Source organism: Papio anubis, unplaced genomic scaffold, assembly GCF_008728515.1.
Source record: "Papio anubis isolate 15944 unplaced genomic scaffold, Panubis1.0 scaffold482, whole genome shotgun sequence".
NCBI lineage: Eukaryota > Metazoa > Chordata > Mammalia > Primates > Cercopithecidae > Papio > Papio anubis.
Genome location: NW_022165014.1, coordinates 1 through 63,660, shown reverse-complemented (window position 1 = coordinate 63,660; position 63,660 = coordinate 1). Strand labels below are relative to the sequence as shown.

At 48.5% G+C, this 63,660-nt stretch overlaps 2 protein-coding genes and 3 long non-coding RNA genes across 13 annotated transcripts; 4 read left to right on the top strand and 1 right to left on the bottom strand.

Annotated features, from left to right (window-relative positions):
• The first annotated feature begins 5,310 nt into the window (after positions 1-5,310).
• LOC116273243 lies at positions 5,311-10,124 on the top strand. Its single transcript, XR_004181658.1, has 2 exons — positions 5,311-7,301; positions 9,525-10,124. It is a non-coding gene; the product is annotated as an uncharacterized LOC116273243 (long non-coding RNA).
• A 1,231-nt stretch (positions 10,125-11,355) lies between these two features.
• Positions 11,356-28,138, bottom strand: LOC110743407. Its single transcript, XR_004181660.1, has 7 exons — positions 28,089-28,138; positions 27,814-27,944; positions 19,357-19,514; positions 17,871-17,935; positions 17,505-17,654; positions 13,300-13,585; positions 11,356-12,847 (listed from the first exon to the last, which is right to left on the bottom strand). It is a non-coding gene; the product is annotated as an uncharacterized LOC110743407 (long non-coding RNA).
• On the top strand, positions 17,582-28,217 carry LOC101026699. 9 transcript variants are annotated; one of them, XR_004181659.1, is made up of 6 exons: positions 17,931-18,047; positions 18,255-18,370; positions 19,344-19,561; positions 22,992-23,036; positions 25,913-26,102; positions 26,801-28,217. XR_004181659.1 is itself a non-coding variant. In XM_031662196.1 (4 exons), the coding sequence occupies exons 1-4, from the start codon at positions 17,589-17,591 to the stop codon at positions 27,795-27,797; spliced, it is 747 nt and encodes a 248-aa protein (XP_031518056.1). In that variant the 5' UTR covers positions 17,582-17,588; the 3' UTR covers positions 27,798-28,217. The 9 variants fall into 9 exon arrangements, 8 of the variants coding, with proteins under 8 accessions (XP_031518056.1, XP_031518059.1, XP_031518058.1 ...); XM_031662196.1 differs by lacking the exons at positions 19,344-19,561; positions 25,913-26,102 and adding an exon at positions 17,582-17,704 and having other exon boundaries at positions 17,874-18,370; positions 27,709-28,217; XM_031662199.1 differs by lacking the exons at positions 19,344-19,561; positions 25,913-26,102 and adding an exon at positions 17,582-17,704 and having other exon boundaries at positions 17,874-18,370; positions 22,992-23,072; positions 26,924-28,217.
• LOC110742448 lies at positions 23,609-24,634 on the top strand. The gene is made up of 2 exons (XR_002520172.2): positions 23,609-24,131; positions 24,203-24,634. It is a non-coding gene; the product is annotated as an uncharacterized LOC110742448 (long non-coding RNA).
• Positions 28,218-30,527: 2,310 nt separating the features above from the next.
• Positions 30,528-63,655, top strand: LOC101025145 (succinate dehydrogenase [ubiquinone] flavoprotein subunit, mitochondrial; the record flags this gene model as incomplete). Its single annotated transcript, XM_031662194.1, has 12 exons — positions 30,528-30,698; positions 35,709-35,795; positions 36,528-36,689; positions 37,590-37,733; positions 38,056-38,220; positions 40,346-40,494; positions 43,559-43,683; positions 46,167-46,335; positions 48,142-48,334; positions 49,421-49,592; positions 53,655-53,773; positions 63,560-63,655. Coding segments are annotated over exons 1-12 (1,737 nt in total), but the record flags the coding sequence as incomplete, so codon positions are not given.
• Positions 63,656-63,660: the final 5 nt, after the last annotated feature.

Below are 63,660 nucleotides of genomic sequence, written 5' to 3'. Positions count from 1 at the left end.
TTCTAGTTTGTGGGTCACGGACCTGGAGACCCGTGGAGGAGCTGTCGATGGTGTTTCTGGTTGAGGGTCATGGAGTTGGAGACATGCGGAGGAGCCATTGTTGGTGTTTCTAGTTGATGATCATGGAGCTGGATACCCGTGGAGGAGCCGTTGTTGGTGTTTCTCGTTGAGGGTTGTGGAGCTGGAGATACAGGGTGAAATATTGTTTTCTAGTTTGTGGGTGTTCGACCTGGAGACCTGCAGAGGAGCCAGTGCTGGTGTTTCTCGTTGAGGGTTGTGGAGCTGGAGATACAGGGTGGAGCGTTGTTTTCTAGTTTGTGGGTCGTGGAGATGGAGACCCGTGTAGGAGCCAGTGGTGGTGTTTCTCATTGAAGATTGTGGAGCTAGAGATACAGGGTGGAGCGTTGTTTTCTGATTTGTGGGTCGTGGATCTGGAGACCTGTGGAGGAGCTGGAGTTGGTGTTTCTAGTTGAGGGTCGTGGAGCTGGAGACCCATGGAGGAGCCAGAGTTGGTGTTTCTAGTTGAGGGTCATCGAGGTGTCGATGGCGGAATAGCCGCTGTGGCGATATTTTTTTGAGGGTCGTGGAGGTGGAGATACAGGATGGAGCGTTGTTTTCTAGTTTGTGGGTCGTGGAGCTGGAGACCCGTGGAGGAGCTGCCGTTGGTGTTTCTGGTTGCGCTTTTGTAGTTGGAGAGACGCGGAGAAGTCGGTGTTGGTGTTTCTTGTTGAGGATTATGGAGCTGGAGTCCCGTGGAGTATCCAGTGTTAGTGTTTCTTGCTGAGGGTCATGGTGCTGGAGGCCTGCGGAGGTGTAGCTGTTGGTGTTTCTAGTTGAATGTCGTAGAGCTGGAGACCCGCCAGGAGCCAGTATTGGTGTTTGTAGTTCAGGGTCGTGTTGCTGGAGACCCGCGGAGGAGCCGGTGTTGGTGTTTCTAGTTGAGGTTTGGGGAGTTGGAGACCCGTGGAGGTGCCATTGTTGGTGTTTCTTGGTGACTGTTGTGGAGCTGGAGATATAGGGTGATGCGTTGTTTTCTGGTTTGTGGTTTGCGGAGCTAGAGACCCGTGGAGGAGCCGGTTTTGTTGTTTCTAATTGACGATCGTGGAGCTGGAGACCTGCGGAGGAGCCCATGTTGGTGTTTGTAGTTGAGGGTTTTGGAGCTGGAGACTCGCGGAGGAACTGCCGTTGGTGTTTCTAGTTGATGTTTCTGGGGCTGGAGATACAGGATGGAGCGTTGTTTTCTAGTTTGTGGGTCATGGAGCTGGAGACCTGTGGAGGAGCTGGAGTTGGTGTTTCTAGTTGAGGGTCGTGGAGCTGGAGACCCATGGAGGAGCTGGAGTTGGTGTTTCTAGTTGAGGGCCATCGAGATGGAAACGGCGGAGTAGCCACTGTTGGTGTTTTTGTTTGATGGTCATGGTGCTGGAGATACAGGGTGGAGCGTTGTTTTTTAGTTTGTGAGTCATGGAGCTGGAGACCTGTGGAGGAGCTGGCATTGATGTTTCTAGTTGAGGGTTGTGGAGCTGGAGACCCATGGAGGAACTGGAGTTGGTGTTTCTAAATGAGGGTCATCGAGGTGGAGACGGCAGAGCAGCCACTCTTGGTGTTTTTCTTTGAGGGTTGTGGAGCTGCAGGTACAGGGTGGAGCGTTGTTTTCTAGTTTGTGGGTCACGGACCTGGAGACCCATGGAGGAGCTGTCGATGGTGTTTCTGGTTGAAGGTTGTGTTGTTGGAGAAATGCGGAGGAGCCATTGTTGGTGTTTCTAGTTGATGATCATGGATCTGGATACCCGTGGAGGAGCTGCGCTGTTTGTGTTTCGTTGAGGGTTGTGGAGCTGGAGATACAGAGGTGGAGCTTTGTTGTTTTTCCGTTTGTGGGTGTTCAAGCTGGAGACCATAGAGGGAGCGGTGGTGGTGTTGTTTCTCGTTGAGGATTGTGGAGCTGGGAGATATAGGGTGGAGGCGTTGTTTTGTAGTTTGTGGGTCATGGAGCTGGAGACCAGTGGAGGCTGGGGTTGAGTGTTTCTAGTTGAGGGAGTCGTGGAGCTGGGAGACCCATGGAGGAAGGAGCTAGGTTAGTGTTTCTAGTTGAGGGAGTCGTGGAACTGGAGACCCATGGAGGGAGCTGGAGTTGGTGTTTGTAGTTGAGGTCCTTCCCGAGATGGAAGCGGTGAGTGGCGCTGTTGGTGTTTTTGTTTTACGGTCATGGAGCTGGAGATGCAGGGTGGAGGCGTTGTTTTCTAGTTTGTGGGTCATGGAGCTGGGGAGACCCGTGGAGGGGCTGGAGTTGAGGGTGTTTCCCTGAGTGAGGGTCATCAAGGGGTGTAGGCGGTGGAGCAACGCTCTTGGTGTTTTCTTTGAGAGTCGTGGAGCTGGAGATACAGGGTGGGTGTTGTTTTCTAGTTTGTGTTTCACCGGACATGGAGACCGTGGAGAGCCTTCGTTGGTATTTCTGGTTGAGGTTGGGTGTAGAGACATGCGGAGGAGACATTGTTAAATGTTTCTACTTGAGGGATGGTGGAGGCTGGGGAGACCTCTTGGGAGGAGCCGTTGTTGGTGTTCTCATTGAGGGGTTGTGGAGCTGGGAGATACAGGGTGGAGGCGTTGTTTCCTGGTTTGTGGAGTGCAGTGGAGCTGGAGACCTGTGGAGGGAGCTGTCGTTAGTGTTTCTGGTTTAGGTTTTGTAGTTGGGAGACAGCAGGAGGAGCCATTGTTGAGTGTTTCTAGTTGAGGATCATGGAGCTGGAGACCCTTGGGAGAGCAGTGTTAGTGTTTCCTAGTTGAGGATATATGGTGGGCTGGAGTCCCGTGGAGGATCCGGTGTTAGTGTTCTTGCTGGGGAGTCATGATGCTGGAGGCCCTGCGGAGGCTGTGGTGTTTCTGGCTGAATGTCATTGGAGCTGGAAACCTGCCAGGAGGCTTCCAGTGTTGGTGTTGTAGTTGAGGTCATGTGGCTGGGAGACCTCACGGAGAGCGGTGTTATTTCCTAGTTCAAGTTTGGGGAGTTGGAGACCTGTGGAGGAGCCATTTTTGGTGTTTCTCGGTGACTGTTGTGGAGCTGGAGATATAGGGTGATGCGTTGTTTTCTAGTTTGTGGTTTGCGGAGCTGGAGACCCACCCGGAGGAGCGGTTTTGTTGTTTCAAATTGAGGGATGCATTGGGCTACGGAACCTGCAAAGGGAGCCCATGTTGGTGTTTGTAGTTGGGGATTTTTGGATCTGGGCTTCATGGAACTGCAGTTGGTGTTTCTAGTTGATTTTTGTGGAGCTGGAGATACAGGGTGGATCGTTGTTTTCTAATTTGTGGGTCGTGGAGCTGGAGACCCGTGGAGGAGCTGTCGTTGGTGTTTCCGGTTGAGCATTTGGAGTTGGAGACATGCGGTGGAGCCATTGTTGGTGTTTCTAGTTGAGGATCGTGGAGCTGGAGACCCGCGGAGGAGCCGTTGTTGGTGTTTCTTGTAGAGGGTTGTGAAGCTGGAGATACAGGGTTGTGGAGTTGGAGATACAGGTTGTGGAGCTGGAGATACAGGAGCGTTGTTTTCTAGTTTGTGGGGCGTGGAGCTGGAGACCTGCAGAGGAGCCGGTGGTGGTGTTTCTCGTTGAGGGTTGTGGAGCTGGAGATACAGAGTGGAGCATTGTTTTCTAGTGTGTGTGTCGTGGAGCTGGAGACCCATGTAGGAGCTGGTGGTGGTGTTTCTCATTGAGGGTTGTGGAGCTATAGATACAGGGTGGAGCATTGTTTTCTGGTTTGTGGGTCGTGGAGCTGAAGACCTGTGGAGGAGCTGGAGTTGGTGTTTCTAGGTGAGGGTCATGGAGCTGGAGTCCCATGAAGAACTTGGTCCGGTGTTCTAGTTGAGTCATCGAGGCGATGGCCCGGAATAGCGCTGTTGGTGTCTTTGTTTGAGGATCATGGAGCTGGAGATACAGGGTGGAGCGTTGTTTTCTAGTTTGTGTGTTGTGGAGCTGGAGACCCGTGTAGGAAGTGTCGTTGGTGTTTCTGGTTGAGGGTTTGGAGTTGGAGACCGTGGTGGAGCCATTGTTGGTGTTTCTAGTTGAGGATCGTGGAGCTGGAGATCCAGCGGAGGAGCCGTTGATGGTGTTTTCTCATAGGGTTGTGGAGGGCTGGGAGATACAGGGTGGAGCATTGTGAAATTCTGGATTTGTAGGTCATGGAGCTGGAGACCTGTGGAGGAGCTGGAGTTGTTATTTTTAGTTGAGGGTCGTAGAGCTGGAGATATAGGGTCATGCGTTGTTTTGTAGTTTGTGATTTGCGGAGCTGGAGACCCTTGAATGGCAGCTTTTCTTGTTTCTGGTGGGGATCATGGAGCTGGAGACCTGCGGAGGAGCCCATGTTAGTGTTGTAGTTGAGGTTTTGGAGCTGGAATTTCATGAGGAGGATCTCTGCATTTAGTATTCTAGTTGATGTCTGTAGAGGCTGGAGATACAGAATTGGAGGCGTTGTTTTGTAGTTTGTAGGTCATGGAGCTGGAGACCAGTGGAGGAGCTGGAGTTGGTGTTTCTGGTTGAGGAATTAGGTGGGCTGGAGACCCATGGAGGAGCTAGGTGGGTGTTTCTGGTTGAGGTTCATGAGATGGGAAACTGACAGAGTAGAGCCTTGGTTGGTGTTTTGTTTCACGGTCATGGAGCTGGAGATGCAGGGTGCAGGAGGCGTTGTTTTTCTAGTTTGTGGGTCATGGGCTGGGAAGGGCCATTGGAGGGAGCTGGAGTTGGTGTTTCCTGGTGAGGGGTCATGTCGAGGTGGAGGCGGGCGGCAGCTCTTGGTGTTTTCCTTTGAGGGTTGTGGAGCTGGAGATATAGGGTGGAGGCGTTGTTTTCCTAGTTTGTGGAGTTCTGGACCCTGGAGACCGATGGAGGAGCTGTCGATGGTGTGTTCCTGGTTGGGGTTGTGGAGTTGGAGACATCTGCGGAGGAGAGCCATTATTTAGAGGTTCTTGTTGATGATCGTGGAGCTGGATACCACCCAGCTGGAAGGGCCGTTGTTGGTGTTTCGTTGAGGGTTGTGGAGCTGGAGATACAGGTGGAGCATTGTTTTCTAGTTTTGGGTGTTGGGCTGGGAGACCATGAGGAGCAGTGGTGGTGTTTCTCGTTGAGGATTGTGGAGCTGGAGATACAGGGTGGAGGCGTTGTTTTTTCTGGTTTGTGGGTGCGTGGGCTGGGCGTGTGGCGGAGCTGGGTTGGTGTTTGTAGTTGAGGGTCGTGGAGCTGGGAGACCCATGAAGGAGCTGGAGTTGGTGTTCCTAGTTCAGGGAGGTCATGAGGTGTCGATGGCCGGAATAGCCGCTGACAGGGTGTTTCTCGTTGAGGGTTATGGAGCTGCAGATACAGGGTGCAGCGTTGTTTTCTAGTTTGTGGGTCGTGGAGCTGGAGACCCGTGGAGGAGCTGTCGTTGGTGTTTCTGGTTGCGGGTTTGGAGTTGAAAACACGCAGAGGAGCCGTTGTTGGTCTTTCTAGTTGAGGATCGTGGATCTGGAGATCCGCGGAGGAGCCGGTGTTGGTGTTTCTAGTTGAGGATCGTGGAGCTGGAGTCCCGTGGAGGATCCGGTGTTAGTGTTTCTTGCTGAGGGTCATGGTGCTGGAGGCCTGCGGAGGAGAAGCTGTTGGTGTTTCTAGTTGAATGTCGTGGAGCTGGAGACCCGCCAGGAGCCAGTGTTGGTGTTTGTAGTTGAGGCTCATGTTGCTGGAGACCCGCGGAGGAGCCAGTATTGGTGTTTGTAGTTGAGGTTTGGGGAGTTGGAGACCCGTGGAGGAGCCATTGTTGGTGTTTCTCGTTGACTGTTGTGGAGCTGGAGATATAGGGTGATGCGTTGCTTTTTGTTTGTGGTTTGCGGAGCTGGAGACCCACGGAGGAGCCGGTTTGGTTGTTTCTAATTGAGAATCGTGGAGCTGGAGACCTGCGGAGGAGCCCATGTTGGTGTTTGTAGTTGAGGGTTTTGGAGCTGGAGACTCGCGGAGGAACTGCAGTTGGTGTTTCTAGTTGATGTTTGTGGAGCTGGAGCTACAGGGTGGATCGTTGTTTTCTATTTTGTGGGTCGTGGAGTTGGAGACCTGTGGAGGAGCTGTCGTTGGTGTTTCCAGTTGAAGATTTCGAGTTGGAGACACGCGGTGGAGCCATTGTTGGTGTTTCTAGTTGAGGATCGTGGAGCTGGAGACCCGCGGAGGAGCCGTTGTTGGTGTTTCTCGTAGAGGGTTGTGAAGCTGGAGATACAGTGTGGAGCATTGTTTTCTAGTTTGTGGGTCATGGAGCTGGAGAGCCGTGTAGGAGCCGGTGGTCGTGTTTCTCATTCAGGGCTGTGGAGCTAGAGATACAAGGTGGAGCGCTATTTTCTGGTTTTTGGGTCATGGAGCTGGAGACCTGTGGAGGAGCTGGAGTTGGTGTTTTTAGTTGAGGGTCGTGGAGCTGGAGATACAGGGTGATGCTTTGTTTTCGAGTTTGTGGTTTGCGGAGCTGGAGACCCGCAGAGGAGCCGGTTTTGTTGTTTCTAATTGAGGATCGTGGAGCTGGAGACGTGCAGAGGAGCCCATGTTGGTGTTTGTAGTTGAGGGTTTTGGAGCTGGAGACTCGCGGAGGAACTGCAGTTGGTGTTTCTAGTTGATGTTTGTGGAGCTAGAGATACAGGGTGGAGCGTTGTTTTGTAGTTTGTGGGTCATGGAGCTGGAGACCCGTGGAGGAGCTGGAGTTGGTGTTTCTAGTTGAGGGTCATCGAGATGGAAACGGCAAAGTAGCCGCTGTTGGTGTTTTTGTTTGACGGTCATGGAGCTGGAGATACAGGGTGGAGCGTTGTTTTCTAGTTTGTGGGTCATGGAGCTGGAGACCCGTGGAGGAGCTGGTGTTGGTGTTTCTAGTTGAGGGTCATGAAGCTGGAGACCCATGGAGGAACTGGAGTTGGTGTTTCTAATTGAGGGTCATCGAGGTGGAGACGGCAGAGCAGCCGCTCTTGGTGTTTTTCTTTGAGGGTCGTGGAGCTGGAGATACAGGGTGGAGCATTATTTTCTAGTTTGTGGGTCACGGACCTGGAGACCCGTGGAGGAGCTGTCGATGGTGTTTCTGGTTGAGGGTCGTGGAGTTGGAGACATGCGGAGGAGCCATTGTTGGTGTTTCTAGTTGATGATCATGGAGCTGGATACCCGTGGAGGAGCCGTTGTTGGTGTTTCTCGTTGAGGGTTGTGGAGCTGGAGATACAGGGTGAAATATTGTTTTCTAGTTTGTGGGTGTTTGACCTGGAGACCTGCAGAGGAGCCAGTGCTGGTGTTTCTCGTTGAGGGTTGTGGAGCTGGAGATACAGGGTGGAGTGTTGTTTTCTAGTTTGTGGGTCGTGGAGATGGAGACTCGTGGAGGAGCTGTCGTTGGTTTTTGTGGTTGCGGGTTTGGAGTTGGAGACACGCGGAGGAGCCATTGTTGGTATTTCTAGTTGAGGATCGTGGAGCTGGAGACCCGCGGAGGAGCCGGTGTTGTTTCTAGTTGAGGATCGTGGAGCTGGAGTTCCGTGGAGGATCCGGTGTTAGTGTTTCTTGCTGAGGGTCATGGTGCTGGAGTCCCGCCAGGAGCCAGTGTTGGTGTTTGTAGTTGAGGGTCGTGTTGCTGCAGACCCTCGGAGGAGCCAGTGTTGGTGTTTCTAATTGAGGTTTGGGGAGTTTGGAGACCCGTGGAGGAGCCATTGTTGGTGCTTCTTGGTGACTGTTGTGTAGCTGGAGATATAGGGTGATGCGTTGTTTTCTAGTTTGTGGTTTGCGGAGCTGGAGACCCACAGGGGAGCCGGTTTTGTTGTTTCTAATTGAGGATCGTGGAGCTGGAGACCTGCGGAGGAGCCCATGTTGGTGTGTGTAGTTGAGTGTTTTGGATCTGGAGACTCGCAGAGGAACTGCAGTTGGTATTTCTAGTTGATGTTTGTGGAGCTGGAGATACAGGGTGGAGCGTTGTTTTCTTGTTTGTGGGTCGTGGAGCTAGAGACCTATGGAGGAGCTGTCGTTGGTGTTTCTGGTTGAGGGTTTGGAGTTGGAGACATGCGGTGGAGCCATTGTTGGTGTTTCTAGTTGTGGATCGTGGAGCTGGAGACCCATGGAGGAGCCATTGTTGGTGTTTCTCGTAGAGAGTTGTGGAGCTGGAGATACAGGGTGGAGTGTTGTTTTCTAGTGTTGTGGGTCGTGGAGCTGGAGACCCGTGGAGGAGCTGCCGTTGGTGTTTCTGGTTGCGGGTTTGTAGTTGGGAGACACGTGTAGGAGCCATTGTTGGTGTTTCTAGTTGAGGATCGTGGAGCTGGAGACCCGCGGAGGAGCCGGTGTTGGTGTTTCTAGTTGAGGATCGTGGAGCTGGAGTCCCGTGAAGGATCTGGTGTTAGTGTTTCTTGCTGAGGGTCATGGTGCTGAAGACCTGTGGAGGAGAAGCTGTTGGTGTTTCTAGTTGAACGTCGTGGAGCTGGAGACCCGCCAGGAGCCAGTGTTCGTGTTTGTAGTTAAAGGTCGTGTTGCTGGAGACCCACCGAGGAGCCGGTGTTGGTGTTTCTAGTTGAGGTTTGGGGAGTTGGACCTTGGAGGAGCCATTGTTGGTGTTTCTCGGTGACTGTTGTGGAGCTGGAGATATAGGGTGATATGGTGTTTCCTAGTTTGTGGTTTGCGGAGCTGGGGACCCGCGGAGGAGCCGGTTTCGTTGTTTCTAATTGAGGATCGTGGAGCTGGAGACCTGCAAAGGAGCCCATGTTGGTGTTTGTAGTTGAGGGTTTTGGAGCTGGAGACTCACGGAGGAACTGCAGTTGGTGTTTCTAGTTGTTTTTTGTGGAGCTGGAGATACAGGGTGGAGCGTTGTTTTGTAGTTTGTGGGTCACGGAGCTGGAGACCCATGGAGGAGCTGAAGTTGGTGTTTCTAGTTGAGGGTCGTGGAGCTGGAGACCCATGGAAGAGGTGGAGTTGGTGTTCCTAGTTGAGGGTCATCGAGGTGGAGACGTCGTAGCAGCTGCTCTTGGTGTTTTTCTTTGAGGGTCGTGGAGCAGGAGATACACGGTGGAGTGTTGTTTTCTAGTTTGTTGGTTACCGACCTGGAGACCCGTGGAGGAGCTGTCGATGGTGTTTCTGGTTGAGGTCGTGGAGTTGGAGACATGCGGAGGAGTCATTGTTGGTGTTTCTAGTTGATGATAGTGGAGCTGGATATCCCCGGAGGAGCCGCTTTTCGTGTTTCTCGTTGAGGGTTGTGGAGCTGAAGATACACGGTGGAGTCTTGTTTTCTAGTTTGTGGGTGTTCGAGCTGGAGACCCGCAGAGGAGCCCATGGTGGTGTTTCTTGTTGAGGATTGTGGAGCTGGAGATACAGGGTCGAGCATTGTTTTCTGTTATGTGGGTCGTGGAGCTGGAGACCTGTGGAGGAGCTGGAGTTGGTGTTTCTAGTTGAGGGTTGTGGAGCTGGAGACCCATGGAGGAGCCGGAGTTGGTGTTTCTAGTTGAGGGTCATCGAGGTGTCGATGGCGTAATAGCTGCTGTGGGGGTCTTTGTTTGAGGGTTGTGGAGCTGGAGATACAAGGTGGAGCGTTGTTTTCTAGTTTGTGGGTCGTGGAGCTGGAGACCTGTGGAGGAGCTGTCGTTGGTGTTTCTAATTGAGGATAGTGAAGCTGGAGACCCATGGAGGAGCTGGAGTTGGTGTTTCTAGTTGAGGGTCATCGAGGTGGAGATGGTGGAGTAGCCGCTGTTGGTGTTTTTGTTTGACAGTCATGGAGCTGGAGGTACAGAGTGGAGCGTTGTTTTCTAGTTTGTGGGTTATGGAGCTGGAGACCCGTGGAGGAGCTGGAGTTGGTGTTTCTAGTTGATGTCTGTGGAGCTGGAGATACAGAGTGGAGAGTTGTTTTCTAGTTTGTGGGTATTAGAAATGGACACCCGTGGAGGAGCTGGAGTTGGTGATTCTAGTTGAGGGTCGTGGAGCTGGAGACCCATGGAGGAGCCGGAGTTGGTGTTTCTAGTTGAGGGTCATCGAGGTGGAGACGGCGGAGTAGTCGCTGTTGGTGTTTTTATTTGAGGGTCGTGGAGCTGAAGATACAGGGTAGAGCGTTGTTTTCTAGTTTGTGGGTCGTGGAGCTGGAGACCCGTGGAGGAGCCGGTGGTGGTGTTTCTCGTTGAGGCTTGTGGAGCTACAGATACAAGGTGGAGCATTGTTTTCTGGTTTGTGGGTTGTGGAGTTGAAGACCTGTGGAGGAGCTGGAGTTGGTGTTTCTAGTTGAGGGTCATGGAACTGGAGACCCATGGAGGAGCCGGAATTGGTGTTTGTAGTTGAGGGTCATCGAGGTGGCGATGGCGGAGTAGCTGCTGTTGGTGTCTTTGTTTTAGGGTCGTGGAGCTGTAGATGCAGGGTGGAGCGTTGTTTTCTAGGTTGTGGGTCGTGGAGCTGGAGATCCGTGGAGAAGCTGTCATTGGTGTTTCTGGCTGAAAGTTTGGAGTTGGGGACACGCAGTGGAGCCATTGTTGATGTTTCTAGTTGAGGATCGTGGAGCTGGAGTCTCACAGAGGATCTGGTGTTGTTTTTTCTTGCTGAGGGTCATGGTGCTGGAGACCTGTTGGCGAGAAGCTGTTGGTGTTTCTAGTTAAATGTCGTGGAGCTGTAGACCCATCAGGAGCCAGTGTTGGTGTTTGTAGTTGAGGGTCATGTTGCTGGAGTCCCGCGGAGGAGCCGGTGTTGATGTTTCTATTTAAGGTTTGGGGAGTTGAAGACCCGTGTAGGAGCCATTGTTGGTGTTTCTCGTTGACTGTTGTGGAGCTGGAGATATAGGGTGATCCGTTTTTTTCTAGTTTGTGGTTTGCGGAGCTGGAGACCCGTGGAGGAGCCGGTTTTGTTGTTTCTGATTGAGGATCGTGGAGCTGGAGACCCGTGGAGGAGGCATTGTTGGTGTTTCTAGTTGAGGGTCGTGGAGCTGGAGACCCATGGAGGAGCTGGAGTTGGTGTTTCTAATTGAGGGTCATCGAGGTGGAGTCGGCGGAGTAGCCTCTGTTGGTGTTTTTCTTTGAGGGTTGTGGAGCTGGAGATACAGGGTGGAGCGTTGTTTTCTAGTTTGTGGGTCACGGACCTGGAGACCTGTGGAGGAGCTATTGATGGTGTTTCTGGTTGAGGGTCGTGGAGTTGGAGACACGTGGAGGAGCCATTGTTGGTGTTTCTAGTTGAGGATCGTGGAGCTGGAGACCCGTCGGAGGAGCCAGCTGGTGGTGTTTCTCGTTGAGGGTTGTTGAGCTGGAGATACAGGGTGGAGCCACTGTTGGTGTTTCTAGTTTGTGGGTCGTGGAGCTGGAGACCCATGGAGGAGCCAGCTGGTGGTGTTTCTCAGTTGAGGGTCTGTGGAGCTGAGAGACTAGCAGAGCAGCTGGAGTGTTGGTGTTTGTAGTTTGTGGGTCATGGAGCTGGCAACCCGCGGAGGAGCCGGTGTTAGTGTTTCTAGTTGAGGGTTGTGGAGGAGAAAACCTGCAGAGGAGCTGGTGTTGGTGTTTCTTGTTGAGGGTCGTGGAGCTGGAGACCCGTGGAGGAGTCTGTGTTCATGTTTCTTGTTGCAGGTCGTGGAGCTGGAGACCTGCAGAGGAGCTGGTGTTGGTGTTTCTTGTTGAGGGTCGTGGAGCTGGAGACCCGTGGAGGAGCTGCTGTTGGTTTTTGTAGTTGAGGGTCGTGGAGCTGGAGACCCACGGAGCAGCCGCTGTTGTTGTTTCTAGTTGAGGGTCGTGGAGCTGGAGACCTTCCAAGGAGTCAGTGTTGGTGTTTCTAGTTGTGGGTTGTGGAACTGGGACCCGCGGAGGAGCCGGTGGTGGTGTTTCTCGTTGAGGGTTTTGGAGCTAGAGATACAGGGTGGAGCGTTGTTTTCTAGTTCGTGGGTCACGGAGCTGGAGACCCGTGGAGGAGCTGTTGTTGGTGTTTCTGGTTCAGGGTCGTGGAGCTGGAGACCCGCGGAGGAGATGGTGTTGGTGTTTCTTGTTGAGGGTCATGCAGCTGGAGACCCAAGGAGGAGCTGGAGTTGGTGTTTCTAGTTGTGGGTTGTGGAGCTGGAGATATGGGGGGAGCGTTGTTCTAGTTTGTGGGTCGTGGAGTTGGAGGCCCACGGAGGAGCCTGTGTTTGTGTTTCTAGTTGAGGGTTGTGGAGCTGGATACTCGCGGAGGAGCGGTGTTGGCATTCCTAGTTGAGGTTTGTTGATCTGGAGATATAGGGGGGAGCGTTGTTGTTCTAGTTTGTGGGCCCTGGAGCTGGAGACCTGGGGAAGAGCTGATGTTGTAGTTGAGGGTCGTGTAGCTGGAGATGCAGGGAGGAGCTGGTTCTTCTGTTGTGTAAATCTGAAGGTCGTCGAGCTGGAGATCCACGGAAGAGCTAGTGCTGAGGTTCAAGTCTGAGAGGCTCGGAGCTTGAGCCCCTGGGTGGAGCTGGAGCTGCCACTGTCTTAGGTTGTAAAGCTGGAGACCTGAGGAGGAGCTGGTGTTGCTTTTGTAGTGTGAGGTTTGTGGAGCTGGGGACCCAGGGAGGAGCTGGTGTGTTTCTAGTTGGATTGTCATGCAGTTGGCGACCCGGGGATGAGCTGATGTTGTCCTAGTTTGAGTGTCGTGGAGCTAGAGACCCACGGATGAGCTGGTGCTGCTGCTGTTTAAATCTGAGGGTGGTGGAGCTGGAGATCCGGGGAAGAGCTGGTGCTGCGGTTCAAGTCTGAGGCTGTCAGAGCTGGAGCCTCCAGGAAGAGTAGGTACTGCCACTGATGTCTTAGGTTTTGGAGCTGGAGCCCTAAGGAGAAGGAAGGCTGGTGTTGTAGTTTGAGGTTCGTGGAGCTGGAATCCTGGTCAGGAGCCAGTGATGCTGTTTAAGTCTGAAGTTCGTGGAGCTAAACATGCAGCTGATGTTGGGGAAGTAGAGAGAGAGAGAGAGAGAGAGAGAGTGTTACAGGACCCCACTTGAAACTGTACATGTAGCTGAATCCCAAGCAAGTTAAACCTGGGAGCTTCTCAGTCCTCGTGATCATTACATTTCTTTTTCTTTTACACAGTTTGGATTTGTTTTCTGTCTCATGAGACAGGAAGACCCTGATTAATACCCTCAGGAATTGAAAAGCTTAAAAAAAACTAAGTGATTTTGCTATAATCATAATAATAGAAATTGAACTATGATTATCCTGGCAGACAAAATCAGACACCACACACAATATATATCTTTTCAATCAGTTAGTAAAATAAAATATAAATTGAAAAATAGACCCATGCAAAGCTATAAAAAGTTATTTCTTGGAGAAGCGATGGATGACAGAGATTAATCTGAGAGTTACTATTAATGGAGAAACTTAGAACTTACCATTTTTCCTGTGAGGTTTCGGTGCTGATACTGATACTCTGTGAGTTCTGGCCGCTGAGTCCGTTTGCACAGCCTGGCGATGCAGCAGGTTCACAGAAGGGCCATGTCCCAGCTGCTCCTGCTCCACTATGATGGTGCGGCCTCTGCTCTGTGTCGTGAGGGGAGACCAGGCCTTTTATCACAAGCGTATCCATGGTGAGGTTCTGTGGATGGAACCTCATGGATGTTCCTTCCTGATGTTCATCGGCCATCTTGCTATTTAATGCATCTTGTTTATAACTGTCTTCTAAATATTGAATAGAAATAAAGCATTGGTACAATATGGGTAAAATATAAAGAATATCAACACATTGGACACAGAGGACCTCCACCAAGTTTAGGGAATAGAATCTGAAGAGACATAACTTCAGATGTTCCCTGGAGGCCCTGCCTGAGTCCCAGTCCCTTCCCTTCTCCTACAGAGGGAATCACTTCCTGCTTTAATCTTTATTGTTCCCGTACTTTTCTTCACAGTACGTTTCTTTCACTGCGTATGTGTACATCCCAAGAATGCCATTTAGTTTTTGAACTTTCTGTTTTCTTTTTGAGGCAGGGTCTTGCTCTGTTGTCTCGGCTGTAGTTTTGAACTTTGATGTGAGGAAATTCTCCTGTGTGGCTGCTCCTACGCTGCATGGCTCTGAGCATCTGCTCAATGTCTGTTTTTGTCTTCCATTCTCCCCCTGAGACCCACCCACACTGATGTGGTTCATTTTCATTGTGTGATCTCCCATCTCCGTTCTCCCCAAGGCCCACCCACACTGACGTGGTTCATTTTCATTGCTGCGTGATCTCCCATCTCCATTCTCTCCCTGAGACCCACCCACACTGACATGTGATTCCCAGTCTCCGCTCTCCTTAAGGCCTGATTCCCATACTGGGACGTGGTTCATTACCATTGCTGCGTGATTCTCATCCTTATTCTCTCAGACTCCACTCCACACTGACATGATTCATTGTCATTGCTTGATTCCCCTGGGCTTCGCTCTTGAGGGAGTACGGAAATGTTCCTCTAGCGTCCTGTGGTGGAGTACCACAGGCTAGCCCTTAGGATCAGGTTTTGCTAGGAACGTTCTTGGGCATTTCTTTTTACACACGTGCAAGTTTCTTCGGGTCAGTAGCTTTCAAGTTTTAAAATTTCATCCCAGGTAAGAAATGTAATTTTCCTCATAACCCACAACACACCCCCTTTCATATACAAGCGTAACAAAAATATATTTCATAACTATTCTTAGCAGTGCCTGGTGTTCCTGCTACTCTCCATTCTCTCCAACACTGGCATTGATTGGGTTGTGGGATTTCTGCCAGTCTGGTGGGTGTCACATGATATCTCCCCGTTGGGCTGAGCCCCTCTTCGTGTTTTCATTAGCTGTTCCTCCACATCTCCTCTTCTGTGGAGGGCCGGTTCAGCTCTTTTGCCCAGTTTCTGTTAAGTTGTTTGAATTTTTGCACTTTTCTTTTATTATTCCAATTATTATGTTTTTGAGACAGAGTCTCACTCTGTCACCCAGACTGGAGTGCAGTGGCGTGATCTCAGCTCACTGCAACCTCCACCTTCTGGGTTCAAGTGATTCTCCTGCCTCAGCCTCCTGAGTAGCTGGGATTACAGGCGCACGCCACAACACCCAGCTAATTTTTGTATTTTTCCTAGAGATGGGGTTCCACCATGTTGTCCAGGCTGGTCTGAAACTCCTGACCTCAGGTGATTCTCCTGCCTCAGCCTCCCAAAGTGCTGGGATTACAAGCGTGAGCCACCATGTCCAGCCTGCCTTTTTCTTTTTCAAAAGGACTCTTTATAGATTATACCTATTCATTCCGGTGACTATCTGTGTGGCAAGCATGGGTTTGAATCCACCAGGATGAACATGGAGGATCTCCTCTCTGGTGGCAGAAGAGACAGAAAGGGATAGGAGGGGAGAGAGAATCAGAGCCAAGAGGAGGCTGAGTCAGGCGGGGGTTGCAGGCTGCTGTGAGGACTTGGCTGCTTCTCTGAGTCGGGTGGGATTCGCAGGGGATTTAAACAGAGGAACCATGGGATTTCCCCTGTGCATTTCTGCCATGGTTGGCTCAGCTGAACACACCTCTGGAACAAGACTTGGCCTTGGACACCCAGAGGCCCTTGGGTGAGGGTTTACCTCCTGGCATGGCCACTGACACATCCACGTTTGGCGCCCACACGACTGGGCGGCCCCAAGACCTGCTCTGCCTGGGCTTCCCCTTGGTGGCATTTCTCAAGTTTGTCCCCTCTCAAGTCTGCCCCATCCGGAAAACCAAACACCTCTCTCTCCTACATGGAAACCCCGTCAGAACCTCCCGACTCACGGCATCCCGTCAACATCACAGTCCCGACTTCCCCACACGACAAGCCCATGGGACCCCCTGATGGACCAGGACAGCGTCAGCACTAAGACACGCCCTGAAACTCACAGAAAGAGCGGACCAAGACGACGGGAACTGCACAGGGCACTGAGAGCTGCAGACACCCAAGATACTGTCAGAGACGGAAAAAGGTATGGCCGTGGCTGACACAAAATGTTACTCAACATTTATCACAGGCCTAAATGGAGAACATAACACTATAAAACCATTAGATAAAAACACAGGGGAAAATTTGTATGGCCTGGGGTTAGGTGAAAAGTTCTTAGACATGACACCAAAGGCATGATTCATAGAAGATTGACAAATTAAATTTAGTCATAATTTAAAATTATAATTCTATAAAGCAATATAAAAATCTTAAAAGAATGAAATGCAAACTATGGGCTAGAAAAAAATATTGGTTAATCACACATCTCACAATGTACTGGCACGCAGAATATACGAAGAACCGTCAAAACTTAACCATAAGAAAGTAAAAACCCCAGTATTAAAGAGAAGGCAAATATTTTAATGGAGCCCTCATCAAGGAAGGTATAAGGAGGGCATATTGCCCGAGAAAGAGGCTCAACATCATAGAGATGCTGGAGAAATGCCAGTCAACAGTACCTCTGCAAATCTATTAAAATGGCTAAAAACAGACAAAAACCACGGGCCAACCCAGCTTCTAGTGACGATGCAGAGGAACCGGGACCCTCATAAGCGGCAGTGGGAATGGGAGGGATCCCGCCATGCTGGAACGTGGTCCGGGAGTTTCTTATTGAGTTAAGCACATCCTTACCACGTCATCCAGCAACCCCACTCCTGAAATTTCCCCCAAGAGAAAACTTAAATGTGCACACACAAACCTGCACTCAAGTGTTTAGGCCTCATTGCTCATTGCCAATAACTGGAAGAAAACAAATTGTCCATCGGCAGGAGAAGGCGTGAACCAACGCGGATGCTTCCACACAGGGGGCACCAACCAGCAGCAGCAGGTGCATGGAAACATGCACCCAAAATGCCCCAGGTCTCCCGGGCCACATGCCCGGTGAAGAAAGCTAGTTTTGGTGGGCACAGGCCAAAGGATGCCGCCACATGACACCTTGGAGAAGACAGTGCTACTGTGTTGGGAAGCAGGGCAGTGGTTTCGAGGGGCTACGGGTGGAGGGGCAAATGGAGGCGCTCTCTGGGGCGAAGGCTGAGCACCTGCACCTCACCGTGGGCTGCGGCTGAGAGGCTGTACAGCAGACACTGGCTTCAGTACATGCAGACTGAAGGTGGAAGGCGCCCACAAGTCAAAGACAGAGGGTGTCACCTCCATGAAACAAAAACATAAAAAAAAAAACCTCCTAAAATTAAGAAAAAAACACAAAAAGTATTTCATAAGCACGTTGGACTTTGAGTTGACACAATCTGCCTGGGAGCATGGAACAAACCACCGGCTTGGCGACCCCGGAGAGGGTGGAGGGTTTAGACCTCAATTGAAGGGCTCAGTACCTGGCTATAGGAAATAACAGAATTCAAAAGCGGCAGGGAGGAAATAATTTCTGCTGATGAGGTTGCATTTCCCCAGATAGCTGGCAGAGTAAATTAAAGCAATATTGTAAAACAATGCACATCTTGATGGAATCTCAGGATCACAAGGTTGTGTTGAAAGAGATTTGAACGTGTCCAGGAAAGAAGACAAATGAGCTGAATCTTGCAGCTGCCCTTCAATGGGGGCATGGGCCGGGTGGCAGTGATTCTCCGTGACATTGCAGGAATTCTCCTGGTTGGATCCTCAGGAGCCTTTTCTTCTTGTCCACACTCACCTTTGGGGGTTGGTGTGGGTCCTTGGTAGTCATGACTGCACTCGGGGCCGGGGGCCTGCTGAGGCTGCTCTCCATGTTTCCAAAATGCAGGGGTTTGTTCCAGATCCTACTGCTCAGCACACAGAAAGCCAGTCACTGAGACGATGGTTACTGCCAGTGAAGAAGGCGTGCATCAGGAGCTGCAGGCTAGGAGATGGGAGGTCAGCCTCAAATGCATTTTCTTGACTGACTGTATAGCAGGGAAGAAATGTGACTATGTGTAAGGAAAACAGGAATTAGGGGGAGAGAGGAAGAGGAGTTGGTCAGGAGAAGGCAGGTGGCTGATCAGGCACTCATGATGGGTGAAGGGTTTGGTGTCTCACTGACCAGATGCCGTGATCTGCTGAGTCTCTGTTCCTTCACACTACCTGGGAGGCCTGATGGTCAGTTTCCTGAGACAGGAACTCAAATAAGACACGTCACGTTCTCAAGTTTCAAGACCACAAGGATCCATTTCGATGTTATTCAGAGAAACCATGAACATCAGTTCTCTGGGACAATCAGGTCAGTTCAACACCAGACCCGATCTGCCATGACGCCTGCTGCTCAGCCCTCAGATAAAGTCCAGAATCCAGTGTCCTCTCTCCAACCCCAGCCTGGTCCCACACCCTCACCTCCCCGCTACGCCCTGGACCTCATTGCTGTCCCGCCGCAGAGGGGTCAGGGAGCTGCACACGCCCCGCGTGCACCTGGGCATGTGGCATATTTCAGATGCACCTGGTGTCACTGTTCGCACAAACCCGAGTGGGAAGAGATCCAAATGCTCGTTCACGGCAGATGGATGAGGGCGTCCCAGCAAGTCCCTCAGGGGAGTCAGCCAGCGCAAGGTGAGGGACCTCCAGAGACATGAATGGGTCTCAGACAGCGTGTGAGTGGACGAAGCAGCAAAAACACACACTGCTAGTTCAGTCAGTTCTGTTGAGCTCAGAATAGTCCACATCATGTTGATGTTTTAAACCTGGGGCTCACATTCTTCATTCAAAATATGGCAAGGACTTTAGAAGTCATCTAAAGTATCAATAATTTGAAGTTCTTTAATACAAAAAGTATAGAATATTACCTTTGTCACATAGCAACAGGGAAATGGAAAAAGAAAATTGACTTATGTTATTTAATGGCTAGGAAAATATTCTTAAAAAGGTATCTCAGGCACAAGTGAATCTAAGAAATGACCAATTTCTTTCTTTACATAGATAAATATAAGGTTAGATCCCTGTAAATAAATGAAGCCATTAAGGGTAGAGTCCCACAGATCACAGAACTGACCCAGCATCCAGCTCTGCTCACGATTTCAGGGAGTAATTTCTAGGCACAGGTCGAGCTGGAGAAGCTGGGGACCCTTGTGGCCCCACTGTCCTTCCTGCCTCACAGGGTCTCTGAGGGGTGCCTGGAACATTTCCTCTTGGGCTTTGAAGATCATTTCACTGAAACGCGACATTTTCCAGGTGCCGTGGGCCTGAGCCCAGAAACCTCACCTGCGACAGTGGCTCCCCAGGAGTGAGCACCAGGCACTGTCAGGGGTTCTCTCCCAGCACATTTACAAGGACTTGATGGGTTCTTCTTCCTTCAGGAGCAATCCCAGTGGGCAGAAGGAGGGGACGGGAGGCCTGGCAAATGCTCCTCCCCAGCTCCATTCCGAGCTCCATGGGGCTCTGGCAGGCCTGACGTCTCATGCAGATGAGGGATTAGGGTTCCTCCCCTGCCTCGCTGTTCTCAGGCCCTCATGGCACCCTCCCCACCCCCGTGCAGCCGGCGGACCCTGCTCCCACCCAGCTGTTCTCAGGACTCTCATCCTTCCAGGACGACGCCCTACCTGGAGCACCCGTTCCTGTGGCGCCCCCAGTCCTGCACTGCAGCGCTCACCCTGTCACCTCCATGGCGAGACCATCCTGGAACCGTGATCAGCCCATCGGTGTCATCCACTGTCCTCCTAGCCCATTTTCTGTGCTTGTTTCTCGTTCCCAAAACATCCTGAAATTACAAGAAATTAACTTTTTTCAAGTCTCTGTGCTTCTGAAGTAGGTTTGCCTTAATATAACATTGATGTATTTTTAAGGGGCATTTTTAAAGCTGTACTTCAAGAAATATTTCTTACATTCTTTTGAAGTTTTTTTTTTTTCTTTAAGACGGAGTCTCACTCTGTCTCCCAGGCTGGAGTGCAATGGCGCGATCTTGGCTCCCTGCAACCTCCACCTCCCAGGTTCAAGCGATTCTCCTGCCTCAGCCTCCTGAGTAGCTGGGAATTACAGGTGCGCGCCACCATGCCCAGCTAATTTTTGTATTTTTAGTAGAGATGGGGTTTCACCATGTTGGTCAGGGTAGTCTCGAACTCCTGACCTCATGATTCATCTGCTTTGGCCTCCCAAAGTGCTGGGATTACAGGTGTGAGCCACCACGCCTGGCCGGTTTTGTTTTTTTTGTTGTTGTTTTTTAATCAAATACAGTTGAGGCTCTCTTGGAGATCCCACATTAAAAAGAACTGAGACAAATCAGACCTCAGAGGCAGGACAGTGCCCTGTGAAGCACATGTCCAGTCCCATCACTGTCCTTCCCTCACGTGGGCCCAGGGATGTGGGTGATGGTATTTGTTGCCCCGGTGATGGAGCAGATTTGATCTGCCTGTGTGGGAAGGGGTTAACTCAACAGGCCTGGTCAGACCCTGCACGTTCCTAGGAAGGGCCCTTGACTGGCTCCTGGGAACTGAGCTCTTGCAGTGTTCTGACTGATGAGAGAGACTTGAGCCATGTTGCACTACTTTGTCTGGGTAGTTGACCAACAAGGTGATGGATGGCAAACACCTGCTTTCCCTGTGGGTGGCTGGAACTTCCCGGACTGACCCCCAGGTTCAGGAGAGCCTCCCTGGTCCGCACCATGGCACTAGCTGTCCCAGCTCCTTGCTGGAGGAATCCAGTGCACCCTGTGTGACTCCGCTGGGAGGGGCTCTGGAAGCGCCTGGCTTCCCCAGCAGCCCTTTCCCTTGGCTGGTTTAGTCTGTACCCTTTCAAGTTGGAGGGTGGTCTCAGGGACCCCCATGCAGTCTGTCATGCTTGCTTTCACCAGAAACTCACCTTGGCAGGGCTTCAGGGGAAGGGTTGGGATTTGGTGACAAGTGACTCCATGGCCTGGGGCCAAGCACAGCATCTACTTAGGTTTTCAGGCGGATGCCCAGGTATGTCTAGCACCTAATGTAACTGAGGCATGAAATGTCTGTGCGCCACGATGCTTCAGCTTGTTACGGGCAGTTAGGCCTTGTGGTGGTTCTCTCTTGGTTTCTCTCTTGGTTTCTGTGGAGAAGCCAGACCCTGCTGTGGTTGGCAAGGAAGGTGAGTGGAGATAGCAGGAGTGTCCATCCCTCAGGAGCCCTTTCTAGTGGAGTGGCTGACTCTCTCTGATCCTTGATTCATCCCAGGGCAACCTCTGCTCTCCTGGGCAGTTCTTAGAATACTCCAGAAGACCCCAGTACAGCTATCCGGTTCCTCCTGGACCCCAGCTCTCAGGAATGCACCATCTCTGCACTCTCTATGCGCGCCCATCCAGACGGCACCTGAGCTTCCCCATGCCTGCACTGCAGGGTTAACATCTTGCTTGTGTTTTAACCTGTGTTGCTTTGGTTTAAAGCTTGTTTGGCCGTGTTATTTGCTGAGATGGCCCAGAGAAGCTTCTACTTATGATCAGGACACCTCACAGTGCAGCCTTCACTTGAGGACTTAGGTCTCATCCAGGTCCACACAGTCCAGGGCCACGGATGCAGAAGACAGAGGAGAAGAACCTCATGGCACGAAGACAGAGTATTGATTGCCCAGGAGGCTTCCAGGAGCTTTGGCTCCTGGGGCTTCTTGTCAGCACTGGGTCAGAGCAGGTCACCCTTGTGTGCAGACACTAGGTTCTTGTACACAGCGGTGAAGAATGGGGGAAGACCAGATGGATTTGGGTGAGGCAGGGATGCTCCTTGGTGTTTAGAGTTTTCCTTTTTCTTTGCCTTGTGGGTTCTCTGTAGCTTATCTTTGTTTTTTGTAATACTAGTTTCCAGTAATTCTGACCTTTCCGAATACCTCTATATACATATGCCTGCCTACTCTCCCTCCAGCTACCTGTAAAGCCTGCAGAAACGTATTCCTGCAGATTATCACTCTATTCAGCCTAACAGATGCTCGTGGAGTGTTGCTGTGTGTGTGCCACGATTTCAGGGTTCAGGTGCACCTGCCTTTGTGGGAAGAGCACAGCTTCCCTGCATAACTGCTGGAGGGTGGGATCTTCCCAAGGGGCAGTTGGGAGGTGCTCAGGCAGAGTAAACGGATTTAAGTTCTGGGCTGGGAGAACATGGTACCCCGTGGAAGGCTCCCTGAGGAAGGAAAGGAAGGAGCTGGAGGGAGGGTATGTGCGTCTTAGGAGGGGACGCACTTCAGGTGAGAGCAGGCACGGCACTAGGAGGAGCCCCATGAGCCCAGAGTGATGACTCGTAGAGGCCTAAGGGACCATGCCAGCAGACCCCACCGCCCGTGCTCCACCGGGAGCCTGACATTGTTCTCTGAGATCGGGGGCTGTCTCTGTGTGCTGCCCAGGACTGTGGCAATTTTGTGTATAGAAAAAACAACTGTGTGTCTAATACAGATGGGGTATGAGGAGAGCCACTGGTCTTTCCTGACATTAACAATATGTTTAGTTCATTTTTAGTGAGTATGAAAGTTATTGAAGGTACAGATCACTCTGAAAATAGGCTCTTGTGTGTGAAGGTCATCAGTGAATCTTCACCCTCATAGTTGGTAAATGGTTGTGAGCGTTCAAGGGTATCAGATTCTACAGTGAATCCGAGGATAGCACAGTCTTCCTATTCAGTTTCAGGGAAAATCATATAAAGCCCAGACCGTAATTTGTCAGGAATGTTTGCAGTGTGGTGATGGATGTCTTCACCGTGCTTTGGGATGACTGCTGAGGGAGAACGGAAGGAGGGGTCTGGTACTTGCACCTTTCGGTAGAATTAGTGTGAATGCCACAGCGACCGAGCTGTGCTCAGGCGTCTGCCGGCAGTGGTGGCCTTGACGATGGATTTTCTGAAATGGGAATTTGTGAAGTTCTCTAACAAAAGTAAGTGCGAACTTCTTAACTTGGCTGGTGGCTGCATCCTTGAAAAATTCCGTGTGTAAAATGATACAGAACCATTTCTCGGTTATCTGTTAAATAAGAGTGCGCGTCCAGCCACGATGACTGTGGACGGCCACGGAGGTCTGGCAGGCCACGGAGGACTCCCATACTCAGCAGAGGGTGACCCACCAGGCAGTGCTTTGGCTCCTCCCAGGAGTCACGGCAGCTGACACGTCACCTGGAGTGTCTAGAAAACCACTACCCTAGAGCCCCTACTGCCTTTCCCGGGGCCTCCAGCTATAGATCAGGAACTCAGTGTCCCAGAAAGATTTTCCTTTTACTTTAACTCCTATTGTTTGCTTTCAGGCACGTGGACTCCCTTTAATCCAGTGACTGTCAGGTCGATCATATGTAAGTATCGGCAGACGGACACGCCTGGGCTTCTTTGTATCCGACCCGCTTGGGTACCCACTTGTGTTTCCTTTGTCTGTGGGTCCGTATCACTTTCCTCCCTTCTGGAATTCCACGTAGATGAGTGTAGGCCCTTTCATCCCTCTCCCCCCGTCTCTGTACCTTTTCATGTCTCTCCGTGTCTGTTTGCTTTATTCTTTATTCTGATGATTGTTAATGTACTGTTTGTTTAACCTGTCCTTTGTTTCTAATTCTAAAGATGACATATATTTAAAATTTCTAAATTATTAGTTCCTTTCACATGTTATCTGGGTGTTTTTGATAGACACTGCTTATTTATTTTTGTGATTCCATCCTTTATTTATTCAAATATTTCTCTTTTTTTTTTGAGACGGAGTCTCGCTCTGTCTCCCAGGCTGGAGTGCAGTGGCCTGATCTCAGCTCACTACAACCTCCGCCTCCCGGGTTCAAGCAATTCTCCCACCTCAGCCTCCTGAGTAGCTGGGACTACAGGCGTCTGCCACCACTCCCAGCTAATTTTTGTATTTTTAGTAGAGATGGGGTTTCACCATATTGGCCAGGCTGGTCTCAAAATCCTGACCTTGTGGTCTGCCTGCCTCAGCCTCCCAAAGTGCTGGGATTACAGGCTTGAGCCACCACGCCCAGCCGTATTCAAATATTTCATATGATAGTCTTCAGTTTTAAGAACATGTTTTTATTGAAAAGTGCTAGATATTTGTGACGTGGAGCTACTTGACAGTGTGTTTTAAGTCCTTGGGAGGGTGGTCTATAGCTGATTGTTTTTCCTGCTCAAGCCCACACAGAGTAACCAACACCTTGATGTTTCTGTAATTTTTGTTTGTTTTGTGGGTCCATGTGTAGCCTTAATGTGAGGGTCTGCATCATTTCTTTGGGTCCAGGGTCTCCCCAGCTGTACAGGTAGCCGGGTTTTTGCTTGTTTCTTTTAAGAGACAGGGTCTCCCTGTGTTGCCCAGGCCTGGTCTGGAATTCCTGGGCTCAAGCAATCGTCCTGCCTCAGTCTCCCAAAGAGTGGGGATTACAGGTGTGCACCCCCATGCCCAGACGGTAGCTGGGGTGGGAGCTGCAGCTCCAGGGGCAGGCAGGTGTTCAGGAGCGGAGTTCTGTGTCTCCATCCCCCGTACCAGGTGGGAGCTGCAGCTCCAGGGGCAGGCAGGTGTTCAGGAGAGTCATTCTGTGTCTCCATCCCCTGTAGCCGGGTGGGAGGTACAGCTCCAGGGGCAGGCAGGCTTGGGATGCAGGTGTTCAGGGAGTCATGTTTCCATCCCCGCCCCACTTGATTTCTGGAAGGTTTCCTTTGCTGGGAGGTGCGGCCCCCTTCACTCCTCTTTAATATGGAATCCCAGGTTCAGTTCTGCCTCACAGGGACCATGGCAATGTGTCTCGAGGTTTCCCAGGGCGGCCTGGGGCTTCTTCCCTCACCTTCCGTCCATGCGGGTGTTTTAGTCTTGTGAGGATTCCCTGAGTTCCCTGAGGAGCCCGTGTGTGGTAAAGTGTCTGAGTTGATGATTTAAAAAAAATCTGTGCCGTATTTGTGCAATAAAATACACAATGAATAACTAATGCTCATAGGAAAACATGTTAGATGTTGTGAAAGGAAAATCAACCTTGGGGACCCAAAATCACTAAGCTAAAGGGAAAAGTCAAGCTGGGGCTGCTGAGGGCAAACCCGCCTCCCATTCTGTCCAAAGTCACCCGTCTGCTCACCGAGAGAAATGTGTATCTGAGTGCCTCATCGGGAGAGGGTAACCGGCAACTCAGAAGAATGAAACCGTTTGTCTCTTACCTGCCTATGACCTGGAAGTCCCCTGTCTGACCTTCTCTTCAAGTTGTCTCACCTTTCTGGGCTGACTGAACCAATGTACATCTTACACATATTGATCGATGTCTCATGCCTCCCTAAAGTGTGTAAAAGCAAGCTGGGCCCCGACCACCTTGGGCCCGTGTTGTCAGGACCTCCTGTGGAGGCATCACGGGCGCATCCTTAAACTGGCAAAATGAACTTTCTAAAAAATCTGGGACCTGTCTCAGATTCATTTCTCTCAGTGAGCAGTGAACTCAACCAGTCCCTTTCAGCTCTAAGACTATGTGTTTTCTAGGTCAGGAGAGGAAACGGGAGGTACAGGAACGCTAGAGGGGAGAAAGCATGGAGAGATGGGAAAAGCACGGAGACAGAGATGGGGAAAGGGGAATCAGGAAGACCGAGAGGAGAGAGATGGGGAAAGGGGAATCAGGAAGACCGAGAGAAAAGGGGGTAAAGCAGAATGACAGAGGAGGTGTGAAGAGAGAGAAGCCCACTGGAGCGCTGAAATACTGAATAGTCTCCCAGGGGAGCTACTCAGGGTAAGAATTTCTCCAGGGACTGCTCTTTCAGGCAAGCACAGTTACACACATTTCTATGTTATGTTAAGTAAAAATCTAGTAAATGGCCTGGGCACAGTGGCTCACACCTGTAATCCCAGCACTTTGGGAGGCCGAGGTGGGCAGATCACGAGGTCAGATGAAGACAATCCTGGCCAACATGGTGAAAACCCATCTCGACTAAAAATACAAAAATTAGCCGGGCATGGTGGTGGGTGCCTGTAATCCCAGCTACTCAGGAGGCTGACGTAGGAGAATCACTTGAACCAGGGGGTCGGAGGTTGCAGTGAGCCGAGATTGTGCCACTGCACTCCAACCTGGCGACAGAACAAGGCTCCGTCTCAAAAAACAAAACAAACAAACAAACAAAAAAAAAATCTGGTAAATGAAATAAGTGGTCAGGACAAACTGGCTTCTCATCAATAAATCAATCAATGGCGCTTATGAAGTATTCATACGTCTGCCTCTTCTTCTAGACTACGCTCCTGTGTGCAACAGAACCTCAAACACACCATAACACACCTTTGAAGAATCCTTACAAGAATGCCAAGTTAACAATTATCTCTCACCACACTACCTCAGCAAAAAACCAAGAAGAAAAAATAAAATATTCTTCAACCCTTTTCAGGGACAGAAAGCATCATTTCAAAAGTCCAAGAAGGGGAGGTAAGAATTTCAAAAGTGAAAGTTACCATGAAAGGCTATAAAAGCTGGAGATGAGTCTGAAAAACAAATGGAAAATGAGTCACTTCAGGGCCTCTCCCAGCCTCAAAGCCAATTAATTATTACATTAGTAGGAGTAATTTTAAGCCTTCCAATCCACTCACCCTAGCCACAGGCAACAGTAGCCTCTCCAAGTGTTGTGGTTTTTTTTCCAAGCCTGCAGGCGAGTGAGCTTTTCACATGGCAGCCCCTTAGCATTGGATGTGGACCTGCCCTGTCTTTCACCAAGAAGCAAGCACTGTGCAGATCACTGAGTCATAAAAACCACCTGCTCTTACCAGCCTCCTCTTCCTCTACAGCAAAACTTCTAACCTGAGACATGGAAGCATGTAGAGGACTATGTGCTGGCAAACGAGGCGTTCCCGCTCAAGTCCTGCTCTTGCAAACGAAGCAGGGCGTTCCTTCCCTGTAAACAGGGAGGACAAAGGAGCCAGCTGCAAACAGCAGACCCTGGGGGCTTGTTTATGTGTAAACATCTTGAAAATCCAGAAAGGGAAAGGTCAGAAAAACAACAATGTGTCTTGTAACTTGGCAACATTCCACAAACTGTATAAAATAAAGCAGAGCCCGCCATGCCATTCGAGGCAGCTGCCATGTTTGTCTTGTCTTGTGTTGTCTTGTGTGTTCATTCCTTTGTTTAGGAAACACGCCAACAGAAGCAGATAGAAAGCCTCTACGTAAAATGTACCACTACAGCTAGAGGGCAGCTTTGCCTTTCTTCCATTCAATTACTCAGTCTCTCATGTCCCTAAACGCCAGCCCAGAACCATGGAACCTGAAGAAACACAAAACGCACTCCTCTGCATCAGTGAATTGATTGTGTGGTGGAGATATAAGTCTGCATGTGACTGACAGGTCCCCAACGTGGTGCCAAGTCAATCTAAACTAGAGAGAATTTCTGGCCAGGCCAAGCAGAGATTTCCTGGATGAAGTCTCTGAAGATTGATTTCCTAAACATTAAACATCACTGGTTTTCCAAAACTGGTTTTCTTTTTTTGTTTTTTTTAAACCCTGTTGCCCAGGCTGGAGGGCAAGTGGTGCCATCTCCACTCACTGCAGCCTCGACCTCCCAGCTCCACTGATCTCCCCACCTCAGCCTCCTGAGGAGCTGGGACTACAGGTGTGCATGGCCACAACTGGCTAATTTTTGTATTTTTGTAGAGATGGGGTTTTGCTGTGTGGCTCATACCAGTCATGCGATCTGCCTACCTGCGCCTCGCAGAGTGCTGGGATTACAGGTGTGAGCTACCACGCCCAGCCCACTGATTTGCTTTACACCCATTTTTTCCCTCATCAGTCCTTATGAAGGCACCTGAAACAAGGAACCGCCCCCCCTGAATTGAGAGCAGCAAAGCCTTGAGAGGGAACTTAGTTATTAAAACCCACCCCACACAAAATGCTTCTAAACGCCTTGGCTGACTTAATCCTTGCAATGTGCTGAGGTTAAGTATGATTATCCATCTCCTGTGAACAGGAAAACTGAGGCTCAGAGGTTAAATGATTGGCCCACGGTTCACTGCATGGGATAAAACTCGGCTGTCCCTGACAGGTCCCAAAGTCACGGCCTTCAGGCTCCCACATCATGCTGCCTCCCTCACCGGGGCTCCACACTCTCAGCCTGGAAAACATGAATTTTAAGAAAACCATGACTTACGAAAAGCAGCCAGTCCCAGCATTGGAACCAACAGGGCATAATTCCATCTGCTTCCATCACCACCATCCGCCCTGGAATTAGGCCGGATATTCCAGTTTGGGGGATCATTGAGGTTATTCATGGAGATATACCTTGAAGTAAAGAATAAAAACGTTAACTAGTTTTATTCAAGAAATGTTTTTCAGTTTTAACTATGTGCTGCACAGCACTGAGGCCCTACGGGATTCAAAGAAGGAAAAAACAAGACCAGGGTCGGGCGTGGTGGCGGCACACACCTGTGGTCCCAGCTACTCGGGAGGCTGAGGCAGGAGAATCGCTTGAACCCGGGAGGTGGAGGTTGCAGTGAGCCAAGGTCACACCACTGCACTCCAGCCTGGCGACAGAACGAGACTCCGTCTCAAAAACAAACAAACAAACAAAAAAACCAAGAACTTAGATGAAAGTGACTCACAATCTGGTTGGGGAAAGTGGAGAAAACAGACATGTCTTAAGCATCTGAAGTGCAGGTAGAATCAGGTAAGTTCTCTGGTACAAATAGGTTTAAATGTATGGCTGCTGCGATGGTTAATTTTGTATGTCAACTTGACGTACCATGAGGTGCTCAGATACATGGTTAAGCATTATTTCTGGGTGTGTCTCTAAGGGAGTTTTTGGGTGAGATTAGCATTTCAACCTTTAAACCAATTTCTTACATCCCTCCCCTCTATTGGTTGTTTCTCTGGAGAACCCTCATACAGTTGTATCAAAGATACAGAATCAATTCGAAAAAAGTGGGCTCACACCAGACACTTTCATATGAGCTAGGGTTTGAAGAGTGAGCAGATTCTGACAGACAGAGAAAGAAGGAAAGGGTCTTCTGATCAGAAGGAAGACTGCGAGGAAGGCAGGGAGGGGTGATGTGGTGGGGAAGGTGCAAACAGTGCTAGAAGCTTCTCAGGCCTCCTGGTGTGGTGGTGATGAATGCAGAGATGACAGAGCTCTCTGCTTCGGGCTCAGCATGCACCCTCTATAGCAAGGCTGGGGGGCTGACGTTAATAAGAATTTACTGATTTACTGAGTACCTACACGAGGTTGCACGTTTTCACAAAGTAGAGTCACTTTAAATGTGTTTACATGTGACCTCCGCAAATACACACGATTACAAAATAGTCAAGGGATGTATAATAAACAAGAAATCCAATCCAATTTCTGAAAACTTTTCATGGGGTTTTCAACAAATACTTAACATCTAAAGATAGAAAATTATGATAAGCAATAAAGGTACGACAAAAATATGTCTCGGAGCTTAATACTAAGGGGTTTGTGGTAATTATAGAATTAAAAAATTAAGGCCAGGCGCGGTGGCTCACGCCTGTAATCGCAGCACTTTGGGAGGCTGAGGCAGGTGGATCACCTGAGGTCAGGAGTTTGAAATCAGCCTGGCCAATATGGTGAAATACATATTTCACTCTACTAAAAATACAAAAATTAGCTGGGTGTGGTGGCGGTGGCCTGTAGTCCCAGCTACTTGGGAGGCTGAGGCGGGAGAATCTCTCTTTTTTTTTTTTTAGACAGTCTTGCTCTGTTGCCCAGGCTGGAGGGCAGTGGTGTGATCTTGGCTGTCCGTGGGAAAATCTCTTGAACCCTGGAGGCGGAGGTTGCAGTGAGCTGAGATCGCACCATTGCACTCCAGCCTGGGCAACAAGAGCGAAACTCCATTTCAGACAAAACAAAACAAAATTAGATAGATAACTCACCCAGCACCAAAACTGCATAACTAAAAAAAAAAAGTCTAGGAGGTACTATGTCCATTCCCTGCAAGCCAATAAAGGCCACGTCTGGGGCATACATCCAAGAAAATAATCCTAAAGATGAAGTTACGGTCACAAATATGTTCTGTACGGTGTTATTTATTAAGAGTAAAAATGGGAAACAACCCGAATATCAATAAAATGGGACTGAACCATTGCAAATTTACTAAAATAACATTGTTAAACATCTCGCATAAGAGAAAGATTTTAATAATTTAAAGTGAAAAGACAGGAAACAAAATTACTAATGATTATTGGTTTATTTTTCATGCCACTTCATTCCACAAAAAGATTTCAGATATCTTACAAAAAGACACACTAGAAATATTAAAATACTCTCTGAACCTGAAGCAAAATCAGGGTAAGCTAGCAGAAAGGCGTATAAGCCAAAGGGATCTACGCATCTTTAAAAGCTGACCACGGCCCTGCGCGGTGGCTCCGCCCCTAATCCCCGCACTTGGGGAGGCCGAGGAAGGAGGATCGCTTGAGGCCAAGAGTTTGAGACCAGCCCGGGCAACACAGCAAGATCCCGCCACTACAAAAAATTTAAAAATTAGCCGGAAGCCAGACGCTAGGGACATGGCTGAGGATCGCTCCCGCCCCTCGGAGGCCGGAGACCGAGGGTCACTCCCGCTCAGTAGAGGCCGGAGGCCCCGGGTCGCTCCCGCCCACCTCCGCGGACGAGCGCAGCCCCTCCGACCCCATTCCCTGTGGTCTGGACGTTCAGGCCCCCTCGGTCTGGGCGATCCCGCAGAACCACCCACGGCGCTTTAAAAATGTTGGTGCCCAACACCTCCCCGAAATAGGGCCCGCACTACCTCGGTTGGGGAGCCCAGGACCTCCGCGTCCCCCTCAACGCCTCCGTCCGCGGGTCCGCTTTGCGCAGGCGCGGCGCCCCCACTCAGCCCCCGCCCGGGCGTGACGTGGTGCGCAGGCGCGATGTCCCCCACTACCGCCCCGCTCGACCCCGGCGTGGTGCGCAGGCGCAGTCTGCGCAGGGACTGGCGGGACTGCGTGGCGGCGTCAACAGTCATGTCGGGGGTCCGGGGGCTGTCGCGGCTGCTGAGCACTCGGCGCCTGGCGCTGGTCAAGGCGGTCAGTCCGTACCGCGGACCGGGGCGGGACAGGCGGGGGCCGAGGCGGCGGTAGGAGCGGGACGGTCCCCAGCGGGTGCGAGCGGAGCGGGCGCCGGGTCCCCGCGCCCCCTGTCCCGGAATCGGGAAGGGGCTGGGAGAGCCCTGGGCCGGTGCGAGGCGGAGCCGCGGGGCGGACTCGGGGAACCGGGGAGCTCGGTCCTTAGCAGGTAGTCCGCGTCCCGGTGAAGGTCACGACCCTGCGGGCTTGCTGGTCGTCCGCTCTGCCGCCTCGGTCCGGGCCTGGGTCCGGGGACCCCGCGGGCTGAGGTGGCCCCTCGCCTCAGTGCCTGGCGGGTGGACTCGGGGAGGAGTCGTGTCTGCCCAAGGTCACTCGGGCGGATAGCGGCCCGTGGCCGTCCTGGTTGGGCTGGGCCTCTGCCGCCCTCTGTGCGGGTTGTCCCGAGGGGCCGCCCGCAGCCCGTGGGTGGGGTGGGCGGGGCGGGTGAAACCGCCCGGGTGGGTGCGAGGAGTGGCCGGGCTCGACCGGTGGGCGGCCGGTGGGAAGCGCTGCGCGCCCGAGCTTGGGCTTGCAGTTCCGCTTTCCAGAAAGCGCAAATCTGTGCGTGTCCACTTCGCGACCTTGTAAGTTAAGGGTCTCTACTTTGGGTCGTGTTTGGTGGCCCTTGTGCCACTGAAAATGTGCCAGTGTTTAAAAGCAGCTGTGCCAGTTTTTAAAAATCAGACGGAGAGCTCAGCGCACTGACCGGGCGAGGACGCGGGACCGCTTAGTCCAGGATGACGGTCAGGGTTGTACTTCCCTGAGCCCTCGCTCTCTGAGTTTGTCTGAATGTGCCCTCCACGATTGCATCTTCAGAATCGGCCTTCTAGGGTTTTAGTTAATCAAGCTGAATTGGATAGGTTTCGTTGCTTGGTTCTTTTGAATGAACTTACCCACCCACCTCCTTAATTACGAAGTAATTTTAAATTGCAGAGTAAAAATGTCAGTAGGAACCAAGGCATTCAGCAATATTGATTTGAATTATGCCTATAAATGTGCAGTTTTCTCCTTTTTGAAATAGTTATTAAAAACCTCGTTGAATTAAATGTGAAGATTAGTCATACAGCCATCCTGTCACATCAGAAAGCATGTAAACGTTCTAGTGTGTTGCTGTGGTTGGTGCTGACTGAGCAGAGATCCCTGCCGCATCTTGGGCTTTTAAGAGCTGCTAGGAGGGCGTTGACAAGCCAGAAGTAAAGCCCATGGTCAGTGGAGCTTTTTAGGGGAAGTGTTAGCTTGTGATTGGAGAAAAGCTAGGGCTGGTGCCTTTGTCCTTAACCCAGATGGTGCCCAGTGTTCCTCCTGCAGCCTCAGACCCCGCCAGCGGCGGAGGCACCTCAGACAAGATGGCAAGATAGCGAAATTTAACCAAAATTTAGTCTTGGGTTTTGTAAAAGTCTTTTTATCTATGAAGTTAGCTTTTCCTACAGAAATTCTGCCTGCAAGCAGTATATTTATCGGCATTTCAGATAGGCTTTTATTCTTGAAGAATTGGAGTTTACAAAGGAACAGCGTAATCAAATTAGCAGAAAAAAAATTCATGATAGCCAACTGAGAAATGTGTTTGGAAAACAGATGCTGAGGATAATTTCAGTAAAGTCCAGAGAGAATTTTTAAATCTAATTTTGGCCAGTTCTGTGGTGTTTTTGATCATTCTATATTTACAGCTGATTTCAAGTGACGAACTTTTCAGACTTAGTTTGCTTTTGGTTTCTTTTTATGTCCCGGTGCACTGACACAGCTTGCAAACTGTTCGAAAGCAGTGTAATCAGAGGAAAAGTAAAACCAAGAAACTTAAATAGTTACTGGGTTAACTGCTTACTTCAGGTGAAGTTTTTCAAATCCCTTAATATGAATATCCAGTATATGGGTTCTAGGACAAATTGATGTCTTTGAATGGATTGTTCTGAATGTGTTTAATGGTGTTCTAGAAATACATTATTTAGGCCATTATAGTAGTAAATATTTGCTTTGCTTCTTGGGATAATTGTAACAACAATGGCATTCCATTCTGCATTCTTCATGATGTTTTTGCTGATTTATTTGAAAAATTGTGGCTTGGTTTTGATATGAAACCTGGATATTAATATTAGTTGGGAGTCTCAGAGATTTTTCCCAAGGGTCTTTAGATGGGGGCCAAGTCCAGGATCCAGAGGCAGCCGAGCAGCCGGCCTACTTGAATCCTCTCTGAGGTTCCGTCTTTCCGTGGGGTTAGTGGGGATTCTGTGGGTAATGTTTGAAACCTTTGGTGGTGCTCTTGTGAACCAGGGCTCACAGCCTGTGCACAGTAGCCATGTGTGAACTGTATTTTTTTTTTTCCCGAGAGGGATTCTCACTCTGTGGCCCAGGCTGGAGTGCAGTGGCACTATCTTGGCTCACTGCAAGCTCTGCCTCCCGGGTTCACGCCATTCTCCTGCCTCAGCCTCCCCGGTAGCTGGAACTACTGCCATCACGCCCGGCTAATTTTTTTTGTATTTTTAGTAGAGATGGGATTTCACCGTGTTAGCCAGGATGGTCTCACGATCTCCTGACCTCGTGATCTGCCCGCCTCAACCTCCCAAAGGGCTGGGATTACAGGCGTGAGCCACTGTACCTGGCCTAACTGTATTTTAAGTATCCGTTTTTAAAATAATAAACACTGAAGTTCTAGTGAGAATAATTACACATAGTTGTAAAAGAATCAGTGAGTATACCACCGCCCCCAGTTCATTTTCCGTGAAAGCAATTCCTGTTTCTGATACCGACTCCTGGTGTTTGTAAGACCTCTGTTTCTTTAGCGGATGTGCAGGTTGTGCAGGTGCATTTTTATCAGTTTTAGACTTCTTGCCTGGAGAGGGGATTTAGTTCACTTAAACTACCCTACTTCCGCTTCTTCCTGATACGGTCATGCGTGTTTAGGTTCTTCGCTGGCTGCTTTTGTGATTGTATGGGTTGTACATGCAGATTAGTTTCTTGCTCATGATATAGTTGCATTTGATTAGATGAGGACCCCTCACTTTGCTAGATTTCGGGATTAATGTCTCTGCACTTCTTTTCCCCCTCCAGCTCCTAATTCAATTGTCTGAAATTTCATATTGTTAAGCAAGGTCTAATATTCCTTTTATATGTTCACCATTTTTTTCTTAGAGGAAATGTTTGATAGTTTCTCCTAAAAAAATTAATAATTGGCACACAAGACTAGTCTTGTGTCAAAACTAGTTTTCAGTTTTATCTAAAGACTGAAATTGGCTTAAAGTTGGGCTTTCACATTCAAAACTCTGCCCCAGATTAGATTTAGACACAGAGGGTGAGTGTCCTTGTCCCCAGGGGATGGCGTGATAATTTGTTCACGGTTGTGTTATGGGAGCTGCCCCTTCTAAGCTGGCCCTGTGTGTGTGTGGCCGGGGTGGGCAGTGGGCATTCCACGTCAGCATCCTAGAAAGAACAAATAAACTTTAGTGATCTCACTGTTTCTAATTACAGTTGGTGTAATACACTGTTGTTATTGGTGCTGTTACCTGTGTTAATAGGGCAGTTTACAAAAGTTTCAAGAAAGTTTGTATTAAAATTAGTTCAGACTTCTTTCTTAAAATATGATTTTACTTTGTCAAAAATTATACTAAGGTGGAAGAATATTTGTTCTTTCTCATTCATTTTCTGAAAAAAGAAAAAACTGAATTAGCTTATGTCAATAAAAACAGACTAGAAATTGGAGAAATGGAGAATAATTTTTTATCCCACATAACAAGTAATTTCTGAATTGCAAGTATTTCTAAATACTTGAAGACATCCCTCACATCCCCTCTTCTGATTGCTGAGTGTATTATTTCCTAAAGCTTTTTTTTTTTTCTTTTCTCTCTTTTTTTTTTTTTTGGAGACGTTGTCTCGCTCTGTTGCCCAGGCTGGAGTGCAGTGGCAGAGTCTAGGCTCTCTGCAACCTCTGCCTCCTGGGTTCAAGCGATTCTCCTGCCTCAGCCTCCCAAGTAGCTGGGATTACAGGTGCCCACCACCATGCCCGGCTAATTTTTAGTAGAGACAGGGTTTCGCCATGTTGGCCAGACTGGTCTTGAACTCCTGACTTCAAGTGTTCCACCCACCTTGGCCTCCCAAAATGCTGGGATTACAGGCAGGAGCCACCGCGCCCAGCCCCTAATACTATTCTTTATGATATTTCTGAGACTATTCAGTGGTCTTCTAAAATGCACCCAGCAGAATGGAAAATGTATCCTCTAAATGACTGGCCAACCTTAGCATATGGACAGTGTCACCTCTCACACACAGCCGCTAAAAACTAAACACTAAAACCAGTTTTCTTGGGTAAAGGTTTCTAAGATGGAAAATTTAGGCAGCAAGATGTGTCAAGTTGTAGACATTGGCCAGGAAAAAGCCAGGAGCAGCCAGGCAGGGGAGAGTGTGCATCCAGCATCCTCCTGTGTGATGAAGGGATGACACCTCCTCCCTCTGGGCTGTCAGCTTTTACTGCTCCAGAATACAGATCTCCTGATTCAGTGTCCAGTGCCTTTTGAACTGACCGCAAGCCCTCATGGACGACTGGAACTGTAATGTGGAAAGGGCTATGCTGGAGCCAGTTAAAATGCTTCATTATTTGCAAAATACCACATACAGTAATACGCTATAGATGTCTTCCCCTTTTCCACTAAGTAGATAAATTAAGACTTTACAGAGGAAGCGTGCCTTTTTCATGTGGTATCTGAGTCAGTGAGTGTCCTGTTTGGAAACAGGCTTCATCCTGGTTTTCTGGAGTGCCGAGTCGGGGCGGAAAGGGGGACCGGGGGCTCCGTCCTTCCTCACCCCTTGGGCTGCCCTTCAGGGTTAAGTAGAGAGTCCCAGCTGAACTCCCTGGATGCACAGGAGCACCTGGGTACATAAGAAGGGGAACAGTTTGCAAGGGGAAGCTTAAATTACTGTCCCCCATAGCATCTGTTCCTTCAGGACACTAACCCTCTGCATCTGTGTCTTCTGTGTCACCAGTGGCCAGCAGTGTTGCAAACAGGAACCCGAGGTTTTCACTTCACTGTTGATGGGAACAAGAGGGCATCTGCTAAAGTTTCAGATTCCGTAAGTTCATGCTTTTTGTTCCATTATAAATGATTTTTTTGGCTTGGGGGTAAGGATCTATACCAGTTTGTTTTCATATGAGTCATAGACATAAGAGAAAAATTTCTCATAGGTATCCAACGCATGCTGAAATTATTTTCAGTGTTATAATAATCAATTGCAAGTACAAACACAAACATAGATGTTAGCATTTTTACTTATATCTCTTATGTATCTATAAACTAGATCTAAATTTAGATCAAGTAAAGCAATAAATTAAAATAAAATGAACAGTATCTGCTGTGATAGATGATAAAATTCCTACTGAAATTAGGACTGTGGGGCCACTCAGGTGTGGGTTCCTTGGTATTTGGCGTGCCTGTTCTCTCTGTTGGAAAACTGAAACTTGCTGAGAAGTTCTTTTCTCGTAAGCTCACAATAGCGACTGAATGCTCCTTGGCACCTTCTCAGGCATAAGCACAGGCGCGGCCCAGAAGTAGAGTTGTGGCCCTCAGTCTGATCCCATGGGACAGACCCTCTACCATTCTTAGAATCTGATTGTCAGTCCCTTCTCCACGTGCGAATGTGCCCACCTCTCCCCGCACTGTTCAGGGCTCAGCCCCAGGACAGGATGGAGGCCCTGTGTGCCTAGCAGTTGGTCCTTTTGTCTTTGTCAAGCCCTTCACTGTAACAAGAGTCTTCGTGGTTGGCATAGTGGAGCACGTGATTGACAGGTGCATTTTTCTTTTCCAGATTTCTGCTCAGTATCCAGTAGTGGATCATGAATTTGATGCAGTGGTGGTAGGCGCTGGAGGGGCAGGCTTGCGAGCTGCATTTGGCCTTTCTGAGGCAGGATTTAATACAGCATGTGTTACAAAGCTGTTTCCTACCAGGTCACACACTGTTGCGGCGCAGGTAAGAGAAAGGTGCCCCACCGTGCTCCCACTCTGTGCAGGTCCCGCACAGCCTTGCGCTTTCTACCTGGGCAGCCTCCTGCCTCCTCCCCATGCTCCAGCCACGTGGCCTCTTGCTGCGCCTTGCTCACTCAGCTCACCCTCTCAGCGTCTTTCCCTGGAGCCTCTTCCCTGGAGACTTGGAAGGGCTGGAGCCTTGTTGTCACTCCTAGTTGGGACTCCAGTCACACTCGGGTTTTCTTTGACCTTCTCGCCTACTACCCTCCCCACCCACCCCCACCGCCCCAACACCTTAAGAAAAGGAGATCATCTAAAGAGGAGGAGTCAGAATTTAGGGTGGGGAAGGAAAGGGCAAGGGTTTTATTTGTCCCCGTGCTGCTGTCTTCTGGGACTCTCTGAGGAGTAAGACGGTGGTGGGCACACACAGCCAAAGGAAGCAGGGGTACAGGGGAGTGCGACTCTGAGTGTGGAGCTTATTACTTGGCAGGAAGCACTTCTGGTCTTTAAATCACGCCTGTAAATGCCATTGGGAAGATTTGTTGTTAACATTATCTGGAAAGATTTGTTGAGTACCTTTTCTGTGCCAGATATGTTAGGTAACAAGCATATTACAGGTAGCCTGTCACTCACGGCTCCAGTCAGCCCTTCCTGGAGTTCCCTCTGTCTCCACCACACAGCTGAGGAGACTGAGGCTAAGGGATTGAATCACCGGGCGAGTCAGGGGAGGGTCGTGACCCGGAATCTGTCGGGCCTCACTGCTCCTCTGCTGAGGTCAGCCCTCACTGGGAGTCACCGCGTGAGGAGTTGGCTTTCTCTGAATCCCCCAGTGGGTGGATTTGGGCCTGGAAGACAAAGGTAGGGCTCCTGTTTGTGGCTTGTAAGGAGTGGTTGGTGTTTCCAGGGAGGAATCAATGCTGCTCTGGGGAACATGGAGGAGGACAACTGGAGGTGGCATTTCTACGACACCGTGAAGGGCTCCGACTGGCTGGGGGACCAGGATGCCATCCACTACATGACAGAGCAGGCTCCCGCCGCCGTGGTCGAGGTGAGATGGGCGGGGGGCTCTGGGCGCCCTCGTGGTCTGTTCCTAGTCAAAAAGAGTCCTGGAAAGCATGTAAGCAATTGAGGCAGATGTGGCCGGCCGAAAGAATGGTGATGAGCAAAGCTCACAAGAGGAGTCTTTTTCCGTCACGAACTATGCATTACATGTAACAAGAAGACTTCTCTTTGATGAAGTGTTGACATTTTCATAAAATAGGTTACTTTGGGTTTGCAGATTTGTGTTAAAGTTGTTCAGTGTAGATGAGCTATGAATATCTTGACTCCTTTAAGGTAATAAGGTTTTTGTTTGTTTTTATCTTTCACAGCTGGAAAATTATGGCATGCCGTTTAGCAGAACTGAAGATGGGAAGATTTATCAGCGTGCATTTGGTGGACAGAGCCTCAAGTTTGGAAAGGGCGGGCAGGCCCATCGGTGCTGCTGTGTGGCTGATCGGACCGGCCACTCACTATTGCACACCTTATATGGAAGGGTAAGGCTGTCCCCGGTCCAGCTGAGACAGGACATGTAGTGCTGGGGCTTATGGTGACAGTGGGGAATGGGTTAACGTGCCCAGTGAGTCTGCCAGAGATTATGTAAAAAGCAACAGAGAACAACGGTGTAGGACACATGCAGCGACTGTTGATGTGAAAGGACCAGGCATGTGCTGTGAGAAGCTGTCCCTAAGGCAATATGTTATTTCTTGTATCTATTTTGGAAAGTTGAATTGATAATCTTATATACCAGATTTTTAACTTGGGGTATGTGACACTCAACATGTCAGAACCGAGCAAGCAGGCCAGGCACAGAGGAGGCCAAGGAGGAGGATCACTTGAGACCAGAAGTTTGAGACCAGCCTGGACAACATAGCGAGACCCTGTCTCTACAAAAAGTTTAAAAATTAGCTGGGCATGGTGGTACATGCTTGTAATCCCAGTTAGGAGGCTGAGGTGGGAGGATCACTTGAGACCAGGAGGTTGAGGCTACAATGAGCCATGTTCATACCACTGCACTCCAGCCTGGGCAACAGGAGACCCTGTCTCAAAAAAAAAGAATAGGCTGGGCACGGTGGCTCACGCCGTAATCCCAGCACTTTGGGAGGCTGAGGCAGGCGGATCACAAGGTCAGGAGTTTGAGACCATCTTGCCTAACACTGAAACCCCGTCTGTACTAAAAATACAAAAAAATTAGCCGGGCGTGGTGGCGGGCGCCTATAGTCCCAGCTACTTGGGAGGCTTAGGCAGGAGAATGGCTGAGGCAGGAGAATGGCATGAACCTGGGGGTCGGAGCTTGCAGTGAGCTGAGATCACGCCACTGCACTCCAGCCTGGACGACAGAGTGAGACTACGTCTCAAAAAAAAAGAAAAAGAGAAAAAGCATTTTAAGGCTCTTTTACCACCTCTGAGTTCCTGAAGGGATTAGTTTTGTTTGTTTGTTTTGTTTTGTTTTGCTTTGCTTTGTTTTTGAGACGGAGTCTCACTCTGTCACCAGGCTGGAGTGCAGTGGTGCAAACTCTGCTCACTGCAACCTCCACCTCCCGGGTTCAAGTGATTCTCCTGCCTCAGCCTCCTGAGTAGCTGGGACTATAAGTGCACGCCACCATGCCTGGCTAATTTTTTGTATTTTAGTAGAGACAGGGTTTCCCATGTTGCCCAGGCTGGTCCCGAACTCCTGAGCTCAGACAGTCTACCCGCCTCGGCCTCCCAAAGTGCGAGGATTAGAGGTGTGAGCCACCACACCCAGCCATGGATTGTTTTAATTTTAATTGTTATCACTGGACAAAGACTTGAGGTGACAATAGTTATTGGGTAATCAAGGTCAACTTTGGCATGGCCAAATAATATTCTGAACAGTATTGATTCAGAGTATTCAGTATTCTGAACTTTGTTGTTTTCTGATGAATGGGGACAGACCATTAATTTGCAAGTTGTTAGAACACCAGTGCCTTCTCTGTGGCTGAGTGCATGGACGAGTGTGTGGTGGGAGGAGAAAGCAGCTCCGTCTGGAGCAGGAGCTGTCCTGTGGGGAGCTGGCCCAGGCTAACGAGGGCAACTCGCACCGGCTGAGGGAACAGCAGGTCCAGGTGGGCAGCGCTGTCCAGTGCCTACCTTTCTGCAGTGCTGGAATCCGCTTGTCTGCAACCGTCCGCGTTGGGAGCTGCCAGCCACATGTGGCTGTTGCTAATGTGGCAGGTGTAGCTGAAGAGCTGAACGTTTGATTTATTTTAATTAATGTAGTGGTTGTGTGTTGCCAGCAGCTCCCACCTGGGCTGTGACCCCATGGTCTGTGAACCTCACTCTGGCACCAAACTCTAAGTGGAGCTGCCTGTGGCCACCGGACAGTGTGGAGTGCCTCTTCGGGTTGTGTAGAAATAGGAAATAAGTCACCAAAGTAGGAGCTGTTGCTGCTGCGTTCTCTAGCGCACCTGCCTTGTCTGTGCTGCTCGGTGTGGAACACCTCTCGGGCGCTGACAGCGTCCTTGACTCTGTTGCTGATCTCCTTGGATTTACCTGGTCCATTTGGATCAGGTTCTTTCACCTATTCACACGAGCAAATACCACCTTAAAACCTTACAGGTTGGCTTAACACTTCCTGCCCTTTTTTTTCCTTTCTTTTAGTCTCTGCGATACGATACCAGCTATTTTGTGGAGTATTTTGCCTTGGATCTCCTGATGGAGGACGGGGAGTGCCGTGGTGTCATCGCACTGTGCATAGAGGACGGGTCCATCCATCGCATAAGAGCAAAGAACACTGTTGTTGCCACAGGGTAGGACTCTAATTTCTACTTTATTTCATTTATAAAAATGAATAACTTTCATTTAGAGTTTCTTTATTTTAATGAAAATAGAGGCATTGTAGAATAACGGTTCAGACACAGGCCTTGATATAACCTTGTGAGGGTGATGGCCTCTCCCAGCCGTGGTTCCTCACCTGTAAAGGGTAAGGACGGGAGCACCTGCCTCAGGCGGCGAGAAAGCACGGCCCTCGTTAGACGGGGGTGGCTGCCATCAGGTTCACAGCTTACCTCTCCCGATTTTAGATGAGGAAACTGCGGCCCGAAGAGTCCCATGGGGGTTTCTGGCAAAATCCCTCTTGTTTTAGTGGGTACTGTGTTAATACTGATTCCTGGGATGGGTAAGTCCTTTTTCTCCACATAACGAAAATAAGTAACTTTAATTTTATACACTGTCAGTTACTTTAACCATTTTCAAAGTAAAAACTGTCAGTATAGCGAAGGAAAAAATCAGCAAAACTACAGGTTGGGAAAAAATATTTTCCAAACCATATATCTAATAATATCTTAGTATCTAAAATAGAAAAAAAAAAAACCCTAACCCTACTAAAAACAACCTACTAAACCCTACTAAAATACAACCCTACTAAAAATGGGCAAAGGACTTGAATAGATATTTTTCCAGAGAAGACAAACAAATGGCCAATTGATGTATGAAAAAATGCTCAACATCACTAAGCACCAGAGAAATGCAAATTAAAACCCCAATGAGACATCATCTCATCTCACTCCAGGTAGAATCGCTGTTACCAAGAGGACGAAAGAGAGCAAGTGTTGGTGAGGATGTGGAGAAAAGGGGACCCTGTGTGCTGTTGGGGGGAATGTAAATTAGTACAACTGTTGTGGAAATTCCTCAGAATTCACAGGACTACCATGTGCTCCAGCAACCCCATTTCTGGGTGTATATCCAAAGGGCATGAAATCAGAAGCTCAAAGAGACACCTGGACCCCCATGTTCATTGCAGCGTTGTTCACAGTTCCCGAGATATGGAAAAAACCTAAATACGTGTTGGTGTTTAATGAAAATGTGTGTATACGCAACTGAATATTACTCAGCTATGAAAATGAAGGGAATCCTGTCATTTGTGACAACAGGGATGAACCCAAAGTCATTATGTTAAGTGAAACAAGCCAGGCACAGAATGACAGATACTGCATGTCACTTATATGTGGAATCTAAAAAAGTCAAAACTCATGGAAACAGAGTAGGACGGTGGTTGCCAGGGGCTGGGGGAATGCAGACTGCAGCGATGCTGATGAAAGGTGTGACTTCCCGTTACGAGGTGAACTTCAGAAGTTCTAATATACAACATGGTGGCTATAGTGAATATTATACAGCACGGTGGCTACAGTTAACATTATACAGCACGGTGGCTACAGTTAACATTATACGGCACGGTGGCTATAGTAAATATTATACAGCACGGTGGCTAGAGTTAACATTATACAGCATGGTGGCTATAGTGAATATTATATAGCACAGTGAGTATCATTAATATTATAACTTGAAATTTACAAACAGAGTAGACCTTAGGCGTCTGTATCTCCAAAAAAAAGGATAATTATAAGAGGTGATATGAAGGGGGTGGCCTGCCCCTCCACACCTGTGGGCGTTTCTCGTTAGGTGGAACGAGAGACTTGAGAAAAGAAATGAGACACAGAGACAAAGTATAGAGAAAGAAAAAGTGGGCCCAGGGGACCGGCACTCAGCTTACAGAGGACCCACGTTGGCACTGGTCTCTGAGTTCCCTTTGTATTTATTGATAATTATTTTTACCATCTTAAAGATAAGGGAGTGGCAGGACAATAGGATCATTTTAGGGAGAAAATTAGCAGTAAGACATATGGATAAAGATCTCTGTGACATGGGTAAGTTCAAAGGAAAATGCTGTGCCTTGATATGCATATGTAAACATCTCCACAAACCTTTTAGCAGCATTGCGCCAGCAAGTCCCACCTTATGCCATAAGGTGGTTTTCTCCTGTCTCAGTAAACAGAGCATACAATCGGGTCTCACACAGAGATGTTCCATTGCCCAGGGACGGGCAGGATTTTTAATCAGCAAGCTGCCTTCAGGCACTTGCTTAACAAAGACACATCCTGCACAGCCCAAAATCCATTAAACCTTGAGTCACCACAGCACATGTCTCTCGCAAGGACAAGGTTGGGCGTAGGGTCACGGATTAACAGCATCTCAAATACAGAACCAAATGGAGTCTCTTATGTCTACTTCTTTCTATATAGACACAGTAACAGGCTGATCTCTCTTTCTTTTCCCCACAGTGATAGATGTGTATTAATTTGATTGTGTCATCAGTTCACAAAATATATCAAATCACGTTGTACACCTTAAATATATACGGGTTTTTTTTTTTTAATTCATCAATCATACTTCAGTAAATCGGGGGGAAAAAAACAAAATCCATAAAAATTTTAAAATTTTCGTTATAAAAGTAGTATATGCTTATTGGGGAAATCTTTTGAACAGCACAAAGCTAAAATACCAACAGGGCCAGGCGTGCAGTGGCTCATGCCTGTAATCCCAGCACTTTGGGAGGCCGAAGTGGGAGGATCACTTGAGGTCAGGAGTTCGAGAGCAGCCGGGCCAACATGGCGAAACCCCATCTCTACTAAAAATACAAAAATTAAATGGACGTGGTGGTGCACACCTGTAACCCCAGCTACCCGGGAGGCTGAGGCGGAAAAGTCACTTGAACCTGGGAGCGGGAGGTTGCCGTGAGCTGAGATCGTGCCACTGTGCTCCAGCCTGGGCAACAGAGTTAGACCCTGTCTCAAAATAAATCAATAAAAACAAATGGAAGTCCCTTCTCTGATCCCAGGCTTCTGTCCTACCCGCACAGGGTAGCAGCCCCACTGCTGTGGCCCCCAGTGATGTGTGTGGGGTGTGCGTGAGCAGGGGGTTGTGTGCACTGAGAACACGGTGCCCGGGGGCTGCTGTGTCCATTCTGTGATCTCACCAGACAGGAGGTCCGGACGTGGGCCGCTGTGTGCAGTCACTGCTGTCTGTTGTTTCCAGAGGCTACGGGCGCACCTACTTCAGCTGCACGTCTGCCCACACCAGCACCGGCGACGGCACGGCCATGATCACCAGGGCAGGCCTTCCTTGCCAGGACCTAGAGTTCGTTCAGTTCCACCCCACAGGTAGGGCAGGACGCCTTGCCTGGCAGGCGTTCAGCTGATGTGTGTCTTGTAAGCGTGTGGTGCCTACTCATTGCTCCTCCATGGTTTTATGTAATAACATGGTGTTGAAGATCAGCTTCCTCAGCTCTCAGGTCTTAACTTCAATGTCGTTTCCTTAAGGAGACTTTTCCCACACTTCCCTTCCCCCAAGGCAGTTTGGGCCAGCGTTTTATGCATTTCTGAAGAGCCCTAAACCCTGCCTTGGTGATACTTGTGCCAGCAGTAAAGCAGGGATTGAGGCCAGGCGCGGTGGCTCACACCTGTAATCCCAGCACTTTGGGAGGCCAAGGCAGGCAGATCACCTGAGGTCAGGAGTTCAAGACCAGCCCAACCAACATGGTGAAACCTCATCTCTACTGAAAATACAAAAATCAGCATGGCGTGGTGGCATGTACCTGTAATCCCAGCTACTTGGGAGGCTGAGGTGGGAGGAATGTTTCAACCTGGGAGGCAGAGGTTGCAGTGAGCCGAGATCGCACCCCTGCACTCCAGCCTGGGCAACAGAGTAAGACTCCGTCTCAAAAAAAAAAAAAAAAGTAAAGCAGGGATTGTTCAGTGTCCCTCTTCGCAACGAGGTCGTCAGCTCCTCGGGCAGGCACGTCTTCTCATTAGCTGGGGTGGCCCATGCCCAGCATGTGGCAGGGTCTCCATCAGGGTTTACTGAATGAGCATTCTGAGAGCTGGGAGAATGCCGTGGAACCCAGAAGCAGCACAGGCAGATTCCGGCTTTGTAGGAGAACACGGAGCTTCCGTGGTAATGGGGTGTAAAGTTAGGGCACAGCCGTGACAGAATCCCGTGTGACGTTCGGACATTGGGGCTCTGCCCACACGACCACTGAGGGAGCTTTTTGTGGGGAAGATGCGCTCATCTCGGGGACGTCTGACGGTTGAGCTTATGAATATGCAATTTGGAGACATTAACACAGAAATGACAGTTGAAGTCTTGAGTTTGGGGGAGGTTCTTCAGAATGAGTCAGAGAGAGAGACACACACATCTGCCTCTTGTTTGAGGTGACTCGTCCTGGACTTCTCTGGGTTGCTTTTCTGACCTGTGGACGATGGAGACCCCTGAAGTGGTGCTAAAGAACCAGACCTGTGCCTTCTCTTTCTCTGTCAGTGTCAGCTTTCTGGTCCCTGGAAGGGATGAAAATAAGAAATGAATTTGTTGTAGGTTTTTTTTTTTTAATTTGTTTAGAGACGGGGTCTTGCTCTGTTGCCCAGGCTGGAGTGCAGTGGAGCAGTCTTGGCTCACTGCAGCCTTTGTCTCCCAGGCTCAAAGGATCCTTCCACCTCAGCCTCCCAAACGGCTGGGACTACAGGCATGCGTTACCATGCCCGGCTAATTTTTGAGGGTTGTTTGTTTTTACAGTAGAAAGCGGGGGTGTCACCGTTTGCCCCAAACAGTCTCTCAAACTCAAGAACTTAAGCGATCCTCCTGCCTACGGCCCCTCAAGTCACTGGGTTGCCAGCCATGACCACTGCACCTGGTCTGTTGTATTTTTATTACTTTTAATCAATAAAATGTCACGAGCCTAATTCTCTCTGTAATTTGCCCAGAGGCTCCGCCTACTCATGCTTTGTCTTCAATATGTGGGAAGTAATCCGCAGAAAAAAGAGCATTGAAACTTAGAAAATCAAAAGACAGGTGAGATGCAAGAATCACATTCTTGTTTTAAAAGCAAGATTGCCCTTTTTGTATACTAATAAAAATTGTAGCTTTTGAAGTACGTTTAGTTTCGGGTTTTTGATCTCCTTGGTTAAAATTCGAGAGCTAGGCATGCCCTGTTTCTCATCGCCTTGAGGAGTCACAGAGCCGCTGTTTGGAGCACAGACCGCCGGACTGCCCAGGTTTGGGTTTGAGCTGTGTCCTCAACTGCATGACTGGATGTTACCAAGCGGTAATTTGCTGTCACTGAGAAAGCGGGTAGTACTACCCGGAGTTGTTGTAAGACTTAAATGAGTTAACATGTGGAAAGCAGCTAGAACTGCCCCTAGCAAGTGCAGTGTGAATATTAAGTAAAATAATCATTATTACTGTCCTTGCCACTGTTTGGGTAATTTAGATATGAATTCTCCAAGCTCGTATTCTTAACTAGTTACCACAGTGTCATAGTGCAAAAGAATGTTCAAAAATTAAAACAAAATTTGAGGCATCCAGCGTACACTGGGCTGTAATCAGAGTATCGGCCAGAGGTCTGTGGGCCTTTCTCCTCGCTGGGGACACTGCTCTGCCCCAACCTCTGCTGCAGCTGTCAGCCTCGTCAGTGCTTTTTGTTATCCAGACTTTCTACTGTATCTTAACTGTTCTTTCTATTCAGTTTTGCATATAATGCCTTCTGCATATCTTTTTCCTCTCTCCCCCAAAAAATATCTTGAAAAAAATAATGCATTTGAAATAGAGACCTAGCAATTGTTAGGTTATAAATGTTTGTGGTTTTTTGCAGGCATATATGGTGCCGGTTGTCTCATCACGGAAGGATGTCGTGGAGAGGGAGGCATTCTCATTAACAGTCAAGGCGAAAGGTTTATGGAGCGATACGCCCCCGTGGCGAAGGACCTGGCGTCTAGAGATGTGGTGTCTCGGTCGATGACTCTGGAGATCCGCGAAGGAAGGTCCGTGTGATTTACCACCAGCATTGTCTGAGTGGGCACACGGGCCGGGGTTGCTTCTGTGAGTTCCAGCACCGCTCGCCCTCACCTTCGTGTGCAGGCACACGTGCACAGCCACCTCTCTCAGCTGCTGACAGGCGTCTGTTAGTCTGTGGTATTTTCTTAAAGACCTACATTTTGAAAATTTTAGCCAGTTTCTTTCTCAGATCTGTGGAGCAGAGTTTCTCTTAGTGTGTGTGAGTATGTGACAGAGTGCAGGAGAGAGAGACGCACACGCAACCTGAAGTCAGCACGTGAGCCTTGGGTGTCGTGTCCGATGCCCACAGGTGTTTTTCGGCAGCTTTTCAAAGGGTGTGGGTTACTTGGCTTTCAGTAAAACAGTTTGCAGCTCTTTCATTCCTGACCCTGTTCTTTAATGTAATATCTGCTGGGATGGCCTTTAGAGGTTTTACATTTTTATATTAAAAAAAACAGAGAAGTCAGGCTGGGCGCGGTGGCTCACACCTGTAATCCCAGCACTTTGGGAGGCAGAGGCGGGCGGATCATGAGATCAGGAGATGGAGATCATCTTGGCTAACATGGTGAAACCCCGTCTCTACTAAAAATACAAAAAACTAGCCAGGCGTGATGCCAAGCGCCTGTAGTCTCAGCTACTAGGGAGACTGAGGCAGGAGAATGGCATGAACCTGGGAGGCAGAGCTTGCAGTGAGCCCAGATGGCGCCACTGCACTCCAGCCTTGGCAACACAGCGAGACTCTCTCAAGGAAAAAAAAACAAACAAAAACAGAGAAGTCAAATGTTTTTCTGGAATATGGTGGCCGTCTGTACCCGTTGGTTCCATATGTGTGGTTTCAACCAGCTGTGTATTGAAAGTAAAATTGCAACCTTACAAATATGCAGACTTTTTTTCCTCATCATTGTTCCCTAAACAACACAGTTTAACAACTATTTACGTAGCATTTACATTGTATTAGGTACTGTGAGTAATCCTGGAGTTGTTGTAAAGCTTAAATGTAAAACTTTAAATGAGGATGATGTAAAGTATAGAGGAGGATGTGCATAGGTTATATATAAATACTCTTCCATTTTATATTAGGGACTTGAGCATCTACAGATTTTGGTATCCATGGGGGTCCTGGACCCAACCTGCCACGGATACGCAGGGACGACTGTGTTTGGCATAGAGCCCTTTCTAATGCACTTACCAAGGACAGCCGCAGCAGGCTGTGATCCCTGAGATGAGTGTGAGTTCAGGGAGGGCAGAGTTTTTGTTCTGGGTCTCAGCTGTGTCCCAGCACCTAGGATTGTCCCTGGCACACAGTAGATGCTTAGAAAAGATTTGATGAGGAAGGCCATAAATGAGAGAATTTTCCTCAGTATCAAAGTATGTTGAAACTCCTGCCTTCCAAGATGAAAGAAGCGTATTCTCAGGTCTCCTGCCATTGCCGTTCTCTGCCTTATGTGGCAGGTGTTTGTTCTTAATCTACTTAGAGGCTGTTCTGCCTTATATGATGGTGTTTGTTCTGTCTTCCCAGAGGCTGTTCTGCCTTATGTGAGGCGGTGTTTGTTAGATCTTCCAGAGGCTGTTCTCTGCCTTATGTGACGGTGTTTGTTCTGTCTTCTCAGAGGCTGTTCTCTGCCTTATGTGACGGTGTTTGTTCTGTCTACTTAGAGGCTGTTCTTTGCCTTATATGATGGTGTTTGTTCTGTCTTCTCAGAGGCTGTTCTCTGCCTTATGTGACGGTGTTTGTTTGTCTTCCCAGAGGCTGTTCTCTGCCTTATGTGATGGTGTTTGTTCTGTCTTCCCAGAGGCTGTGGCCCTGAGAAAGATCACGTCTACCTGCAGCTGCCTGCCTCCGGAGATCAGCTGGCCACGCGCCTGCCCGGCATTTCAGAGACAGCCATGATCTTCGCCGGTGTGGACGTCACGAAGGAGCCGATCCCTGTCCTCCCCACCGTGCATTATAACATGGGCGGCATTCCCACCAACTACAAGGGGCAGGTGATGGTGCTGGCTGCCCTCCCACAGCTGGATAGAAGGCCAGGACAACGGGGCCCACCTTGCAGTTGTCTCTTTAGATCTTAGAGGAAAAGACCGATGTTTTCTTCAAGAAAGTTCTGTCTTGTTTTCTAGATTGTACTTTAAATTTCTATTACTGGAGGATGGAGGGGGCTTAATAATTTATTCCTCCTTAGTAAATTGTCATAGATACATCATTTGCAGCTTTTTCCATTTTATAGTTACTTTCCTATATGATCTCGTGTTATTTCTAATGATCTTGTACATCAAGGGATCTTTCTAATTCCTACCTTTGAGTGGTTCGCGGTTCACACAGAGCTTGTCGGTCACTTAGGCTCCTTGTTGGGCAAGGTGGGCGGCAGCTGTTACTTTCCCTGCGTAGATGAAGAGGTGAACAGGGGGTAGAAGAGTCTGGAACATCAGTGTCACCTGCTGATGTTCCTCCACCTGCCGTGCTCCCGGGTCTGAGCCGGAGTGCAGGTGGTGAGGGCCTCGGGAACATGGGACACAGGGACAGTCGCAGACGCTGACATTGGGGGTCCTCTGACCTGCTTGTAACAGCAGGTGCTCAGGGCAGAGGGAAACGGGGGGACATTTGGAAGCTTCCCTCTGAAGAAGAGGAGCTATGGTCCTTCCCTCCCTCTTAGATACGGTCTTTCCTTCCTTCTTTTTTTCTTGGAGATTCAGTCTCACTCTGTCGCTTAGGCTGTAGTGCAGTGGCGCAATCTCGGCTCACTGCAACCTCCGCCTTCCAGGTTCAAGCGATTCTTCTGCCTCAGCCTCCCGAGTAGCTGGGATTACAGGCACTCGCCATCATGCCTGGCTAATTTTTGTATTTTTAGTTGAGACGGGGTTTCACCATGTTAGCCAGACAGATCTCGAACCCCTGACCTCAGGTGATCCACCCGCCTCAACCTCCCAAAGTGCTGGGATTACAGGCGTGAGCCACCGCGCCTGGCCTACTTCCCTCTCTTTCTCTGGTCTGCAGCACAGACACCCTGCTGGGGGAGGTGGGCTGGTGGAGGTATGGGCACCTTGACATTTCACCTGAAATCTTCCTTTCCACAGGTCCTGAGGCACGTGAATGGCCAGGATCAGATTGTGCCTGGGCTGTACGCCTGTGGGGAGGCCGCCTGTGCCTCGGTACATGGTGCCAACCGGCTCGGGGCAAACTCGCTCTTGGACCTGGTTGTCTTTGGTCGGGCATGTGCCCTGAGCATCGAAGAGTCATGCAGGCCTGGTAAGTGTTTTCTTCAGGAGCCAGACTGTTCGAGAAGGCTCAGGAGGTTACAGTCGTTTTTCTTTTTTTTGAGACAGGTCAGACCAGGCTGGAGTGCCGTGGCACAGTCATAGCCGCCTCAACCTCCCGGGCTCGAGCAGTCCTCAACACCTCCACCTGCAGAGTCCCAAGTAGCTGGGACTACAGATGTGCACCACCATACCTGGCTAATTTAAAAAAAAATTTTTTTTGTAGAGACAGGGTCTCACAATATTGCCTAGGCTGGTCTTGAACTCCTAGACCCAAGCAGTCCTTCTGCCTCAGCTTCCCAAAGTATTGGGATTACAGACATGAGCCACGACCCCCAGCCAGATTACAAAGCCTCGATTTGTTACTGGAAATTTGCTTAGTGGTCATATAGAGGTAGTCTGGGTTTTTTCCCCTAGAAGTGATTAAACTGAGAAATCCGGAGGTTATATGGTGGTAATGTTGAGACTAGATAGAGGCTGGTTGGGGATCTTAACAATTAAGGTGACATTTTTGGGGTTACATTTTTTTAAAAAAATTATTTTGTAGTCATTATGTTCTGCTTAGAAAAAGCACAATTAGGGGCCGGGCGCGGTGGCTCAAGCCTGTAATCCCAGCACTTTGGGAGGCTGAGACGGGCGGATCATGAGGTTGAGAGATTGAGACCATCCTGGCTAACACGGTGAAACCCCGTCTCTACTAAAAAAAATACAAAAAACTAGCCGGGCAAGGTGGCGGGCGCCTGTAGTCCCAGCTACTCGGGAGGCTGAGGCAGGAGAATGGTGTAAGCCCGGGAGGCGGAGCTTGCAGTGAGCTGAGATCCGGCCACTGCGCTCCAGCCTGGGCGACAGAGCGAGACTCCGTCTCAAAAAAAAAAAAAAAAGAAAAAAGAAAAAGCACTATTAGGAAGTTGTTATTTTTAGAGGAAGTTCATTACATATTACTTGCCTGATAAAAATCACTTATTTGCAATGAAATTTTTTAAATAGTTGTCATGAACAAATGTGTAACTTGGTACTTAGAAAAATAATTTAGGCCATTCTAAAAACAAAGTACAGCTAGCCTCTATTAGAGGAGAAAGGATGACTTACAGTGAACAGAATTCCCACTCTCTACGGACAGATTGGATTTCACTTGCTGGTTTTCTTTTCGTGATAGCATCAAATAATGTGTAGGAGAAGAAATACCACATGTGGGAGTGTGAGTCTCATGTGCACTAAGAACGGGACAGTTAGCATCACTCCCACCTCCAGAGATCTTCACGGTGGTTATCCAGCCTCGTGTGCTCAGAACAGTGTGAGGTGGATGGGGCACCGGTGGATGTTTGTGTGGCAAGGATGGTGGGACCCCAGGCCCACATTCTTCCCGTTACCTTTCTCTGGTGTTAACTGTTTGGCATCATTTCTGCTGTTTTAATAGAACAGGTGCTTTTTGTGTGGATTCAAGTGAAATAAAAACTAGGACTGCCGTAACTTATAAACATGCCCCCTTTTATATCTGTAGTTAGAAAATGACAGAGAGTACTAAAAGGGTAGCTTACTTCAGCCACTCTGTCTCTGGATCTGACCACAGCTCGGGAGGGCAGCACACGCAGAGCTAGCGTCTCTTACCCCAAGTCGCTGCTGACCATGGGCGAAGGCGGAGTTCAGGTCCATCGCTCCTGACGCCACAGGTTGTGCTTGTCTCACTCCATAGCCCTGCACTTTGTAGCAGTGAGGACTGATACCACTTCTCTCAGAGCAATGTAGAAATTTTGAGCTTCTTTTTCTCTGAAAATGCAAAAAAAGAACATTTTGTAAGAATACCCTATACTTTACATCTGAGAAACCACTCACGCATGCAGCATCTCACGCAGAATGCTGTGGAGTCAGACTCAAAAGGCTGCACACCTGTGGCTCTCTTGATACGACATTCTGGAAAAGGCACATCTAGGGAAGAAAAGGGATTGGTGGTTGCCAGAGGCTGTTTCCTGATTGTGCTAATACAGACACAGCTCTGTGTGTGTCAAAATTTGAAAAACCCTATACTAAAAATGGTGAGTTTATTTTACTCTATCTTTATGCTTTAATTTTTAAAAATGGAAAGGAAAGAAAAAATGCTTGTAGCATCACTACTTCTCCCCCACCCCCCCAAAAAAATACATATTTTTAGAGATAGTCTCCCTCTGTCGCCCAGGCTGGAGTGCAGTGGTACGGTCAGGTGCACGCCACCACACATGGCTAATTTTTTAAAATGTTTCATAGGGACAGGGTCTCCCTGTGTTGCCTAGGATGGTCTTGAACTCCTGGCGTCAAGTGATCCTCCTGTCTCAGCCTCCCAAAGTGGTTATATGCATCTATACATGTGTTAAAGTTGGTAGAACTGAGGCTGGGTGCAGTGGCTCATGGCTATAATCCCACCACTTTGGGAGGCCGAGGCAGGCAGATTGCTTGAGCTCAGGAGTTCAAGACCAGCTTGGGCAAGGTGGTAAAACCCCGTCTCTGCAAAAAATACAAAAATTAGCTGGGCATGGTGGCTCACACCAGTGTAGTCCCAGCTACTTGGGAGGCTGAGGTGGGAGGATTGCTGGAGCCTGGAAGGCGGAGGTTGCAGTGAGCCGAGATCACACCACTGCATCCAGCCTGAGCAACAGAGGGAGGAGACACTGTCTCAAAGAAAAGAAAAAAGAAATTGTAGAACGGTCCACTGAAAGAAAAAAGTCAATTTTACTGAATGATCAATTTTTAAAGCATTATAATCAAAAGGAAAAGAAACACCAGCAATCCTAGAAGCATTTGAGCAGGCCCTCAAGAGACCCACACCCTGGTCCCCTGGGGAGGCGGTGGGCGGGGCGGGGCCTGTTTGACTCCTGCATTTCATACCTCCTACCTTCTGCATGTATTATCTGTTGAAGAAAATATATATAATGTTATTTTAAAAACTTTAAAACTTTTTTGAAGACATCTTAGAAACACAAGAGTTGCAAATCTTGGCTGTGCACAGTGGCTCACACATGTGATCCCAGCACCTTGGAAAGCCGAGACAGGTGGCTCACCTGAGGTCAGGAGTTTGAGACCAGCCTGGCCAACATGGTGAAACCCCATCTCTACTGAAAATACAAAAATTAGCCAGGTATGGTGGCATACTCCTGTAGTCCCAGCTACTCCGGAGACTGAGGCAGGAGGATTGCTTGAACCAGGAGGTGGAGGTTGCAGTGAGCCGAGATGGTGCCAACGCACTCCAGCCTGGGCTACAGAGCAAAATTCCATCTCAAAAAAAAAAATTGCAAATCTTGAAGTGTAGGTGAGAGCACACAAGAGTCCAAATCAGCAAGTGACTTTCAAGCACACAGCAGCCACCTTCCTTCCTCTGATGTGAAGGACGGTGGGGTGGCCGGCCCCTTGGGACCACCATCTGGAAGGTGTTTTTTTTTTCCCTTAGTGGAGTGACGTTTATATACACTTAATGTATCTAAATTTGTATACATTTAATTTTTTTTTTTTAAAACAGGGTCTCGCTCTTGCCCAGACTCGAGTGCAGTGGCACGATCTCGGCTCACTGCAACCTCTACCTTTCAGGTTCAAGCAGTTCTCATGCCTCAGCCTCCGAGTAGCTGGGATTATAGGCACACGCCACCATACCCCGATAATTTTTGTGTTTTTAGTAGAAACGAGGTTTTGCCACGTTGGCCAGGCTGCACTTGAACTCCTGACCTCAAGTGATCCACCTATCTCGGCCTCCTAAAGTGCTAGGATTACAGGCGAGAGCCACCGCACCCGGCCTTCATTTAATTTTTTAATTTTAGAGATGATTTCTAGTTTATTCACTCTAAGATAAGTTAATGGATATCTACTGTGTGCCAACAATTTTGCCTTTATGTATGTTCTTTAAAATTGGCCCTAACTCAACAGATGGCCTCAGATGTAGGGTGGGCTGGCAATGTGTTAGCTGAGGAGACTTTTGCAGTTTCCAAGCTCCTTGAGCGGCTGTGCTACGTATTTTTGTGTCATTCTAAATCCAATTGGTTTTTTAAAATAGTTTTCAAAAGTTAAATTCTAACTTTTTTTTTTGTTTTAGGAGATAAAGTCCCTCCAATTAAACCAAATGCTGGGGAAGAATCTGTCATGAATCTTGACAAATTGAGATTTGCTGACGGAAGCATAAGAACGTCGGAACTTCGACTCAGCATGCAGAAGGTAAGAGCCTGGACTCGCTCTGGAGTGAGCAGGCTGGCTGCATACCTGGCCCTGCACTGGTTTTATTTTTTTAAAAATAGATTTAGGGGGATGCAGGTGCAGTTTGTGTGGATGTACTGTGAGGTGGTGGAGTCTGGGCTTTTACCCAAGTCGTGTATGTTGTACCCAGCAGGTAATTGCTCATCCCCACCCCTTCCGCTTTTTGGAGCCCCCAGTCTCTGTTAGTCCACTCCGTGTGGCCACGTGTACTCACCGTTCAGCTTCCACTTCCAAGTGAGAATGTGACACTTGACCTTCTGAGTCACTTAGGATAGTGACCTCCTGTTCCATCCACGTGGCTGTAGAAGACATGAGTGCGTTATTTTTTTTATGGCTGAGTATTTCATGGTGTTTATGTACCACATTTTCTTTGTCCGGTCATCCGTTGATGGGCACTTAGGTTGATTCCATGACTTTGCTATTGTGACTAGTGCTGCGATAAACATACGAGGCTGCACCAGTATCGAGGTAAACAGCAGTAGGACGTACTCCTCACCGTATCAAGAATATGAAAGAGACCAGGAGGCCTGAACTATACAGAAGTGCACTTTTCCACATAGAAGGTCAGCAGGCTAGGGCAGAATTAGTGACTGCTTAGCATCCAGGACAGCCTTCTCTGGTTCACTCGTGTGTGCTTGGGCGTGACCTCCGTGCCCTGACCGTCGCAGGCTGTCATGGATGAGTCACAGCGTGGAGGAGAGGGAGCAGCAGGACTGCCGGAGAAGCTCAGTCCCCAGCAGGGCAGCTTTCTCTTAGCAGGTTTCCTGGAGTTCAACATAATACTGGTGCTTACATCTCAGGCCCACATATTGATCATGTCATCATGCCTGGCTTCCAGCAGCTTGGAAATGTCTTTAAGCTGGGCCTGTGGCTGCCCCTGAATATACTCAGAAGAGAGGGAGAGTGGGCGGTGGGTGGAAACTGATGTGTGCGGCCTGTGCTGCTGGGAGTCGGTCCAATAGGACTGTCTGTGACGATGGAAATGTTCCGAGTGTTTGCCATCCAGTATGGCAGCCATTAGCCACAGAGGGCTGTGGAGAACTTGATATATAGTCAGTCTAAGAAACTGAATTCCTCTAATAACAAGGATTCTTGTCCATGAATGAGATCTCTTGTCTACTATTTGCAAGAATTTCTGCATATTTTCTAAAAAGAAGTCCATTGCTTTAGTCCTATTCTGAAAGGCATATGGTGTTAAGACACAAGAGAACAGGTTCCCTGCTGACATTTTCAGAGGCCTGTGCCCTTCAGTCTTCAAGTGAGGCTGGGCTTGAAGGAGGCTTTGTGGAACAGTGAGAACAGTGTGACTAAGGCACAGAAGGCTAAGGGATGCCCTGCAGTACTTTTGTAGGGTTGGAGGCCAGCTGTGAGAGAAGGAACCATTGCATTAGAGAATGGGAACATGCCTTAGGATATAGAAATGGCAAATCCGTGAGACAGTTTGAAGTGAGAATACTAGAAGCATTCTCACCAAACAAGGTGTGTCTTGGTGCCTGCTGTATCGCAGGCTCCGTGAGATGCTGGAGTCAGCACTGAACAAACAGCTTCCTGTGCTTGTGGAAATGCGTTTCGTTGGGGGAAGGGATTTTTCTGCTGACTCTGGCTATTAATAGTAAGAATCAAAAAAAGAAATGAGATAAATTGTTGGGAACAGGCCCCCAAATCTGGCCATAAACTGGCCCCAAAACTGGCCATAAACAAAATCTCTACAGCACTGTGACGTGCTCGTGATGGCCATGACACCCACGCTGGAAGGCTGTCAGTTTACTGGAATGAGGGCAAGGAACACCTGGCCCACCCAGGGCAGAAAACCACTTAAGTGTTTCTTAAACCACAAACAGTAGCATGAGCGATCTGTGCTTAAGGACGTGTTCCTGCTGCAGATAACTAGCCAGACCCATCCCTTTGTTTCCCGTAAGAAATACTTTTAGTAAATCTTATGACTGGCTTGTTGTCAGTAAATATGTGGGTAAACCTCTGTTCAAGGCTCTCAGCTCTGAAGGCTGTGAGACCCCTGATTTCCCACCCCACGCGCTGTATTTCTGTGTGTGTGTCTTTAATTCCTCTAGCGCTGCTGGGTTAGGGTCTCCACGACCAAGCTAGTCTCAGCAAGCAGCGCCCATATGTGGGGTTCAGACCTAGGTCAAAGGGTCACCGGAGCGACGGAGAACATGCAACTAAGCTAGAGGACACCCGAGTACTCTTAAGCCATCCCCATGGTGAATAAGAAGGGGAGCTCGGAAGCATCATGGTAACAATGGGACAAGTGTGGGCTCTGGTTCGTTACCTTGGAACCTTTTCACGCTAATAATAAGGGGGAAGGAGAGTATAACGAAGTAACAGAAGAAGTAACAGAGCAGGCTTGTTTGCCAGCTAAAGCTAAAGTGGCAAAGGAGGGAGAGGTTCATCCCTACCCTTCTGTACCCCCTCCTTATTTTGAAGAAAAAGAGTGACCTGACCCTCCAGATCTTTATTTTCCGGAGGACACTGGGCGAAAAGTAGTTGCTCCAGTGACTGTTTGAGCAGCGCCTCGAGCGACCGCTCTCAGTTCTGTTCAGGCAGGAATTCAGCAAGTTAGAAGAGAGGGTGATACAGAAGCTTGTCAGTTCCCTGTTAGAACACACCCCACAGGTCAACAGGGAAATATTTTAGCTACATTTGAGCCTTTCCCTTTAAATTACTGAAAGAGTCTAAACAGGCTGTCAGTCAGCATGGACCCGGTTCTCCTGTTGTGATGGGACTGGTAAAGAGTGTTGCTGTTTCCAGTCGGATGATTCCTACTGACTGGGACGCTCTTACTCGAGCTTGTCTAACTCCTGCTCAGTTCTTACAATTTAAAACTTGGTGGGCAGATGAAGTTTCCATTCAGGCTGCTTGCAACGCCCAGGCCCAACCTCAAATTAATAGGACTGCAGACCAACTTTTAGGGGTCGCAGCTGGGCTGGTTTAGATGTACAAGTGGTCATGCAGGATGATGCCATAGAGCCGCTTAGAGGAGTGTGCATTAGAGCTTGGGAAAAAATCACTTCAGGTGGAGAACAGTACCCTTCCTTTAGTGCAGTTAAAACAGGGACCAAAAGAACCGTATGCAGATTTTATAGCTCAGTTATAGGACTCTCTTAAAAAGGTGATTGCAGTTTTGGCTGCTCAGGGTATAGTTTTGCGGTTATTAGCTTTCGACAATACTAATCCCAGCTGCCAGGCTGCTCTGCGACCTATTAGAGAGAAAGCACACTTAGTTGATTATATCAAGGCCTGTGATGCTATCGGAGGTAATAAAGCTAAAGCTACATTGTTGGCACAGGCAGTGACGGGACTGAGAGTGGATAAAAGAAATCCTCTGTTCTCTGGAGCTTGTTTTAACTGTGGGAAGCGTGGTCATACGAAACAAGAAAGTAGAAAAAATCAGTGAATCAGGCTGCCAGATAGGGGAAAAAAGAAAACTGCAGAGCCTGAAATATGTCCAAAATGTAAAAAGGAAAACATTGGGCTAAAGATGGGAACCCAATTTCGGGAAATGCCATGAGGAGCCCGTCCTGGGCTCCGTTCCAAACCAGGGCATTTCCGGCTCAGGCCACTCCTTCACCCCTGTACAACGTCTGTCCCCCACCACAGCCGGTAGTGCTGCAGTAGATTTATGCTGCGCAATAGCTGTGAGCCTTCTGCCTGGGGAGCCCCTGCAAAAGGTCCCAACAGGAGTCTGTGGACGCTTGCCAGTGGGGACGATAGGATTACTTTTAGGAAGATTTAGTTTAAATTTAAAAGGGGTACAAATACATGCAGGAGTCATTGATTCAGATTACAATGGGGAAATTCAAATTGTTATATCTACTTCTGTTCCCTGGAAAGCTGCACCAGGAGAGCGCATAGCACAGCTCCTGATTGTGCCGTATGTGGGAACGGGGAAAAGTGAAACTAAATGAACAGGAGGATTTGGAAGCACAAATAAACAAGGCAGAGCAGCTTATTGGGTGAATCAAATTACTGTTAAACATCCTACCTGTGAAATAACTATTCAGGGAAAGAAATTTAAAGGTTTGGTAGATACAGGAGCGGACATTTCAGTCATTTCTCTACAGCCCTGGCCGTCCGCGTGACCAATTCAACCTGCTCACTTTAACATAGTTGGAGTTGGTAAAGCCCCTGAAGTATATCAAAGTTGTTATATTTTGCATTGTGAAGGGCCCAGTGGACAACCTGGGACTACTCAACCAATTATAACTTCTGTACCTGTAAATTTGTGAGGAAGAGATTTATTACAACAATGGGGAGCACAAGTTCTAATTCCAGAACAATTATATAGCCCTCAAAGTCAGCATATGATACATGAAATGGGGTATGTCCCTGGTATGGGACTAGGAAAACATTTCCAAGCTTTGAAAGAACTGCTTGAAGCGGGAAGACAAAGTTCCCACCAAGGTTTAGGGTATCATTTTTGATGGCGGCCATTGTTAAGCCACCAGAACCTATACCTTTAAAATGGTTAACAGAGAAGCCAGTTTGAATAGAACAATGACCGCTAAGTAAAGAGAAACTGGAGGCTTTAGAGGACTTAGTTAATGAACAATTAGAAAAGGGACAGATAGCTCCAACATTTTCCCCTTGTAATTCTCCAGTTTTTGTAATTAAGAAAAAAATCGGGTAAATGGAGAATGTTAACTGACTTAAGATCCATTAATTCAGTTATACACCTATGGGGACATGACAGCCAGGATTGCCTTCTCCTGCTATGATTCCAAAAAATTGGCCTTTAATAGTCATAGATTTATTAAAAGACTGTTTCTTTACTATCCCCTTAGCTGAGCAAGACTGCGAATGGTTTCCATTTACAATTCCTGCAATAAACAACCTGCAGCCTGCTAAGCGTTTTCATTGGAGAGTGTTGCCACAAGTCAGGTTAAACAGTCCAACAATTTGCCAGACATATGTAGGGCAAGCAATTGTAGGGCAAGCAATTGAACCTACTCCTAAAAAATTTTCACAGTGTTACATTATTCATTATATGGACAATATACTTTGTGCTTCCCCCACTTGAGAAATATTACTCCAATGTTATGATCACTTGCAAAATTCAATTTCTGGTGCTGGTTTAATTACAGGTCCTGACAAAATTCAGATTACTACTCCTTACTCCTACTTGGGGACCTTAGTAAATGACACTACCATTGTGCCACAGAAAGTAGCCATACGTAGGGATCAATTGAAAACATTAAATGACTTTCAAAAATTACTAGGGGACATTAACAGGATACGACCTGCTCTAGGCATTCCTACCTATGCCATGAGTAATCTATGTTCTATCCTTAGAGGAGATCCTGGTCACACTAGCCCTTGGCAATTAACGAAAGAAGCTGAGGCAGAGCTGCAGCTAATCGAAAAGCAAGGCCATAAAGCTCAAATAAATAGAATAGATCCAGAGAAGACTCTAGATTTGCTCATTTTTCCAACTCGCGTTCACCTGCTGGTGTTAGTGTCCAACAGCAAGATCTTGTAGAGCGGCTTTTCCCTCCGCGTCGTGATCCACGGTGTAGAGCGCTTTCCCCCGCATCCTCAATTCACGGCGTAGAGCGGCTTTCCCCCCACACCCTGATCCACAGTGTAGAGGGGCTTTCCCCCGCGTCCCAATCCGCGGCGTAGAGCGGCTTCCCCCACTGCCCCCCGCGTCCCAATCCGCGGCGTAGAGCGGCTTCCCCCACTGCCCCCCGCGTCCCAATCTGCGGAGTAGAGCGGCTTTCCCTCCACATCCTAATTCACGGACTCTGACCCCTCATTTGGATCAAATCGCTACTGTGATAGGAAATGGGAGAACTCGGATTGTTAAATTACATGGATATGATGCTGGAAAAATTATTGTCCCTCTCATGAAGGCACAAATACAGCAAGATTTTGCAAATAGTCTTACTTGGCAAACCCATTTAGCTGACTTTGTGGGTATTCTCGATAATCATTTTCCTAAGATGAAACTTTCAATTTTTGAAATTAACTAATTGGATTCTCCCTAAAATAACTAAATTTAAACCAATTGAAGGTGCTGAGAATGTTTTTACAGATGAGTCTAGTAATGGTAAAGCTTCTTATTCTGGCTCGAAAGGTAAGGTTTTCCAGATGCCCTATACTTCAGCTCAAAAAGAGGAGCTTGTATCTGTATCTGTAATTGAGGTAGTGACTGCTTTTAATATGCCTATTAATGTGATTTCTGATTTTTCATACGTGGTACACTCCACACAGTTCATTGAAAATTCTCAGTTACGATTTCATACAGATGAACAACTGATGACTTTATTTACCCAATTGCAACAGCAGTTAGGAGTAGAACGCATCCTTTTTACATCACTCACATTAGGGCTCATACACCTCTTCCAGGACCTTTGACTGCAGGGAATCAAATGGCCGATCGCCTAGTTGCTACTGCAATATCTAATGCCAGACACTTTCACAATGTAACCCACGTTAATGCCTCTGGTCTCAAACGCAGATATAGCATTACCCTGAAAGAAGCTAAAGCTATTACAACGATGCCCAACTTGCTAAATGGTACATTCCTCATCTTTTACAGGAGGAGTTAATTCTCAAGGATTGGAACCCAATTCTCAAGCTCTAGCTACATTTTTCTCTACATGGAATATTAAACACGTTACTGGTATCCCATGTAATTCTCAAGGACAAGCCATAGTGGAAAGAATGAATCTCTCCCTGAAACAGCAGTTGCAAAAGCAGAGGGTGGAAAACGGACTACGGGACACCCCATATGCAACTGAATCACAGTATTAACTTTAAATGTTTTGAGCCTGCCTAAAGGCCAGATGTTATCAGCAGCTGAACAGCATCTACAGAAACCAGCCGCAAAGACGGAAGCAGAACGACTGGCTTGGTGGAGAGACCTGATAACCAAAAGTTGGGAAATAGGTAAAATAGTAACTTGGGGTAGAGGTTATGCTTCTGTTTCTCCAGGACTGAACCATCAAGACACTTGAAACCTTATCATGAGCCGATGCTGTGGAAGAGATTCTGGGAGGATCCTGAGGACCCCCTGGTTGCAGCCATGTCGAGACTGACACTGAGGAGGACCCCAACTGTCACGAGCAATGCCTGTCAAACACAGCCGCCCACCTCGGGACAGATCAAGAAGCCGTCACAGATGGCGGAAGAAACCCTGAGGAAAGCGGGACAGCCAGTCACAATGAGTAATTTAATGGTAGCTGTGACAGCGGTGATCACCATTGCTGTGAGTATTCCTTCAGCCAGGGCTGACACAGAGAACTACTGTACTTATTGGGCATATTTATCAATCTTGGCTGGCAGTAGTGCCTGGATGTAATCACTCTATGACACAGTTACACATGCTTAATAAATCTCCTATAATTGGGGCATACCACCCTCAAAAACCTATTTGTAAACAGGATTGGACCCGCTCAGAGAAAATGAACATGCTTATTTGGGAAGATTGCTTTGCAAAATAGGCAGAGGTGCTGCACAATGATTCCTATGGAATCATTATTGATTGGTCCCCTAAGGGGATGTGTAGCTTGAATTGCACGTCTCAGTCTGCGTGCCCCGGCCACACTGTGTTCAGCTGGTCTGAACACAACGGTCAGATGGTAGAAATGGTAAGAAATACGGCAAGATTTCCTATTATCTGGAACCGTGGCGATGTAGTGGCATCTCAACCTCAAATGATATGGCCCACTGTAGGAGCTAAACATAAGGATTTGTGGAAACTATTAATAGCTTTTAATAAGATCAGAATTTGGGAAAGAATAAAAAAGCATCTAGAAGGACACTCTACAGTCTTGTCTTTGGATGTTGCAAAATTAAAAGAACAAATAGTTGAAGTACCCCAGGCACACCTGACCTTACTGCCAGGAACTGGAGTGCTTGAAGGAGCTGCAGACAGATTAGCAGCTAGTAACCCATTAAAATGGATAAAACCACTTGGAAGCTCTGTGATTTCAGTGTTGATTGTGCTTTAAATCTGTGTTGTTTGTCTGTATAGTCTGCAGTTGCAGATCCTGACGCCTGCGAGAAGTAGCTCACCGTGACAGAGCGGCCTTTGCTTTTATCGCTTTGCAAAACAAAGAAGGGGGACATGTTGGGAACAGGCCCCCCAGTGTGGCCATAAACTGGCCCCCAAACTGGCCATAAACAAAATCTCTGCAGCGCTGTGACGTGCTCGTGATGGCCATGACGCCCACGCTGGAAGGTTGTGGGTTTACCAGAATGAGGGCAAGGAACACCTGGCCCACCCAGGGCGGAAAACCACTTAAGGGGTTCTTAAACCACAAACAGTAGCATGAGCGATCTGTGCCTTAAGGACATGTTCCTGCTGCAGATAACTAGCCAGACGCATCCCTTTGTTTCCCGTAAGGAATACTTTTAGTAAATCTTATAGTCATAAGCTTGTTGTCAATAAATATGTGAGTAAATCTCTGTTCGAGGCTCTCAGCTCTGAAGGCTGTGAGACCCCTGATTTCCCACTCCACATGCTATTTTCTGTGTGTGTGTCTTTAATTCCTCTAGTGCTGCTGGGTTAGGGTCTCCCCAACTGAGTTGATCTCGGCAGTAAATATTGAAAAGGAATCGGTACAATAGCTATTATTTACAGATGTAATTTCCAAAAAATTCCCAGAGAATAAACTGAAAAATTAACAGAAACAAAACAAGAATGCAGTAAGGTGTCTGGATAAGAGATTTGTATCTAAAAATCAGTAGCTTTGCGATGTGCCAGCAGTAATCTGCTCAGACATCAGTAAATATCTCATTCACATTTTAAACAAAAAATTAAAAATGCCTTGAAATAATGTAACCAGAAATACAAGAAAGGATATGAAAACATGGCTGCTAAAGGACATGAAAGAATGTAATACTAGATTCTGAGATGCAACTTTTTTCATTTGTTCTTCCTGAAAAACCATTAGGTTGATGTGCATTACAGTGTCATGATTATGTATGAGTCTAAGGAAAATCAGATGAAATGTCCAAATTAAACCATGAAGGTGCATTGGTAGAGGAGGAAACAATTAGGGTCAGTGGAGCAAAGCAGAGTTAGAGGGAGAAGCAAGGAGGAGGAGGGATCACGGAGGTGGTATCTGTCTGTCCCACAGGAAGCAAAAGCTGACGCCCGGTTGCCAGCACACCTACAGTAAACTTCAGGTCCACTGCATGGCATGTTTCTCGCCACAGTAAAACTATGAAGGAAGTCAGTGTACAAGAAGCTTCTACAAAATAGGCAGAAGACAGTAGCCAGATGGGCCAAGGGCCCCAGCCACCCACGCCCCTCCCTCTCACTGAAGACCTTCGGCTCCAACCCCACCATCACCAGGGCTCTGCTCAGCTCCTCCTAGTGTGTGTCACCACAGGGCTGCTGGCTTGTGTCACGTTCACCACCAGACCCCACGTCAGGAGTCCCGCCAGGGGTGTGGGGAGGCAGCATTTCCTGCTTGGCCGCAGAGCCATGTCGAACATGGTACCTCACAGGCAGTCTGCTTGGAGTCCTGGAGCCTGGCTGTATCCCACTGGAAAGGATGTGTCTGGGTCTAAGATGTGTATGTAATAGAAACATGTATTCAGAAGCTTTAGTCAAAACTTCATTTTTAAGTTCAGAGTAATAAACTCATCTGAATTTCCTAATTTTTCTATTTAATTTACATAGCTGAAATGCAAAACAACAGTTAAGTCTAAAAGTTAAGCAGTTCTTGGTGTGGCTATTTGTATGGATTAAAAGTTTACCAATAATATTTTGTGTCACAGTCAATGCAAAATCATGCTGCCGTGTTCCGTGTGGGAAGCGTGTTGCAAGAAGGTTGTGGGAAAATCAGCAAGCTCTACGGAGACCTGAAGCACCTGAAGAC

Coding starts and splice junctions, on each gene's coding strand:
- LOC101026699 (XM_031662195.1), top strand. CDS start 17,589: ATGCAGGGGTTTGTTCCAGATCCTACTGCTCAGCACACAGAAAGCCAG. Junction 17,705..17,873: donor TGCAGGCTAGGAGATGGGAG/GTCAGCCTCAAA, acceptor CTCACTGACCAG/ATGCCGTGATCTGCTGAGTC. Junction 18,371..19,292: donor GGGGAGTCAGCCAGCGCAAG/GTGAGGGACCTC, acceptor ACCCCCGTGCAG/CCGGCGGACCCTGCTCCCAC.